Source organism: Salvelinus fontinalis, chromosome 26, assembly GCF_029448725.1.
Source record: "Salvelinus fontinalis isolate EN_2023a chromosome 26, ASM2944872v1, whole genome shotgun sequence".
NCBI classification, from domain to species: Eukaryota; Metazoa; Chordata; class Actinopteri; order Salmoniformes; family Salmonidae; genus Salvelinus; species Salvelinus fontinalis.
In genome coordinates, this window is record NC_074690.1 from 34728922 (window position 1) to 34801010 (window position 72089).

Below are 72089 nucleotides of genomic sequence, written 5' to 3' on the forward strand. Positions count from 1 at the left end.
AGGAGAAACCACTAGAGAAATATAGGGTTATTACAGGAATAACGTCAATTCAACAGCTATGCTAGCCATATCCCATATCGTATCCTCCAACCATCTCGTCCATATTGTATATGGCATGACAAGTCTTGCATAGTGGTGCCTGTGGTAGTCTTCTGTGTTGCCCTGCTGACACCAGTGGTGACCTGTCATTCAGGGCAGGTTGCCTGTTTGGCATGTTATTTTGGCATTAATAAATGTTACATATCAGTTTGTAAACAATGTAAAAAAATATATATATACATCTTTTTTTTGCTTTATTGAGTAAGGCAGCTCCAAAATGCAGGTGTTTCAGCCTAGTTCAGTGGTTTCTGTGGTGGTGGGGCAGCCAGAGGAAAATACGTACCGTAGCGGTTGGTAATGTTCTATAGTTGCACTGTGATTTGCTCCGTGTTCTGTCACTCATGGGGACACTACGTCACCGTAAAATATACGGGGAGAGCTCAAAAATTCAAGCCCGTTGGGTGCTGCCATAAAGTTACATTAGAAGTGCCCATTCAAGAAAGGTGAAGGTCATTGGACACAGATAAAATTACGTCAAATCACGTTATATCTACCGTAGCTTTCATTGATCATGTCAACATCATACTTTCAAAACCTTAGCTAGCAATCATCATCATGAATCAAGTCGACAATGTACTGGCAAATCCTTTTTAATCCTCGACATATGAATAGAAATTATGAAGAGAAATTATAGATAAAACGTATCGGTGCTCATCGGCCATTGGACATAAACACTACGTAATAGGTTGGAAATCACTAATTCAACAATGAGTGGTTTGGAAGGAATCAGTGGCTAACTGCAAGCATTGCAAAGCAATCACTAGCCTGCTATTCAGTGGAGTGGGTGTGTGCTCCAAGTCTGGGTTTAAGGGTCTCTTTTCCAAACTTAAAAGGATAAACATTCAAAATTGGCCATGCTGTCAATCCACTTCTGCCGCATTCAAAACAACTGGAATCTCGTAACTGGGAAATCTCATACAAGAAGCGTCATTGCAATACCTGGATTGAATCCAGGCTGTATCACATCCGGCCGTCATTGGGAGTCCCATAGGGCGGCTCACAATTGGCCAAGTGTCGTCCGGGTTTGGCCGTCATTGTAAATAAGAATTTGTTCTTAACGGACTTGCCTAATTAAATAAAGGTAAAAAAATAAAAATTAAGCCAGACTTTGATGAAAAAAAAATTATGACAAAATTTGCCCACGAAGGACCGCATTGCCACCTTCCTGTTCAAGTGAGCACAGGTACAGCAACTGCACAGCCCTCAACCGCAAGGCTCTCCAGAGGGTGGTGCACCCGATGTCACAGGAAGGCCAAAAGGATTATCACGGACAACAACCACCCGAGCCACTTCCTGTTCACCCCGCTACCATCCAGAAGGCGAGGTCAGTACATGTACATCAAAGCTGGGACCGAGAGACTGAAAAACAGCTACAATCTCAAGAGCATCAGACTGTTAAACAGCCATCACTAACACAGAGAGGCGGCTGCCTACAGACATACTCAAATCATTGGCCACTTTAATAAATGGATCACTAGTCACTTTAAATAATGCCACTTTAATAATGTTTATATATATTTCATTACTCATCTCATATGTATATGCTGTATTTTATACCATCTAATGCATCTTGCCTATGCCGCTCGGTCATCGTTCATCCATATATTTATATGTACATATTATTTTTCCATCCTTTTAGATTTGTGTGTATTAGGTAGTTGTTGTGGAATTGTTAGATTACTTGTTACATATTATAGCACTGTCGGAACTGGGAGCACAAGCATTTCTCTACACTCGCATTAACATGCTAACCATGTGTACAGTTGAAGTCGGAAGTTTACATACACTTAGGTTGGAGTCATTAAAACTTGTTTTTCAACCACTCCACAAATTTCTTGTTAACAAACTATAGATTTGGCAAGTCGGGTAGTACATCTACTTTGGGCATGACACAAGTCATTTTTCCAACAATTGTTTACAGACAGATTATTTCACTTATTATTCACTGTATCACAATTCCAGTGGGTCAGAAGTTTACATACTAAGTTGACTGTGCCTTTAAACAGCTTGGAAAATTTCAGAAAATAATGTCATGGTTTTAGAAGCTTCTGATAGGTTAATTGACATAATTTGAGTCAATTGGAGGTGTACTTGTGGATGTATTTCCGGGCTTACCTTCAAACTCAGTGCCTCTTTGCTTGACATCATGGGGAAATCAAAAGAAATCAGCCAAGACCTCAGAAAAAAATTGTAGACCTCCACAAGTCTGGTTCATCCTTGGGAGCAATTTCCAAAAGCCTGAAGGTACCACGTTCATCTGTATAAACAATAGTATGCAAGTATAAACACCATGGGACCACGCAGCCGTCATACCGCTCAGGAAGTCGATGCGTTCTGTCTCCTAGAGATGAACATACTTTGGTGCGAAAAATGCAAATCAAGCCCAGAACAACAGCAAAGGACCTTGTGAAGATGCTGGAGGAAACAGGTACAAAAAGATCTATATCCACAGTAAAACGAGTCCTATATCGACATAACCTGAAAGGCCTCTCAGCAAGGAAGAAGCCACTGCTTCAAAACCGCCATAAAAAAGCCAGACTACGGTTTGCAACTGCACATGGGGACAAAGATCGTACTTTTTGGAGAAATGTCCTCTGGTCTGATGAAACAAAAATAGAACTGTTTGACCATAATGACCATCATTTTGTTTGGAGGAAAAGGGGGGAGGCCTGCAAGCCAAAGAACACCATCCCAACCGTGAAGCACGGGGGTGGCAGCATCATGTTGTGGGGGTGCTTTGCTGCAGGAGGGACTGGTGCCCTTCACAAAATAGATGGCATCATGAGGGAGGGAGGAAAATGATGTGGATATATTGAAGCAACGTCTCAAGACATCAGTCAGGATGTTAAAGCTTAGTCGCAAATGGGTCTTCCAAATGGACAATGACCTCAAGCACTTCCAAAGTTGTGGCAAAATGGCTTAAGTACAACAAAGTCAAGGTATTGGAGTGGCCATCACAAATCCCTGACCTCAGTCCTATGGAAAATTTGTGGGCAGAACTGAAAAACCATGTGCGAGCAAGGCCTACAAACCTGATTCAGTTACACCAGCTCTGTCTGGAGGAATGGGCCAAAATTCACCCAACTTATTGTGGGAAGCTTGTGGACGGCTACACTAAACGTTTGACGCAAGTTAAACAATTTAAAGGCAATGCTACCAAATACTAATTGAGTGTATGTAAACTTCTGACCCACTGGGAGTGTGATGAAAGAAATAAAAGCTGAAATAAATCATTCTCTCTACTATTATTCTGACATTTCACATTCTTAAAATAAAGTGGTGATCCTAACTGACCTAAGACAGGGAATTTTTACTAGGATTAAATGTCAGGAATTGTGAATCCGAGTTTAAATGTATTTGGCTAAGTTCTATGTAAACTTCCAACTTCAACTGTATGTGACCAATACAACTTGATTTATAGTCTGTTTTAGAGAAATGTCATCATCGAATATTGTAAGAGCTTTCAATGCCTGCTTATATGCCCCCTTCATTTATCCTACGGATCTGACTTGGTGTACAGGGAGAATACTGTAAGAACGGCCCATGTTCTGAATTCTGTCTTGTACGTTTCAAAAGTGCTGAACAAATAGTTATATTGACTATGTCCGTCCTAGCTCGCTCATTAAAGTCTTAATCAAAAATACGGACTGCCTTTTAGAGTTTGTACATCTCAATTGTCAGTAGAAACCACATTTGTTTAAGCAAGTCAGCCATATCAGCTATGTTTTTTAAAGGCAGAAAATAAGGCTGAATGAACTATTTTGCTGCCAGACAAGGCTCTGCTGACAGCCAGGTGTAGTAGTGATAAGGATTCACTCCATGGTGCTGAAAAAAAGTTATTCTGTTGGGACAGCTTTCTGTAGGACCTAACAGTTTGTGGGCACCGTTTCTCACTGTTATAGTTCATACAGAGTTTGCCCCACCAAGATTTACATGCTAAAATAGCCACTTGCTGACAGACACGATAGAATAATTTGCAGAGTTCTCGGATATTCCTCCCACATCAGAGTGTTTCTGGGGAAGTGAGATCTGGCTTGGGCCTCCCCTGGCTTGGGGCTGTTCCCTGCAAGGATGCAAACTGGTGAGGGCCCAGGAGCAAGATAAAGGAGCAAGATAAATAAATAAATACAATATGGGGATGAGGTAGGTAGATAGATGGGCTGTTTACAGATGGGCTATGTACAGGTGCAGTGATCTGTGAGCTGCTCTGACAGCTGGTGCTTAAAGCTAGTGAGGGAGATATGAGTCTCCAGCTTCAGAGATTTTTGCAGTTCGTTCCAGTCATTGGCAGCAGAGAACTGGAAGGAAAGACGACCAAAGGAGGAATTGGCTTTGGGGGTGGCCAGTGAGATATACCTGCTGGAGCGCGTGCTACGAGTGGGTGCTGCTATGGTGACCAGTGAGCTGAGACTTGTAGATAACCTGTAGCCAGTGGTTTTGATGACGAGTATGAAGTGAGGGCCAACCAACGAGAGCGTACAGGTCGCAATGGTGGGTAGTGTATGGGGCTTTGGTGACAAAACGGATGGCACTGTGATAGACTGCATCCAATTTGTTGAGTAGAGTGTTGGAGGCTATTTTATAGATGACATCACCGAAGTCGAGGATCGGTAGGATGGTCAGTTTTACGAGGGTATGTTTGGCAGCATGAGTGAAGAACGCTTTGTTGCAATATAGGAAGCCGGTTCTAGATTTTATTTTGTATTGGAGATGCTTAATGTGAGTCTGGAAGGAGAGTTTACAGTCTAACCAGACACTAGGTACACCTAGTCAGAGCCGTCCAGAGTAGTGATGCTGGACGGGCGAGCAGGTGCAGGCAGTGATCGATTGAATAGCATACATTTAGTTTTACTTGCGTTTAAGAGCAGTTGGAGGCCACGGAAGGGGAGTTGTATGGCATTGAAGCTCGTCTGGAGGGTAGTTAACACAGTGTCCAAAGAGGGGCCAGAAGTATACAGAATGGTGTCGTCTGCGTAGAGGTGGATCAGAGAATCACCAGCAGCAAGAGGGACATCATTGATGTATACAGAGAAGAGAGTCGGCCCGAGAATTGAACCCTGTGGCACCCCCATAGAGACTGCCAGAGGTCCGGACAACAGGCCCTCCGATTTGACACACTGAACTCTATCAGAGAAGAAGTTGGTAAACCAGGCGAGGCAATCATTTGAGAAACCAAGGCTGTCGAGTCTTCCAATAAGAATGTGGTGATTGACAGAGTCGAAAGCCTTGGCCAGGTCGATGAATACGGCTGCACAGTAATGTCTCTTATCGATGGTGGTTATGATGTCGTTTAGGACCTTGAGCGTAGCTGAGGTGCACCCATGACCAGCTCTGAAACCAGATTGCATAGCGGAGAAGGTACGAGTGAAAATGTGTGTGTTATATTAAACATAGAGGAGGGGTAAAATGTAGGCAAGTAACTACTAGTCGAATAAGACATGGGAGAGATGACGAATTTTGGCAAAAAATATTTATTTACAGACTAATACACTTGAAACAAAGAGCCAAACTGAAAACTGGGGACATTACTAGGGCTTCCCACGCGATCAAACCGACATAAAAAATCAAATGAAACGCAGCCTAACGTGATCAGAAATCTCAACTAGCAACCAAGTTGCAGGGATGAAGAATTGAGTGCGTGCGCGTTCACGCGAAGGTAGGGGGGAGATTTTCTGCACAACACCGGCAAGGAGTCGTATACCAGTTAATACTATAGCGAATTGGTTAGGTTACTAACGTTAGCTGTCTGACTTTATTAGCCAGCTAATTTTCACACAATAAACTCTGTTATTTGATCAGCTAAGCAGGCTAATGTTGCTCAACATTTCTCTGGCTAGCTAAGGCTTCTCACTTACCTCTTCGTTATCGTTCTTGGGACGCGCTGCTGTAACTGCCTTTGCACTATCTGCTGTCTTTCCAGAGCGCACGCTGATCCAATAACTAGCAAATTGGTTGTCTCTTGTCTCTTCAGTCGCGTGCAGCATTCTGTTGTTACGTGAACAATTGGCTGAGCCTTGGATACAGCCAGTATTGCTCCAAAGGTGCATCACTCGTTCGCTTACAGCCAGTAATGACCCAACCCCTTCCCACACAATAGGAGAAAGAACATGTCAACCATCATATACGGGTGCTTCAAATGAATATCATGCCTGGGTTTCTAGTAGCTAACCTGAATTGAAACATTATCTAACTGCTGCACACAAGTGGAGGCTGGTGACTTGAAAAATTGAGGAGGATTGGAGACCCACGGTATAGGTGCGGAAGGCACAGAGACCACAAAGCGTGTTTAAAAAACACGAATTATTTTAACCTAAAACATTTAATAAAGCCATTTATAGTAGAATATTATGGGGAATGGGAATGAGTGGGCTACTTACACAGTGTTGGAAAGGGATCACAGCGTAGTGATTGACTGAGGGTATGAGGCATGAGCTGAGGTGTTCAGAGGCTTGACCAGTGCAGGACAGGATTTGACTGGGATGACAAAAAACAACAACACCAGACACTACACAGTTAGACAAAAGAGCTAAGAATGAGTTAGTCCAAGCAAGGAGTAAATATTGATAACGGTACTCACAGTATTTGGAAGGGAAACATTCAATATGCCAGTGGATGAGCGGACACATGAGACGTGGCTTCAGTTCATGTCAGGAGAGAGTTGACAATGGTAGTGGAGTGGTCATCACCTCTTAAATCAGGGAACAGGAGGGGACTTAGCTGTAAAATACAAATAGCAGATACATTCCATTACAACTGCGCCATCGTAGGTTTGGACAACAAGTTTTTCTGAAGTTAAACTCAGACATCTCCAAATTCACAAAGTCAAACACAGACTGCGCATCTCGCCCACTTGACACATCAAAGTAGCCCAAGAAATGTTCCTGAATAAAGCCCTGATCATCCACATACCTGACGACAACTGACACCTGCAAGCAGACTGGTGGCACCATAGGTCCCAGAGCAGTGGGGCAATTTTTACCCCCTGGGGCCTGGAGTTTTTCCTTATACGTTAACCTAACTAGGAAAATTCTGGAACCTATAAAAGGTATGACAGTGATTAATCAGTTGTAAAAAGCTTTTATATGGGCTATGATAGGACCATTTTTTCCTATAAAACTGTATAGGCATTTTAGCCAGCCCAATTTTGAATATAATCTAGATTTGATCACATTCACATTTTCTCCTGACAAACAAATGGACTATAAATACATGACGTTATCAATTAGTTGGCCCTGTACAGATGGACAGGGTGCATAGGCTGTTATGCAGCTGCTCATATTAGTAGCCTACAGTTGATAAGACGGGAAAAAAGTATTGTTTTCATCCCATACAGCATGTCAGATTTCTAATGTTTAGGTGTAGCCTAGGCTGCAGCAACATTTATGTCATTAGTTTTTGCTTGTGTCTGTCTGGAGTGATTATTTTCATCTTTGCTAAATAAATACAAGAGGAAAGTGCAAAGCCTACTTGAGCTCACGCGAATAAATGCGTCAACTTATCTCTGTCATCAAACTTTTAACGGATGATGCGATGGAAGATATCAAATCATTCAGAATTGTTTTCGACATCCCAGAAAATATGTTCAGTATGTAAAGCATTGTGAAGTGCAGTTACAGGCGGCTTGATGAAAGGCTCCCTGTTAATTAACCAGCTATACATTTGATACAAGTTGGTATTGAACGCCCTCACCTTTTCATCCTTCTTCATGAAATCAATCTCAGGCAGAGATCGAACCTCGCTTTAACACATAGAACCCCCATAATGCTCTCTGGCACAATCCCGATGCAACATACTAGGTTCATTCTCTGATCCTTCTATGATTGGATGGACATGTCATGACGTGGCCCTCTTTGGGTGTAGAAAGTACATTCTCTTTCTTACCACCTCTCTCTCCCTCCTACACCCAGGCTCTGTTATCTCTGATCGTAAATTCCATGAGGAGACTCTCGTCCCCCCCGGCCATGCGGTATAGAGAGAGGGTTCACAGTAGAACAAAGGAACTTATTCTACCTCACAGAACTTGAGAACTGAACAATATCCATGTTTTGGAGAATGTGTAAACGGTCGGTGGAGAATCCAGCTACGACCGGTCCATTTTGTTTAATGTTGGTGACCTCATGAGAGACAATACAGCCACATTACCATAACTCTGTTTATACAAGTCTCCGTTATGAGATTTGCATCTAATTATTGTATAAAATGAATGAGTAAAGATTAAACTATTTGTGAAATTATGTAATGTGATTTTAAACTATTTAATGAAAGAGAATCCAATTCCCTTTAAAGTTTAACTAAGTCATTGGCCCGCTCCATGAGCACAGCCATTGATCTGGCATCATTGGACAGCCTTTTCTGCTGTTCCGAATATAACCCCCACCTGGAGAAGCCCACTTCAGACCATGCGTACCTCGATTACCGAGAGGGCTAAGGTTTGAGTGGAGACCATGCATTCCTCGGTCATCTGAGGCAGCTAAGGTTGTAACGGTTGTTGAATTCCTAACCAAACCACGTGGAGCATTGGCTACACTGGTGGAAATGATTAAACTCTGAGACTATCGATACCTACAGAATAAGAGCAAATCTTCGATACTTATTATTAGCCTGCAGCTATAATTTATGTCGACCTGGAATGCGAAGACCGACAACCGCCGAAACATCTATCTACAAGAATATTTCTGAATGGGACTCTGAAGTATCCATTCTAACCACGAAAGACTCCAGGGACGCAAAGATAAGTTCAGATGAACTTTTCAACAGAAAGACTGACGATTCCAACAGAGATCACGACGACACACTGAGCGTAAATATATATATTGATTGCAATTATTCCCGAATGAGTGAGCGTTCATGTGCAAAGGATTAGCATTTCAATTAATATAATTATCAACTGTGTAGTGTCTTTTGTCTTTCGCGCGTCTCTTTGTCTACCAAGCTGCCATATCGGTTTAGCCCACTAGGGAACATCCCCAATCATTTCCTTGTAACCATATCTACTTTGTTTGTTTGTTTATGCATTTCTGCGATTATTTAGTTAGTTAGTAAATAAATTATTAATACAATTGATGTATGGATGATTCATTACATTTACATTTACATTTAAGTCATTTAGCAGACGCTCTTATCCAGAGCGACTTACAAATTGGTGCATTCACCTTATGATTCATAGTGAAGGCTGGGTTCGTGCAGATAACCAAAAATTTACAACGTTTGGAATGAGACTAACGTGAGGTAAAGAATAATTCATTAATTAAAAGACTAATTGATCCAATATTAAAATATCTGAAGAGTTATATTAGGAAAATTCAAACTTTGTAATCTGAAGATTTTCCTTGGTACCCCGACTTCCTAGTCAATTAAATGTACATGATTAGTTTAATCACGTAATAATAATTACAGAGAATTGATTTGATAAAATATCAGTCTTCACTGATGCCAAAGACATGACAGACAACATGTCAATTCATTCTGCAAAAGCTTTGATTGGTTGGAGGACGTCCTTCGGAAGTCGTCATAATTACCATGTAAGTCTATGGAAGGGGGTGAGGCCTACCAGCCTCCTAGGTTTTGTATTGAAGCCAATGTAGCCAGAGGAGAACGGAAGCTAGCTGACCTCCGGCTACACCATGTCCTCCGGCTACACCATGGTGCTGGCCTCGGCAGTGCTGTTGAAGTTAATGTAGACCTTCATTGCAAAACAGTATATTTTAACCAATTATTTGGTGACATATGAACATACAGTATTTAGTATAGTTTAATCTAAAAAGGATAACTTTTTAAATGTTTCACTATTTTATTTTTATGAAATTTCACTGAAGAGGATGGTCCTCCCCTTCCTCCTCTGAGGAGCCCCCACTGCTGCACACTAACTTTAGTGTGTAATTCAATGGCTAGATGAGCAAGCTACGCCCATAAATGAGGTTCTGGTGTAAACATGTCAGTAACAGCATACAATAAAAAGGCATTAGTTAAGTGCATTTCCATGTAACCTTACCTGTATACTACCATTCAAAAGTTTCTGGTTACTTAGAAATGTCCTTGTTTTTGAAAGAAAATGAAAAAAAATTATCCATTTAAATTAACATCAAATTGATCAGAAATACAGTGTAGACATTGTTAATGTTGTAAATGACTATTGTAGCTGGAAACGGCAGATTTGTTATGGAATATCTACATGGGCGTACAGAGGCCCATTATCAGCAACCATCACTCCTGCGTTCCAATGGCACGTTGTGTTAAGTAATTGGTCAAGTAAGCGAAAGTGTGATTGCAGTTGTTGGACTTCATGTTATTCTGTACTTTATACATATAGCGTGTGTGTGTCCGTGTGTATGTGTGTGTGTGTGTGTGTGTGTGTGTGTGTGGTTATTTCTATGCAATGACATATAACTAGAGACACACCAAGCAGTTTCATCTAGGTTTATTTAAAAAATAAAATAAAACACAGGAACAATCTTAACCATTTGAGGCACTTTGGAGTATCATAATGCTGAAGGCAGAATTATGTATCTACAACAAACAACTTGATTAATTTACACTAGCTATGTTTCCATCAACTTGGCCAGAGATTTTTTTGGTCGACATTTAGAAAGTTTGCATCAAAAATAAATGCAACAATTGGCTGAAAACCAGCAGGCTCCGGACCTCGTAGGGTAAGAGTTGAGTACCCCTGACCTAGAGTGTCAGACACAAATTAAATGGTTGAAGTGTTTCTATTATCCATTTAGGCAAATTGCGCATTAATAAATTGCCTGTATGCCCTTCCATCTATCTTTTTCATGTCTCTGGTAGCCCGCAAAACCCAGCATGGATAGTATGTAAGAATTGACTAATATTTGCCATTTCTAATCATCCTAATTTGCCAACGTATCGCCACGGTCCGTGCAATGGTAGAACGTGCACTCTTGAAGAAAAAAAAATATTGGATGGTGATACTTGGGTAACACTTTACTTAACAGCCAGTGTCATAACACATTATGACACGGTCATAACCATGTCATAATATGTCATAACAGCTTCTAACCTGTCATAATATGGTCATAACACTGTCATGACCAATATATTTACACCTGTTGTGACATATATTGCATAATTTTATGGCTGGTTAACACCCCTACTCTTATGATAAGAGAGTCATGACACCCATTTAAAAATCCACCCTTGTCGAACAGATAAAAATGTTGTCGATCTTTCGAACATTTCTCCTATGGCTGCCGTTTCCATTAAATGTGTCGCAATGTTTTTGTTGTTGTTGCAACATTGCTTTTGTCTAATAAATCTGGGTAAATGGAAACCTTCCTTCGGAAAGTTTTAAAGGCCCAGTGCAGTCAAAATTCCATATATCCTGTGTTTATATCATATTGTACAACACAGCTGATGAAACTTAAGACTATAAAATTGGGACTTAACTTGAGTCATCGCGCTCTAGTGACTCCTTTAGGCGGGCCGAGCGCTTGCAGACTCACTTCTGTTGTCAGTTTAAAAGTGTTTCCTCCGACACATTGATGCAGCTGGCTTCCGGGTTAAGCAAGCAAGTGTTGAGGCGTGGCTTGGCAGGTCATGTTTCGGAGGACGCGTCAGTTGACCTTTGCCTCTCCCAAGCCCGTTGGGGAGTTGCAGCGATGAGACAAGATCGAAACCAAACAAGGGGGGTCTATTGTGATAGGTGAGATGGGCTGAGAGTGGCTGAGGGGTTGGATTAAAGAATTTATGTTTGGTAATGTATTATTGTTATGTGATTGCTTTATATAAAAGTACCATGTATGTAAAATGTGTATGCAAAATGTGTATGTAAAATGTATGTATATGTAGCAGAAAAGTTGTAACAAAAGAAAACGATATGTGTCCTCCAAAGATGGGTTAATAATAAAATATATATACATTTTTTATATCATGAAATTAAGGAGAAAAGGGGAGTAAAAAATAAATTAAACGCTTTTCTTTTTCAAGACAGATGCCTAAATATAAGAAAATATGCAGTCAACTTAAACTTATGAGGATATACACTGAGTGTACTAAATATTAAGGACACCTGCTCTTTCCATGACACAGACTGACCAGGTGAAACCAGGGGAAAGATATGATCCCTTATTGATGTCACTTGTTAAGTCCACTTCAATCAGTGCACGGTGCCTTGCAAAAGTAGTCATCCCCCTTGGCGTTTTCCTATTTTGTTGCATTACAACCTGTCATTTAACTGGATTTTTATTTGGATTTCATGTAATGGACATACACAAATAGTCCAAATTGGTGAAGTGAAGTGAAAAAAATAGCTTGTTTCAAAAAAATAAAACATTTAAATGGAAAAGTGGTACGTGCATATGTATTCACCCCCTTTGCTATGAAGCCCCTAAATAAGATCTGGTGCAACCAATTACCTTCAGAAGTCACATAATTACTTAGATTGCACACAGGTGGACTTTATTTAAGTGTCACATGATCTGTCACATGATCTCAGTATATATACACCTGTTCTGAAAGGCCACAGAGTCTGCAACACCAATAAGAAAGGGGAACCAACAAGCAAGCAGCACCATGAAGACCAAGGAGCTCTCCAAACAGGTCAGGGACAAGTTGTGGAGAAGTACAGATCTCGGTTGAGTTATAAAAAATATCAGAAACTTTGAACATCCCACAGAGCACCATTGAATCCATTATTAAAAAATGGAAAGAATATGGCACCACAACAAACCTGCCAAGAGAGTGCCGCCCACCAAAACTCACAGACCAGGCAAGGACGGCATTAATCAGAGAGGCAACAAAGAGACCAAATATTACCCTGAAAGAGCTGCAAAGTTCCACAGCAGAGATTGGAGTATCTGTTCATAGGACCACTTTAAGCCGTACACTCCACAGAGCTGTGCTTTACAGAAGAGTGTCCAGAAAAAAGTAATTGCTTGAAGAGAAAAATAAGCAAAGGTGTTTGGTATTTGCCTAAATGCATGTGGGAGACTCCCCAAACATATGGAAGAAGGTACTCTGGTCAGATGAGACTAAATGTGAGCTTTTTGGCCATCAAGAAAAACACTATGTCTGGCACAAACCCAACACCTCTCATCACCCCGAGAACACCATCCCTGTGGGGATGTTTTTCATCGGCAGGGACTGTGAAACTGGTCAGAATTGAAGAATTAATACAGGGAAATTCTTGAGGGAAACCTGTTTCAGTCTTCCGGAGATTTGAGACTGGGACGGAGGTTCACCTTCGAGCAGGACAATGACCCTAGGCATTCTGCTAAAACAACACTTGAGTGGTTTAAGGGAAACATTTAAATGTCTTGGAATGGCCTAGTCAAAGCCCAGACCTCAATCCAATTGAGAATCTGTGGTATGACTTAAAGATTGCTGTATACCAGCGGAACCCATCCAACTTTAAGGAGCTGGAGCAGTTTTGCCTTGAAGAATGGGCAAAAATCCCAGTGGCTAGATGTGCCAAGCTTATAGAGGCATACCCCAAGGGACTTGCATCTGCAATTGCTGCAAAAGGTGGCTCTAACAAAATATTGACTTTGGGGGGGGGGGGGGGGGGGGGATAGTTATGCACGCTCAAGTTTTCTGTTTTGTCTTATTTCTTGATTGTTTCACAATAAAACATATTTTGCATCTTCAAAGTGGTAGGCATGTTGTGTAAATCAAATGATACAAACCCCCATAAAATCCATTTTAATTCCAGATTGTAAGGCATAAAATAGGAAAATGCCAAGGGGGTGAATACTTTTGCAAACCACTGTAGATGAAGGGAAGGAGAAGGATTTTTAAGCCTTGAGACAATTGAGACGTTGATTGTGTATGTGTCTCAGACAAAAGATTTAAGTGCCTTCGAACGGGGTGCTGTAGTAGGTGCCAGGCACACCGGTTTGTGGCAAGAACTGCAACACTGCTGGATTTTTCATTCTCAACAGTTTCCTGTGTGTATAAAGAATGGTCCACCACCCAAAGACCAACTTGACATAACTGTGGGAAGCATAGGTGTCAACATGGGCCAGCATACCTGTGGAACACTTTCGACACATTTACATTTATAGATTTTAGTCATTTAGCAAATGGGTGCAACTCATAATTAGGAAAGTGTCCTTAATGTCTTGTTCACTCAGTGTACATCTTCTACTATGTGCATTGTACTGTATATGTACATTGTGTTAAAATGTAGCAAAGTAAATTAATTCATTATTTGCCCCACAAAAACAGCAGAAATGATCAGAAATTTATCGTTCAAATTTTCAAAACAACAACCTACTTAACTTTTTCTTTCACTTCTTCTTTAACTAATTTATTCCGACACTGCAGAATGCTAAATAAAAATGTAATCTTACAACAAAGCTTTGAAAAGTAGAGTGAAATAAAATCTTACTCTACGGAGAACAGTGTTGCTCAAACTTCTGCTGATGGAACACTATTTGTCCTATAACATTTCACATCTTATCTTTCAACCTAACCCATACATATCCAGCATTTCTTCCTCAAATAAATTATTAATGCATATTTTTTTAAATGTCTTAATACAACTCAAAATTAGTTAAAAGGTTCCAAGTGCAAATCTGAACAGTTAGGAATTTCTAGATAACTTTTCACATTTGGTTCACTGTCCTTTTCTTAAACATCATCAGGATTCAATCGTAGTGCCATTAAAATGTGCTTACCACGGTTTGCTTTTAACTAGTCACAATTTAAAATAGACACACTTGCATATTGTTATAGTTTTAAAGACATTATAAATATATTCTGTCAAATTAATCCAGTTCAAAAGCAAGGTTAAATTAATAATCCCAGTAAAAATAATTCAAAATATATTGCCATCATGGTTCATTTTAAATCTCCCTATATTCTTAAGTAGCTAAAATAAGAAATGTTTGACTAAGCAACATATGCATATATTAACTATGTTCAAGCTATGTTATTTAAAGCACAAAAAGACACCCTAATAATATGATACACTATTACTGTATTTAGTGATATCTTCATGTTTGTTTTTCCTTTTTATGTTTACCATTGTTTTGATATCGCATGTAAATAGTGCATATTTTGTGTGCTCCTGATCCGACACATCACACTGCTGGTTTCTCCTTGTGACAAAGCTAAATCTATTCAGGCAGTGCAATCGATTCACGCTCCAAAGCTTTTAACTATCTTGTCTCATTTCACATCTTCCATTATCCACAGAATATGGTCCTGGAGATTGAAAATTACTTTTCACTACGATTACTGTACCATGTGAAGTTAATAATTCCTAAATCCATACAGAACTCTTTCCATTTTTTACAACGGTCCCAGCAATCTCTGTAGTGGCTGATTTCGGCCTGGCTCCTTGTTTCTCCTGGGTTGTGTTGACCCTGATTTGCTCTGCCATGGTGCTTCCAGGACTACTTGTCCTCGAGGTGGGCTGGTTCTTGTTGGTGTTGTAGGTCTGGAAGGCCATTTCGAGCTGCTCCTGGGCCACCCGTAGGTGGCGGTGCAGGCTGGCCAGGTCCGAGGGGATGTTGTCATCTGGACTGGTGCACTCTTGTTTATGTTCCTGGACATCGTTGGCCATGTTCTGCTCATGGTGCATAATTAGACTGTTGGGGATAATCCGGTTGGGCCTGTCTGACTTCATGACCAGGTTGTACCCGGGGGGAGAGGCGGGGATATTATGGGAGTACGGGTAACTATACGAGGGCTGTCGACCCCCCTGATTCCTCCTCTTGCGGAGAGTGTCTCGGAATGTTCCAATGCTCAAGTGGAACATCTCACACACGTTGAGGAGCAGGCAGAGGCAGCTGACGACATACATGATGAGCAGGAAGATGGTCTTCTCCGTCGGCCGAGAAATAAAGCAGTCTACATTGTGGGGACAGGGCACCTTATTGCACACATATGATGAATTAACACGGAAGCCATAGAGAAGATACTGGCCCACCAGGAAGCCGATCTCAAACACGGCCCGGGACAGTAGCTGAAGGACATAGATTCTCATCAGGCCCTCTTGCATGATCCGCCGGCGGCCGTCATGTTTCTGCGGCTTGGCCGGCTCAGGCTTGACTTCTTGAGCTTCCACCATCTCCTCCTGGTAGATCATAGGCTCTGCATTGTTGTCCTCATCCTCCTCCAGCACCTCCTCAAGCGGGTGGCTTTCCATCCACCTTTGAGCATGAATGAGCTTCTTCCGGCGGTGGAACTTCCGGCGCTCCAACTCGGAGGTGCGGGCTATCTTGTGGATGGCGTAGCCCAGGTACATTACCGAGGGGGTGGAGATCATGATGATCTGGAAAACCCAGAAGCGGACATGTGAGAGTGGGGCGAAGGCATCGTAGCACACGTTGTCACAACCGGGCTGCTTGGTGTTACAGGTGAACTTGGTCTGCTCGTCAGAGTAGATGGACTCGCCCCCCACAGCGGTCAGCACAATGCGGAATATGATGAGCACCGTGAGCCACACTTTCCCCACAAAGGTGGAATGGTTGTGGATCTCTTCCAGAAGACGTGTGAGAAAGCTCCAGCTCATGGTGGTCATAGAGGCTTTTCAACTAGAATCTGGAAACACATAAAAAGTATAATTAAGGGTTTAGTTGAATAAAAGAGAACTAGACACAACTCATACACAACACTCAACAGAACTAGTCACAGCTCATACACAACACCAAATCAAATTTTATTGGTCACGTACGCATATAGTTGTGTTGGAAGTTTACATACACATTAGCCAAATATATTTAAACTCAGTTTTTCACAATTCCTGACATTTAATCCTAGTAAAAATTCCCTGTTTTACGTCAGTTAGGATCAACGCTTTATTTTAAGAATGTGAAATGTCAGAATAATAGTAGAGAGAATGATTTATTTCAGATTTTATTTCTTTCATCACATTCCCAGTGGATCAGAAGTTTACATACACTCTTAGTATTTAGTAGCATTGCCTTTAAATTCTTTAACTTGGATCAAACGTTTTGGGTAGCCTTCCACAAGCTTCCCACAATAAGTTGGGTGGATTTTGGCCCATTCCTCCTGACAGAGCTGGTGTAACTGAATCAGGTTGGTAGGCCTCCTTGCACGCACACGCTTTTTCAGTTCTGCCCACATATTTTCTATAGGATTGAGGTCAGGGCTTTGTGATGGCCACTCCAATACCTTGACTTTGTTGTCCTTAAGCCATTTTGCCACAACGTTGTAAGTATGCTTGGGGTCATTGACTCTCTTGCAACCAAGCTTTAACTTCCTGACTGATGTCTTGAGATGTTGCTTCAATATATCCACATAATTTTCCTGCCTCATGAATCCATCTATTTTGTGAAGTGCACCAGTCCCTCCTGCAGCAAAGCACCCCCACAACATGATGCTGCCACCTCCACGATTCACGGTTGGGATGGTGTTCTTCAGCTTGCAAGCCTCTCCCTTTTCACTCCAAACCTAACAATAGTCAGTATGGTCAAACAGTTCTATTTTTCTTTCATCAGACCAGAAGACATTTCTTCAAAAAGTACAATCTTTGTCCCCATGTGCAGTTGCAAACTGTAGTCTGGCTTTTTTATCTCGGTTTTGGAGCAGTGGCTTCTTCCTTGCTGAGCGGCCTTTCAGGTTAGGTTGATATAGGGCTTGTTTTAATGTGGATATAGATATTTTTGTACCTGTTTCCTGTAGGTGTCCTGGAGGGCAGGTAGTTTGCCCCCGGTAATGCGTTGGCCGGACCGCACCACCCTCTGGGCAGCTTTGCGGTTGCGGGCAGTGCAGTTGCCGTACCAGGCGGGGATACAGCCCTACAGGATGCTCTCAATTGTGCATCTGTAAAATATTGTGTTGGTTTTAGGGGCCACAACAAGCCTCCTGAGGTTGAAGAGGATCTGTTGCGCCTTCTTCACCACACTGTCTGTTTGGGAGGACCATTTCAGATCAAGAGTGATGTGTACGCAGAGGAACATGAAGCTTTCAACCTTCTCCACTGCGGTCCAGTCGATGTGGATAGGGGCGTGCTCCCTCTGCAGTTTCCTGAAGTCCACGATCAGCTCCTTTGTTTGGTCGACGTTGAGTGAAAAGCTATTTACCTGGCACCACTCTCCCAGGGCCCTCACTTCCTCCCTGTAGGCTGTTTCGTCATTGTTGGTAATCAGGCCTGCTACTGTTGTGTCGGCTGCAAATTTGATAATTGAGTTAGAGGTGTGTGTTGCCACACAGTCTGGGGTAAACAGGGAGTACAGGAGGGGGCTGAGTATGCACCCTTGTAGGGCCCCTGTGTTGAGGATCAGCGAAGTGTAGGTGTTGTTTCCTATCCTCACCACCTGGGGGTGGCCCGTCAGGAAGTCCAGGACCCAGTTGCACAGGGTGGGGTTTAGACCCACGGCCCAAAGCTTAATGATGAGCTTGTATGTGTGCAGTGCGATGGCGATTGCATCTTGTGTGGATCTATTGGGGCGGTAAGCAAATTGAAATGGGTCTAGGGTGTCAGGTAAGCGAGAGGTGATATGATCCTTAACTAGCCTCTCAAAGCACTTCATGAAGACAGAATTGAGTGCTATGGGCAATTGTCATTTAGTTCAGTTACCTTTAGTTTCTTGGCTACAGGAACAATGGTGGACATCTTGAAGCAAGTGGGGACTGCAGACTGGGGTAGGGAGAGATTGAATATGTCCTACTCACAGCTCATACACAACACCAACATAACTAGTCACAGCTCATACACAACACCAACAGTGTTACGCCCTGGTCTGTTTCACCTATCCGTGTTCTGGTCTCTACCCGCTCCAGGTATCACCCATCTTCCCCACTTATCCTCTGTGTATTTATACCTGTGTTCTCTGTTTGTCCGTTGCCAGTTCGTATTTTTTGTCAAGCTTACCAGTGTTTGTCCTGTCAGCTCCTGTCTTTTCCCAGCCTCTCTTTTTCTCGTCCTGCCTGCCTTCCGTCCTGTACCTTTGCTCCATGTCTGGATTACTGAACTCTGCCTGTCCTTGAGCCTGCCTGCCATCCTGTACCTTTGCTCTTACTCTGGATTATCGACCCCTGCCTGCCTTGACATGTCGTTTGCCTGCCCCTGTTGTTACAATAAACATTGTTACTTCACACATTCTGCACTTGGGTCTTGATTCCTGATAAACAGAACTAGTCTCAGACCATACACAGCACCAACAGAACAGCTCAAGTTTGTTGTTTTGAAAGTGTAATGAAAAGTTTCTTAGTAGCTAGCTACCTTTTGAGTTTGGATCCCGCGACGCAGTTGGCGTCAGATGCTGGGACTGCTACTCTCCGTCCAGTGATCCTGCCGACCAAGGCAAGGTCTGAGGAGCTATTTGGCGTAGTAGCTAGCCTAGCTGCTAGCTAGCTGCCTATCAAGCTAGCTGAGTTTTTTTGAGGGCTTGAACGCAGCCAGCAACGCGGTTAGCCATTGTGGCTGGGAATGTGGATTGTACTGGGCTTGTGGCTGTCTAGATCCCTGCTGTTTGTTGTTGTTTTCAATCTTCCCTGCGACCTGCCCTGTCTGGAACTGCGAGGAGTAACAGTGTAACCTACGTTTCTAGCTAACATGATAAAGCACAGAGCCGGCAGGAGGAATGTTGAAGACAGTGGTGTCTCTCAATCACAGGTGAATCATTTTTTTAATTAAAGAACAAAAAGAGTTCTACAAGCAGTTGTTACAACAACAAGAAAATACCTTCAAGTGTTTTGTCCAAATACTGGTGGAGTCAACTAATTAAAGAATAGAAGACCTGACCAGAGAGGTCCAGGACCTGAAGAACAGCTTGCGGTTCTACCAGGGTCAGCTTGATGAGTTTAAACAGGAGAACGGCAAGATGACAGCAATCTGTAAGTCATTGAGAGAGGACATCAGTTCTGTGTGTGAATCCATGATGACGATGATGGAGAAATCAGATTATCTCGAGGGACAATCAAGTCGGAACAACATGGTTGTGGGCAGAGTTGCAGAATCTCCACATGAGACCTGGACGGAGTCTGAGGACAAAGTGAAGGAAATGTCCCCGGAGAAACTGAAGATGGACCACAGGAAGATTGAGGTGGAGCGTGCCCACAGAACTAGAAAACCCAACACCGGCCCAGGTGACAGGCCCAGGCTGATATTCGTTGAGTTGCTGAGGTTCAAGGACAAGGTAGCTGTTCTGGAAAGAACCAAGAACTTGAGAGGAACATACAGTATTTCTTCCTTAATGAGGTCTATCCTGAAGCTGTGCGCCAGAAGAGGAAATAACTTATCCCAGCAATGAAAGCTGCATGGGGACATTGCTTACATCCGCTATGACACTCATTATCCACCCTCCCCCTCAAAAGCCTGGAAGGGATGAGAGAGCCAAGCCTATGGGTTCGTAGCTTCAACCCCGCAGCACACACACCAACTGATTAATGGACTGCTGAATGCATATGTTTTTCTCTTGCTTTGTTTGCTCTTTTCCATATTATGTCTATCTCTGATAAGCTACCCAGGAAAGGGCTGAAAACAGCCCATATCAAAAAACTTCTTAGGGCTAGGCCCCTTTTTTCTCAATTTCCGCCTGAATGACGTGCCCAATGTAAACTGCCTGTTGCTCAGGCCCTGAAGCCAGGATATGCATATAATTGGCACCATTGGAAAGAAAACACTTTGAAGTTTGTAGAAATGTTTAAATAATGTAGGAGAATATAACACAATAGATATGGTAGGAGAAAATCCAAAGAAAAACCAACCAGAATTTGATTTGTTTTTGAGAGCGAGACCATGCTCTTACAATGGAAAGTATAATGGCATACTGGATATTAGCACCCTGGATGCAATTCCCATGGCTTCCACTGGGTGTCAGCAGTCTATGTTCAAGGTTTCAGGCTTGTAACTTCAAAAACAAAGAAGAAATACCAGTTTTAGTACAGGGACACAGTCTTGGAAATTCGTGTTTGCGTGCATCATGAAGAAAGGACACACCTGACTTAATCGGTTTCCTATTGAACATGCTTCTTTCCATAAAAAATATTATAGTTTGATTACCTTTTAGGGTATCTGAGGAGTGGATAGAAACATATTTTGACTTGTTGAAACAAGGTTTCTGTGTAGATTTTCGGATTCCTTTCTCGGCTAGTTGAATCGATGGCGCCAACTAAACTGACTTTTTGGGATATAAAGAAGGATTTTATCTAACAAAACGACACTTCATGTTATAGCTGGGACCCTTTGGACCAAAGGGTCCCAGCTATAACATGAAGTGTCGTTTTGTTAGATAAAATCCTTCTTTATATCCCAAAAAGTCAGTTTAGTTGGCTAAAGGGTCCCAGCTATAACATGAAGTGTCATTTTGTTAGATAAAATCCTTCTTTATATCCCAAAAAGTCAGTTTAGTTGGCGCCATCGATTCAACTAGCCGAGAAAAGGGTCCCAGCTATCCAAAGGGTCCCAGCTATAACATGAAGTGTCGTTTTGTTAGATAAAATCTTTCTTTATATCCCCAAAAGTCAGTTTAGTTGGCGCCATCGATTCAACAAATCAGAGGAAGATTTTCAAAAAGTAAGTGAATATTTAATCGCTATTTGTGAATTTATGAAATATATTTTGATGTGGGGCGCCATCCTCATACAATCACATGGCATGCTTTCGCTGTAATAGCTACTGTAAATCAGACAGTACAGTTAGATTAACAAGAATTTAAGCTTTCAACCAATATCAGACACTTATATTTACCTAAATGTTTAATATCCATCGTTTTAAGGATTATTTATTTGAATTGCGCACCCTCCAGTTTCACTGGAAGTTGTGGGACAGCTAGCCCTAAGGAGGTTCATGAAATCAATAACTTGCTAACATCAGATAACATTCATATATTAGCCTTTTCTGAGACTCACTTAGATAATTCATTTGATGATACAGTAGCAGCAAAACAAGGATATAACATCTATAGAAGAGACAGAAATGCTTATGCGGGAGGTTTTTCTGTATATATTCAAAGCCATATCCCTGAAATGCTTAGAGAAGATTCCAAGAACACAGGATGAGATGTTACTATCCTTTGTGCAAGCACTTCCAAGAGTTCATGAACAGTGAGACTGGTGAAATTTGGGGAGCGCATCATCAGTAGTGTACCTTTGGTTCCTTTCGGCCTTTCACACTATACACCCTCCCCAAAGGCGGCCAGCGACAGGGTGATCAACCCTACGCTTGCGTCCCATTCCCAATTAGTCATAGGAGTTGCCTTGTTGTTAATAGCCAACATCCCATGGGACTATGCATGGCAGGGGCGTCTTCCTCCCTGAGTCAAGCATTGTTGACCGCATACCTCCTGGCCCTCTCACTTCGGGGCCCAGCTTTCCTCTTTCCTCTTCATCCAGAGCCATTGACTGCTGCCTTCTGCCGCCTCTGATACAGCTTTGATTGCCGAACGCTGGCTCTGGCCCTTAATTCCCAGGTCTCTAAGCAGTCTGGTTGTAGATGTTGCCACAAAACCTCTGCAGCCCACCTCCACTGGTCGGACTTCTGTGTTCCAGCCATGATGCCGTGCTTCGGCAGCTAGATCGGCATAGCGCAGATGTTTTCGCTCATAAGCCTCATCTACTGAGTCCTCCCAGGGTACTGTGAGCTCAATGATGAAGACCTTCTTGAGCGAATGGGACCAGAGCACCATGTCAGGTCTTAGGGTGGTGGTTGCGATCTCCGGAGGAAACACAAGTTGCCGGCCAATGTCAGCTAACATTTTCCAGTCCGGGCCAAGCGCAGCTGGTCTCGCTCTAATGGTGTAGAGCCGCTCTTCGGTGGTTTAGTCCCTTCGCGGACAAAGGTCGTCCGTAAAGGGTGTGATGCTGCTGGGGGTGGTAGGGAGTTGGTGGCAGCTCGCTTGTCCTCCAGGGCGGACGCAAGGTTTTTAAGGACTTGGTTGTGACGCCAAGTGTAGCGTCCTTGGGTGAGGCTTGTTTTACACCCTGTGAGAATGTGCCTGAGGTTGGCTGGCATGGAACAGAGGGCACAGTCCGGATCTTCACCATACCATTGGTGAAGATTAACTGGTGTTGGAAGGACGTCATATGTTGCTCTGATGGAAAAGCTCAACCGCCTCGCTTCCATGGCCCACAGATCCTTCCAGCTGATCTTCCTCTTCTCCACACTGTCCCATCGAGTCCACTGTCCCTGTTTGGCAAGAGAGACTGCCTTGGCCCACCTTGCAGCCTCCTCCTGATGGCGTACTTCCTGCACTACCATCTTCCGCCGCTCTGGTGCAGTCGCCTTACTCCAAGCAGCACGGCTAGTTAGCCCAAGGCCTCCTCTCCCTTGCTGAACATGACCCACAATGTCAGCATGTATGAGGGCTGCTGTTGCCTCCTGGACTGCTTTTCCTGGCCTCCATTTGCGCCCAGTTGCCAAGGTCGGCGCGTTGTTGCTCACCACTGGGTCTCGAGATTCATTCAGTGTCATCTGGAGCCTGGTTTTTGCACACTTGAATTCCTCTGTTAGACTGGTGAGGGGCAGCTTGAGGACACCATCTCCATAGAGGCCTATGGTGGTAAGGCATCGTGGAACTCCGAGCCACTTCTTTAAGTAGCCTGTGACTCCTCTTTCCATCTTCTCCACTGTTGAGATTGGAACCTCATACACTGCTAGGGGCCACAACACCCGGGGTAGGAGACCAAACTGCAGACACCAGGCCTTTAACTTTCCAGGTAGCTGGGTGTTGTCGATGGACTGTAGGCTACTACTGATGTCTTTGCGCACTGTTGCACCTGGTCTTTGTCCTTCAGGCTTGCATCATACCACCTTCCAAGGCTTTTTACCGGCTGCTCAGACACTGTTGGGATTTGGTCATCTCCGATGAAGAATTTCAGGTCAGAGAGTACTCCCTTCACAATTGAGATGCTGCGTGACTTGGATGGTTTAATCTTCATACGGGCCCAGCTGATGTTCTCCTCGAGTTTTCTGAGCAGTCTCCTGGTGCATGGGACAGTGGTGGTCAATGTTGTAATGTCGTCCATGTAGGCTCTGAGTGGAGGGAGGCGGAAACCAGAGTCGACTCGCTGTCCACCAGCAACCCATTTTGAGGATCTGATGATAACCTCCATTGCCATTATGAATGCCAACGGAGAAATGGTACATCCCGCCATTATACCTACATTCAGGCACTGCCATGAGGTGGTGAACTCTGAGGTGGTGAAGCAGAACTGCAGATCCTTGAAGTACGACTTCACCAGCGTTGTGATGGTGTCCGGTATGTGGAAAAATCTGAAGGCAGACCACAGGAGTTCATGGGGCACAGAGCCAAATGCATTGGCGATGTCGAGGAAGACTACGTGGAGGTCCCTTTTCTCCACCTTGGCCATTTGGATCTGGTGCCAGATCATGCTGGAGTGTTCCAAGCAGCCAGAGAACCCTGATATTCCTGCCTTCTGTACAGATGTATCGACGTACGCATTCCTTTGCAAGTACTCGGACATCCTCTGGGCAATGACCCTAAAGAGGATTTTACCCTCGACATTCAGTAAGGAGATTGGGCGGAATTGGCTGATGTTCACTGCATCCTTCTCCTTAGGGATCAGGACCCCGCCTGCCCTACGCCACACTTTGGGTATTATCTTCTTTTGCCAAGCTGTTCTCATAAGCCTCCAGAGGACCCTCAGGACGTCTGGTGCGTTCTTATACACTTTGTACGGGACTCCATTTGGCCCCGGGGCTGATGCTGTTCTTGCCCGTCGAACTGTGTTTTCCACCTCTTTCCATGTCGGAGGGCTGGTCTCAATATGATGTTCCGGGGGTTCAATGGGTGGGATATCTGATGGGATGGCCAGATGTTCATGTCGCTTTGAGTCAAAGTTTGTTGTTATCAGGTGCTCCTCTAAGTCTTTCTTTGTTGTTTTTAGAGCTCCACTTTTTTCCTTCGTGAAGAGACTTTTAAGGAACTTGAAGGGATCTTTATAGAATCGAGTTCTAGTTTGTTCTTTCTTCCTTCTGCGTTTCCGTAGGTTCTCTGCTCTACGGAGGGATGCCAACCGGGTTTTAATGTCAGCCTGAAGTGCCTCTATGCCCTCCTTTTCCACTTCCGAGGCCTTCTTCCACTGTTTCTTAAGCTGTCTCCTTTCTTGAACGAGGCGCTTGATTTCTTGTTGCCGCCTGGAAACTGGTGGGGTTGGAACCGTTCTCCCGCCTTTTGCCTCTTGCACTCCAAAGCTTTCTGCCCCGTACTCATAGATGATGTCCCCCATCCTCTCCAACTTCTTCTCCACTGTGCCTCGAAGTTTCTCGAGGGTCAAGGTAAGGTCAGTATTCACTGCTTCCCACAACTTCTTGTCACTGGCGCCAGGCCACTTCACATACGGTCTGTGCCCTGGTAGTCTCCTCTCGACTGCAGGTCTGGGAGGCTGGGTGAGTTCCACTCCTGTTGTTGGTTCCACCTCAGTTGTTACTTCTGTGCTTGAGTTTACGTCCTCCATGACAGTGGTACTGATGCACTGCAAACTATGGTTTGCGTCCAGTTGCTGTGCTTCATTCAACTGATTTGATCGCTTTCGCAGAAAGTGATCAATGCGAGGCCTCTGTCTCTCTTTACCCAAACACCCCTTCTTCCCCTGGTGGATCCTCAACCCATGGTGTGATGTAACTTTCCTCCAACCACAGACACATACCTGCATCTGTTTGTGGCCCGCTGTTGCAGCGGAACTTGTGACAGTTGCTGTGGTGTTCTCTTGTGCTGTGCTCTCATTACTCGTAGTCGTTTCCGGTCCAGTCGTTACCATGTTGTCAGCCAATGAGTCATCTTCCGCCCCCGCTCTCGCAGACTCTAGGGGTATTCTCGTATGTTGACTTTCTGTAGCTAAAAGCGGGTGTTTCCAACATACTGCGAAGTATGGGAAACTACAGAAATGGGAAGCTACCCCATGACTGACCCAGTGGGGTCTATTCCCTCCTGTCAGCCGTCTCTCCGTGCCGCCACAAGGACTTTCCCCTGTTGTCAGCTGATCTTTCTCAGCAGTCACTGGACTAGTCCAGATATTCAGATTCCAAGAACACAGGATGAGATGTTACTAAGATCTTATGTTTTGAAGTGTTGTGGTTGCTTGGCACATCTAAAGCCTTTTCTTTTGGGTTGTTGCTATAGGCTACCAAATGCAAACAGACAGTATCTTAATACTATGTGTGAAATGCTTGATTGTGTATGTGATGTAAACAGAGGTCTACTTTCTTGGGGACCTGTATATTGACTGGTTTTCATCAAGCTGTCCACTCAAGAGGAAGCTTCTCACTGTAACCTGTGCCTGTAATCTGGTTCAGGTTATTAATCAGCCTACCAGGATGTTTACAAACACTACAGGAACAAGATCATCCAGATGTATCGATCACATTTTTACTAATACTGTAGAACTTTGTTCTAAAGCTGTATCCGTACCCATTGGATGCAGTGATCACAATATAAGGGCTATAACCAGGAAAGCCAAAGTTTTGAAAGATGGGCCTAAAATAGTCTATAAGAGATCACACAGAAGATTTTACCTGTGACTCTTATGTGGATGATGTAAAAAATATGTGTGGGTATGATGTGATTAAAAAGAAGCATCCAGACACTGCACTTGATGAATTTATGAAATTGCTACTTATTGATAAACATGCACCTGTTAAGAAACTGACTCTTAGAACTGTTGACCTCTACAGGATCGGTGTCCCTAAACCGGGATGGTTGTTGCTAACGTGCGCTAATGTGACTAGAATGACGTATACAACAGCCAACTATCCGGGACATAGACATGTCTTGTATGGGCAGAAAGCTTATATTCTTGTTAATCTAACTGCAGTGTCCAATTAACAGTAGCTATTACAGAAAACAAAGACCATGTTTTTGTTTGAGGAGAGTGCACAACAACAAAAAACATTTATCACGGCAACTGGTGTGATACATTCACCTCTGAAGGTAAATTAAGTACTTACATTCAGTAACCTTGCTCTGATTTGTCATTCAGAGGGTCCCAGAGATAAAATGTAGCATAGTTTTGTTTGATTAAATCCCTTTTTATGTTCAAATGTAGGATTTGGGATCTACAGTTTGACCCCACTGCTGTCTCTGGCTCCACTCCCACACGCCCGGATATCTAGATGTGTGAAAGTTAGTGTATAAGCTAATGGTCCATCATGTATAACATTCCTGGGAGTGTGTAAACTTACATGTTTTATTACCATAGCATTTGTGTATGTTCTCTATAGTGATGTACTTGAAAATGTACCAATTGACCAATTCGGCTTTTTTGGGCAAACCTCTGGCAGACTTGATACAAAATATTTGGTAGTAATGTAATTCTTCACTGGATCAGTCTTAAACGTTGTACACACACCGCTGCCTTCCGGTGGCCAAAATCTGAATTACACCCAGACTCCTATCTGAAAGTATGGTCTTTCTCTTTGATCTTTTACCAGATCTAATGTGTTATATTCTTTTAGGCAAACATTCAAAAAAAGGGTCATACCCTTGCTTCATGGATTGATGAGGAATTTAAAAACTCTATGGTCGAAAGAGATCGGGCAAAAGGAGTAGCTAATAAGTCTGGCTGCACATCTGACTAGCTGACTTACTGCAAATTGGGATATTATGTGACTAAACTCAACAAAAAGAAGAAGAAACTGTATTATGAAGCCAAGATCAATGATATAAGAATGATATATACACACTGTCTATAGTTATCCCAACACCACAATCAACACCATCCGGACTATACATCTATTAGTGTACCTCTATTAGTGTACTCAAATACTCAAAACACTGGTACCACCTACATGTACTCACACAACCACAAACCCCCCTGTCTGTCCCACTCAGAGTTTATTGATGACGGAGGACAACCCAAACCAGAGAGTTTTTGCCTTTGCATTTTCACATGACCACCTGTACTCCTAAGCTCTGTATTAAAGTAACTGTCCAGTGAAAATCTCACTTTTAAAAGTTCATATTCTGTTTAACTCATTCCCAAATAATGTTGCTGACTCGTCCTATTCTCGTATTTGTGGCCAAAGCATAAATTGGAGAAAAATACACTTAAAAAAACCACACCTCAAACAGACCATTTTTAAAAAAAAATTCCTATTTCCTCAAATAACATGATCTCATGTTGGCTCATTGGCTGTGCTGTCCAATCAGCAGTCTACTTGAATGAATATTTTTAATGACAAGTGTGTGCCCAGTCGCCCTCAACATTCTGTTGTTGGGGTATGCCCACACCATTACAACACAGAAAAGCTGCTTTTTAACATATTGAATTCCATGTTTTTGGAATGAAAACTTGTTCACTCATATTGGAAACAACAGACAGTTACTTTAAAACTTTTACTTCAACCAGATCCTAGATGTCAAGTCTCTTCTTTTACCCTTTTCAAAGTCAACTTGTTACTGCAGATTTACCTTAATCAGTTGATTAAACCTTTTGCTTTCTTTTAATTTACCAAATGACATGATACAGAGCAACTGTGTTATGATCCTCATATACTAGTATACATATACTTTTTGCAAACATTAAAATATTTATTTGAGATGAACAATTCCACTCTAATCCCAACATGTAGGCAAAACAGATTTAAATAATATATTTGCACACAACTTTTGCTATAATAGTACATAATGACAACGCAACACAACAGACTAATGTTAATTAAAAGCAACAACTGTGAACATAATCCCTGGGACCCATTTGAAATTAATAAACAGATGTTCTCACTCACTTCCATGTGCAAAAAAATGTGGTTCTAAATTAGCATTCTTGGAATCTTTTTTCTTAAACACTATAATTATAAAACACAAATGCATTATTTTTTTAATAATTATAATTATCAATTCAATTTAGCAAAATACTTCTTTTTTTTAACTGCTGACATACTGTATCACACACAGTGGTATAGTGGTGTAAGCGCAAATAAATACAGTTTTGTTCCCAACTTTTTTTTTTGCTCAACAGTTTACCCATCTTTTTGTGGAAAAAATGCATTAAAAGTATCAGGAGCGTTACCTTAGACAAGTAACGCATATGCATAAATAGTGAGAGGATCTGTACATAACCTTGTGTATAGATTACTCAAAAGCTTCTACTATTCTCATACTGTTTAATGATTAATGATGCAGCTTCTCGATGACTGGATGGAGGGATATTTAGATGAATTCTTTCCAAGCTAAAGGAGTGTTGTGAGTGACATACCTGGGTAATATCAAGATAGGAGGCATATGGGGGAGGAGAGAGAACGCAGATGTGGAGGTGTCTCTGTGTGCGAAACTATTATTCGGAGAGAAAATCCCTATACTGTAGGTTCCCCTGAATGTTGACCTGGGACTCTCAGATTGAGTTTAGAGGAAGAGAAGTAGGCCATCTATAGCTTCTCCCAGGATGTTCTCCCACTAGTGTCCCTACTCCCCTCACACACAGAGCAGACTGACTGCCTGCTTTGTGAGTTGATAGTATCATGACTGTATAGCAGCACTGTCTCCGCTAGCTGCCATCTGAGTGAAAACAGTGAACAGGAGAGGCTTGTTCGTCTGTCTAGCTGCCACGAGGTCTGCCCTCCAGACCCACCAGACCCTGTGCTGCTGCTGTCTCACACTGGGGAGAAAGGGGCAGCTAGCACCACATGGCCAGGCCACAGACGGCAGCTACCGTGGGCAAAATAAGGTGGGTGAGCCCTCATGTGAAACACGTATCTAGTATTATAAGTTAGTAAACGGTTCATAAAATGAATAAAGGTGGGTAAACTGAGTTTACATTTTACTACAATACATCCCTGCCCAGAACTTGAGGATGGGCAGGTTTGTTTAACTAAAGCCCAGTAGGGTTTATGGCTTGGCTTTATTATGAAGGGTGCCCCATGAGAGCATGCTTTGGAAGTGGTAGGCTGCTGTGTACAGCAATTCAGTGGTTTGTAGGTAGTTTGCAACATTATTTTATGCAGTTGGTTGAAGTGGAACTGGAAAAGAGAAAACGTTTGTGTGTAACTTGTTCACATGACTCTTTCGCTGTGTGATATTGCCGTGTTTTATTTTAGGACTCTACATGTTAATTCCATGCTAGATGTCAGAAGTTACTCATGCAAGAAAGCAATAAACATGTTTCATGCTCATGCCCTTTGGGGATTACTAAACATAAATATTTCATTTCTGTAAACAACATGTTTTAACAATAATATTGGAAAAATGATGATAGAACAAATTGATTTGAGAATGTTGTATTTATGAATGCAATTATTATATGCATGTGTAAGTTTTAATTGTAGGCACTACTACCAGTTTTAGTTTTTTTCCCTTAAGGGAGGTATATTACTGGAAACTTTAAAGGTTTACCAGTAAACTACCAGAATTGTGCTATCTGTCAAGGATTTTATGTAATCTATCTCAAGACCCTTTTGGGTACTTCAGATTATCACAGGTGTCTGTAACTATCTCTGTCCCTCTGTGTGGCCTTACCACATGTACAATATTTGAAATAATTACATTTGAGGATTTTAAAATAAATAATAGAATGACAAATCTGTAAAACATCCTAAATATAAACCATGAACTCAGTCAGTGAACATCATCGGTGTTAAATATGAGGCTTTCAGCAAGAAATATACTTTATATATATTTATTTTACTATGTCAATATGTATTTGTTGTCAATCTTTTGGCATCGAACTGATGATAGTTGAGCAGAAAAGTCAATAGTTAGAAGAGTTGCAGTTAATTTAAAATAATGCTATTTTCGCTTAAATCATATGGTCTATCTACTTGAAACATGTGGACAATATGGACACAGATATAAAAAATGAAAACGATATATGAATACATTTTTTTAAAGTTTTTGAAGTACAAGCTTTGCAACCCTATTCTTAATATCAATCAATCTTGTAAATATTGATTTCAGTATCCGCACTTAGCTGAAGGAAAAGAAATGACTGTGTGATATGACAAAATAAATGCATTGTTTTTATGTAGGCTATCTTTCCATTTCCGTATTACAACATAAGATTTGTTCTCCCATCGAAGGTGATCCCACCTGACTTGCCCTCATGATCTTGACTTTGACCCGTGTCCTAATAAGTAACGTAAAGGTATAGTTTATCACTTTTATTCATCATTAAACATAATCTAACCCAACATTTTGAACACATGTAAAATATATTATATTTTATATATTTCAAATGGTACAAATCTGTATAACAAGAAAACAATAATGAGAACTACATCTCTATATCTTATAGAACAAGTATTTATTAGCCTGGTGTAAACAAGTTGCAGTAACACCTTGCCGTAATTGCGTGGAATTCTTCTCTGGATTTTATATGTGTTTTATTACATGTTGTATTTATTTATGGTAACACAGCCAAGACACAACAGTAAGGATTAAAGAAAAAATACAAAACACCCACCCACCCATCCCCCCTCCCCAACCCACATAGGACCACGTTTACTGACGATATCATAGCAATTCTCTTAATATTAGTCCATAACTCAACATTTTCTCTCTATCCCCATTGTTGCAGCGGCAACTTCACCATCTATGGCCAACTGAGAACAACCCATTTGAGAAATTAACAAATGTTTAGGTTATAGCGACCTGAGAGAATATACATGATAAAGAATTACAAATGACCTGGTGTCAGATTATTATTTGCTGCAAAATAATATCCTTCCAGTTTTACACAGTGGGACTAAAATATGTATATGTTTTGAAATAAAACTGGTGCCTGAGGAGACATGTTGGGCTCATCTCAATACATATTTTTGCACCATACTTTTACCCTGTTGATTTAAAACCATGCTACATTTGGCATACAATTAAAATATAACCATCTACACCTGAATTGTGCATAAAATGATTGTAATCTCATTTAAAACGTTCAGTCTACCACACCTACAGTATGACAGAGGAAAGAGCTACGCATCCTAGGGTTTGGGAGAGAATGAACAAAACCCACCTGGAGAAGAAGTTGCACTGCACACTCTGTTCAGACATAACTTTGTCCACATTTTCACGGCCATCCCGTGCCAAGTCCGTGCCGATGGCATGGAGGGTCCATCCTGATTCTGATCTGATGCTGTGACACGCTAGCTAACAACAACATAATCTCCCCCACATAGTAAAAACAACAAACATTGTATAATAAGACTACTTAGCCTTTTCTGTTTATCCTCTCCTGACTTATCCACTCAGTGAGTACGGAACTGAACTCTTTCTCCTGTGAATGCCTCACATTCTGACTCGTGTCTGTTTTCTATTACGCCAGCCTTTTGCCCAAGAAGGAAGTATAAAAAAGAGAAGGTGAAAGACAAGGAAAAAATCTCTCCCTCCCTACCCTGGCAAGTGACCCTGACCAGAGGGTCAAACTTAAGGACATCTGACTGCAGATTGAAATTAACACCCACCCAGCTGAGGGAGGCTTGTTAGTGGCAACACCTCCAGCCTTCCCCTCCCCACCCACTCCCTAAAGCTCAACACTGCTAAACACTCACCACCCTATAGCTCAACACTGCTCAATATTCAGCCACCTATAGCTCCACAATGCTCAACAACCAACCCCTATAGCTCAACATTGCTCAACGACCAACCCCTATAGCTCAACACTGCTCAACAACCAACCCCTGTAGCTCAACACTGCTCAACAACCAACCCCTATAGCTCAACACTGCTCAACAACCAACCCCTATAGCTCAACACCCACCCCTCCATAGCTCAACACTGCTCAACACTTAGCCCCCTATAGCTCCACACTGGTCAAAACTCACCCCCTATAGCTCAACACTGTTAAACACTCACCCTCTATAGCTCAACACTGCTCAACACTAAGCCCGCAGTAGCTGAACACTGCTCAACACTCACTCCCCTGTAACTCAACACTGGTCAACATTCACTCCCCTGTAGCTTCACACAGATGATGACAGCTCGTCCTCTCTCTGCCACTTCTCTGATCTCAGCAAGACATGGTGCACCACACCACTGCCTCTCCTCACTTCCCCATGCCTAGGGTACCTGTAAAGCTAGTTGTGGATGTGATTGCTTGCCTTGAAAATACACAATGTGGAAAGGAGATGCATCTGCATAGTGGTTGGCATATGGATGGTCACGCATATAAGTATTAGTCTTCTCTCTCTTCTCTCTCACTCTCTGTCATTTAAATACACAAACACTCACACAGACCAACACCTACTGGAATTATATATTTATATACAGTACAACAGATGTCCTTGATTATAACAAACAACAATGGAGAGAGAGAGGGTTAGCCTGCTGGGATATCCACTCTCCAAAGTGCCACACAGAGATAAAAAACACATTGCCTTAGAGCAGATCCGCTTCAATGTATCCAACAGGTACACTCAGTCATATCAAGTGTCCAAATATTTAGATGTTCCATCCAGGCGACTGGCCAGAGATGGGACTGGTGGACAGGTCCCACTCCACACTACACTCCACGTCTTTTCCGGCATGGTGTTTACACTCAAGGCTTTTTGTCAGGCCGTAGAACTGGAAGCACAATGTTACTTAGCGCATGTGACCGCTTTTTTCATATGACTAACATGCATCTATGAGTACAGTAGAGGCAAACCATGTGCCTCATTCATACCATATGGTTCTTTGCCCATAAATATTTGTCTCCATGAAGAAATCCGAGCTGATATATTTAATTTCTAATTGAAAAATTGATCCTCAATCACTTTTATTGTGAGCCAGCCATCGTACTACTGTTTACTACTGGAAGTGACGGTCAGCTTAACTGAAATTGGTGCACAACAGTAAAGAGACCAGTATCTGGCTAATGCCAGTGCTACAATGACCATATGCCTGTGGTGTGGAGTGACTTGCAGTCTTCCTCAGAAAGATACTCAGAAGTCAAGAATTATCATTCAATTACATATATCTGGATACAAAGCAGGTACAAGCCTTATATCAATCTCTTTCATTAGCAAACTGGGGAGTGTGGGTAACAAATGTCACTTTTATCACCTGTATTTTGGATGAATCCCTTGCTAATACGTCACTGACTTGGCCAATTTATCAACATTTTATTTCTGCTCAGACCACTGGAAACCTCTGACACAGAATAAGAACTACTGGTCACACCTAACTTATCATTTTTCACCTAAAGACCAGTATTTTCCAAAAAGAGTCAGTATTTAACACTTCTTCATGAAATATACACTTCTCTAAACATTCAATCATGAGAGTGTGATATGAGAGTCACGTGAAAACTGAGCGGGCTGAAGAGAGTGTGGAGAGCTCTGTGAGAGTGTGCAAGATGAGCATCTTGGCCATTTTAGTGTTGAGATGTGAGGGTGTGTGAGTGAGCGGACTGAGTGGGTGCTGGCTCTGAAACCAAGCCAGCTGGACCTGAAGGACCCACCCATCCTCCAGAGGCTTTGCCTCCAAACATCCCCTCCTCCTTCCATCCCTTTCTCCCCCCATCCCTGCATCTGACTGAGGAGTTCTGGCATTGCATGCACCCCTGCTGGGGGTCAAGGGAAGGAGGAGATGGGATGCTGCAGGAATCACTGGAGCATTTGGGGTTCATCTAGACAGCCATGTGCTGTGCTGTCCCTAGGGGGAGCAACACAGTCAGACCATCACGTGGCTTCTTCTCTTAGTCGGATCACATACACAGCTCTAAAATCTTGCTGCCACCCAAAAGACACAGATGGTCAAGTAACTAGCCTAATCTATTTATGTTATTTTCTGGTTATAATAAGTTAGTCATTATATAATAAATTATGTTAATTCAGTTAATATTTATTCAATGATCTGTTGAGTTGATAAACCACCTGCAGATTCTTTTTTCTAGTCATTTGTTGCTGCACAAAATGGCACATTCTGTTCAAACGACAGCTCCACAAGCCTTTACTCGTGGTCAGTCAGTTGTCACCTCGAAGAGGTCAGTGAGAGTTGTGCTGTCTGTCTGCAGTGGAGTTGGAATGATGCAACAACAAGGACACATGGACAGAAGAGTAGTGAATACCTCAACAGCTCTCCTCTCCTCAGCCCCTTGCCAATGTCACTTTCCCGGAGAGTTTTTCCCTCTGCAGAACTAAGTTGACGGGAGCCAACTAGAGGCCACGGAGGTCTGTGTTTATGTAACAGATCAAGCAAAGCCATGTGACTTGGACGTGGCCCCCAGAGAAAAGAGTGACACAAGACACCAGAGCAAAGCATGCGACTCGGCCGGTGCTTTCCCCCGTTCTCCTCTCCCCTACATCATCCAACTGCCCTTACCGGGCAGAGCAGAGCAGAGTAGGGTATATCCTGTAGGCTGCCTGAGAGTGGTGAAAGTCCTCTTTCATTTGTTCACTTTTCTCTCCGTTTTTCAGCCAAGCCTATCCTATCCTACCCCTTGGGTCTGTGCATCCCGTGCCAGTTTGACAGAGGCTCAAGTCCACCGAAGCGACTGGGGTGAAGAGCCTAGAGGTGGATGCCAACATTATCCAAGAAAAACTTCCTTCAGCTGAGCTTGGATGTCTACTCTTAGTCAACAAGGCATTGCAGTATAGCTGTGAAGGACGTGGACATGGTCCAACTATAAAAAGCAGGTTTCAAACTTTAACAAATGTAACCTACTGCAAAAGTTCTCTGGCATTTTGCTATATATTTATATAACTTAAAAGAATGTACATCTGATGTAGATCGTAAATTGCCTGTAAAGTTTGACTGCCCTAAACAATTTCAGAATGCAGTGGAATGGTTGAAATGCTCTTGCTCCACTGAAACCCTTGCTTATCCTTACGTAAGGACTATGCATACACTGTAACAACATTTCTTAGAACAAAAACGGACAAAGAGTCTATTTCTACATACTGCCCCAAAAAATATGTTCCATGATAACACTAGGCCTGCTAACTATCCAACTGGAGGTTTTGGTTTTACTGTGTTCAGATAGTATAAACACACTAAGAATTAAGTCTTCTCTATGCAGACATTCTGTACGACAGTATACTGAGACAGAACTGAACAGCCTCAAGACTGACATTGCCTTTAGGTAGAACATGATGAGCAGACATTAATGTCCTTTTCATTTTTATGTAAGTCGAGAGAAATAGCGGAAATGTAATGAAAAGCATACAGTATATCACAAAAGTGAGTACACCCCTCACATTTTTGTAAATATTTGAGTATATCTTTTCATGTGACAACACTGAAGAAATGACACTTTGCTAAAATGTAAAGTAGTGAGTGTACAGCTTGTATAACAGTGTAAATTTGCTGTCCTCTCAAAATAACTCAACACACAGCCATTAATGTCTAAACCGCTGGCAACAAAAGTGAGTACGTTCCCAAAACACAAAAACTGTCCAGTTGTGAGGATGATTAAACGTTTCATTTAGGGTGAAAAAAAACACTCACCTGATGTTACAAGAATGTTCCCAGATTTTTTTTTTACTTTCTTCAAAGGTTCCCAGAATATTTAATTAGGTTGTGGGAACAGTGTGGGTATACCACAAGAGATAGGTTCCTAAAACACAAAATCTGTCCAGTTGTGATGACATTCTTACAATGTTTACATCAGGGTGCACAAAACATTCCCTCACTGTTCTTAGAATGTTATTCCTATGTTCCCAGAATGATACAATTAAGTTGAACAGTCCACAGAGGTTTGTTTCATGTGTTAGTGTTATCTTCTTGTTGAGGAAGTTAGTTCTACAATAATCCATGGAAATCAATCAAATTTTATTTGTCACATAATTCATAAACAACGGGTGTAGACTAACATTGAAGTTGAAACACATATGGCATTTATTTGGAATCGCATAACAATTTATAAGACATTTATTGTACAAACATAGTTTTGACATATTTTATATATAGTCCACAGCTAGGATCGAACCTGGGAGCTTTGGAGTGTTATCCCTGAAATTGATCCATTGTGCCATTGGAATAGGCCTAAAATAAATATAAAGCTGTTTACACCTTTACTCTGACTTCCAGGTTGTGGTTTTTGTCTTTGCAAAAGATAGGATAACTAAATCTAGAAAAAGAAGTATCCTCTATTGTTTCTTACTCTACCAATCCTGTTTACAGTGTATTCTGTAAAGTCGGGAGGTTTTGACTTTTATTTTCCCTACAAACTTGATTTCAGAAATCATGTTAAATTATTGCCTGGCAGATTGTTGTGAGGTGTACACAGATGTGCGTATGTACTAAGACATATACAGTAGTCATAGTTTGGGTCATCATTTAAGGATTTCAGTACAAATGGAAATCCAATAGAAACATTAGGATGCTTGTTGTGCAGCAGACTAAGTATCCTACAGGGCTTGAAAATGGTAGGTCGCAGGTTCAAATCTACTTGGTTATCATTCTTTAAAAAAGCTATAGCTATGTATGACAATACCCTTATAAAACATAATGACGTAAGTGCCCTTTTTTCAAAGTTTGGTAACTTCAGATAATAATGTTGTATTACACATCGATATTAGCAGAACATTGCAGCAATGTTTTCAGAACGACTTCCATCATTGAAGTATGTTTTTAGAACAATTCTGGACCATCATGTCATAACCTTACAGAATACATTTATACGAGTCTCGCAGGAATGTGTCTTGTTTGTGTTACAAGTAATTATCTCCATCAACATTAGCAGTTTTTTTAAAAACAACTTCTATTACTCCAACATTTTATTGTGGAAGTACAGTGGCTTGCGAAAGTACAGTGGCTTGCGAAAGACAAGAAACAGATAACTTGAGCGTGCATAACTATTCACTCCCCCAAAGTCAATGCTTTGTTAGAGCCACCCTTTGCCACAATTACAGCTGCAAGTCTCTTGGGCTATGTCTCTATAAGCTTGGCACATCTAGCCACTGGGATTTTTGCCCATTCTTCAAGGCAAAACTGCTCCAGCTCCTTCAAGTTGGATGGGTTCCGCTGGTGTACAGCAATTTTTGTCATACCACAGATTCTCAATTGGATTGAGGTCTGGGCTTTGACTAGGCCATTCCAAGACATTTAAATGTTCCCCTTAAACCTCTCAAGTGTTGCTTTAGCAGTATGTTTAGGGTTATTGTCCTGCTGGAAGGTGAACCTTCGTCCCAGTCTCAAATCTCCGGAAGACTGAAACAGGTTTCCCTCAAGAATTTCCCTGTATTTAGCACCATCCCTTTTCCTTGATGGCCTAAAGGCTCAATTTTAGTCTCATCTGACCAGAGTACCTTCTTCCATATGGTTGGGGAGTCTCCCACATGCCTTTTGGCAAACACCAAACGTGTTGGCTTATTTTCTTCTTTAAGCAATGGCTTTTTTTCTGGCCACTCTTCCGTAAAGTCCAGCTCTGTGGAGTGTGCGGCTTAAAGTGTTCCTATGGACAGATACTCCAATCTCCGCTGGGGAGCTTTGCAGCTCCGTCAGGGTTATCTTTGGTCTCTTTGTTGCCTCTCTGATTAATGCCCTCCTTACCTGGTCCATGAGTTTTGGTGGACGGCCCTCTCTTGGCAGGTTTGCTGTGATGCCATATTCTTTCAATTTTTTAATAATGGATTTAACGGTGCTCCGTGGGATGTTCAAAGTTTCAAATATTTTTTTTATAACCCAATCCTGATCTGTACTTCTCCACAACTTTGTCCCTGACCTGTTTGTAGAGCTCCTTGGTCTTCTTGGTGCCGCTTGCTTGGTGTTGACTCTTGCTTAGTGGTGTTGCAGACTCTGGGGCCTTTCAGAACAGGTGTACATATACTGAGATCATGTGACAGATCATGTGAGACTTAGATTGCACAGAGGTGGACTTTATTTAACTAATTATGTGTAACGGCTGATTTCCTCCTCTTCGTCTGAAGAGGAGGTGTAGCAGGGATCGGACCAATACGCAGAGTGGTAAGTGTCCATGTTTTAATATAATTAACTGAACACAACAAAATATACAAAATAACAAAGTAACCTAACCGAAACAGTCCCGTGTGGCACGAACACAGACACAGGAAACAAACACCCAAAACCAACAGTGAAAACAGGCGGGCAGCTCAGACGGCGCTGGGCAGACGGGCTGCTCAGACTGCGCTGGGCAGACGGCGCTGGGCAGACGGGCAGCTCAGACGGTGCTGGACAGACGGGCAGCTCAGACGGCGCCGGACAGACGGGCAGCTCAGACGGCGCCTGACAGACGGGCAGCTCAGACGGCGCCTGACAGACGGGCAGCTCAGACGGCGCCTGACAGACGGGCAGCTCAGACGGCGCCTGACAGACGGGCAGCTCAGACGGCGCCTGACAGACGGGCAGCTCAGACGGCGCCGGACAGACGGGCAGCTCAGACGGCGCTGGACAGACGGGCAGCTCAGACGGCGCCGGACAGACGGGCAGCTCAGACGGCGCCGGACAGACGGGCAGCTCAGACGGCGCTGGACAGACGGGCAGCTCAGACGGCGCTGGACAAACGGGCAGCTCAGACGGCGCTGGACAGACGGGCAGCTCAGACGGCGCTGGACAGACGGGCAGCTCAGACGGCGCTGGACAGACGGGCAGCTCAGACGGCGCTGGACAGACGGGCAGCTCAGACGGCGCTGGACAGACGGGAGACTCTGGCTGCGCTGGAGAAGAGGAAGGCTCTGGCAGCGCTGGACAGGCGGGAGCAACTGTAGAGAGAAAACGGAGAGACAGCCTGGTGCGGGGGGTTGCCACCGGAGGACTGGTACGTGGAGGTGGCACCGGACATACCGGACCGTGAAGGAGTACAGGAGCTCTTGAGCACCGAGCCTGCCCAACCTTACCTGGTTGAATGCTCCCCGTAGCCCGGCCAGTGCGGCGAGGTGGAATAGCCCGCATTGGGCTGTGCTGGCGAACCGGGGACACCATGCGTAAGGCTGGTGCCATGTACGCCGGCCCGAGGAGACGTACTGGAGACCAGATGCGTTGAGCCGGCTTCATGGCACCTGGCTCGATGCCCAACCTAGCCCGGCCGATACGAGGACCTGGAATGTATCACACCGGGCTAAGCACGCGTACTGGGGACACCGTGCGCTCCACCACATAACCCGGTGCCTGACCAGAACGACGCCCTCTCTCTCCACGGTAAGCACGGGGAGTTGGCTCAGGTCTCCTACCTGGCTTAGCCATACTCCCCGTGTTCCCCCCCAAGACATTTTTGGGGCTGACTCTCGGGCTTCCAACCGCGTCGCCGTGCTGCCTCCTCATACCAGCGCCTCTCTGCCTTCGCTGCCTCCAACTCTGCCCTGGGACGGCGTAATACCCTGGCTGAGTCCAGGGTCCTTTGCCGTCCAGAATCTCCTCCCAAGTCCATGAATCCTGTGTCTTCTGCCGCTGCTGCTGCTGCTGTCCTTTACCACTCTGCTTGGTCCTTGGTTGGTGGATGTTTCTGTAACGGCTGTGTAGCAGGGATCGGACCAAGACGCAGAGTGGTAAGTGTCCATGTTTTAATATAATTAACTGAACACGACAAAATATACAAAATAACAAAGTAACCTAACCGAAACAGTCCCGTGTGGCACGAACACAGACACAGGAAACAAACACCCACAAACCAACAGTGAAAACAGGCAACCTAAATATGGTTCCCAATCAGAGACAATGCAAAACACCTGTCTCTGATTGAGAACCATATCAGGCCAATTGACATTCCTAAACATAGAAACACATAACATAGACTGCCCACCCCAACTCACGCCCTGACCAAACTAACTAAAGACAAAACAAAGGAAAATAAGGGTCAGAATGTGACATTATGTGACTTCTGAAGGTAATTGGTTGCACCAGATCTTATTTAGGGGCTTCATTTATTTATTTTTTTATTTCACCTTTATTTAACCAGGTAGGCAAATTGAGAACACGTTCTCATTTACAATTGCGACCTGGCCAAGATAAAGCAAAGCAGTTTGACACATACAACAACACATAGTTACACATGGAGTAAAACAAACATACAGTCAATAATACAGTGAAAATAAGTCTATATACAATATGAGCAAGTGAGGTGAGATAAGGGAGGTGAAGGCAAACAAAATATATATATAAATAAATAAAATAAAAAAATGTAAAAAGGCCATGGTGGCGAAGTAAATACAATATAGCAAGTAAAAAAAATTACACTGGAATGGTTGGTTTGCAGTGGAAGAAGGTGCAAAGTAGAGATAGAAATAATGGGGTGCAAAGGAGCAAAATAAATAAATACAGTAGGTAAAGAGGTAGTTGTTTGGGCTAAATTATAGATGGGCTATGTACAGGTGCAGTAATCTATGAGCTGCTCTGACAGCTGGTGCTTAAAGCTAGTGAGGGAGATAAGTGTTTCCAGTTTCAGAGATTTTTGTAGTTCGTTCCAGTCATTGGCAGCAGAGAACTGGAAGGAGAGGCGGCCAAAGGAAGAATTGGTTTTGGGGGTGACCAGAGAGATATACCTGCTGGAGCGCGTGCTACGGGTGGGCGTTGCTATGGTGACCAGCGAGCTGAGATAAGGGGGGACTTTACCTAGCAGGGTCTTGTAGATGACCTGGAGCCAGTGGGTTTGGCGACGAGTGTGAAGCGAGGGCCAGCCAACGAGAGCGTACAGGTCGCAGTGGTGGGTAGTATATGGGGCTTTGGTGACAAAACGGATGGCACTGTGATAGACTGCATCCAGTTTATTGAGTAGGGTTTTGGATGCTATTTTGTAAATTACATCACCGAAGTCGAGGATTGGTAGGATGGTCAGTTTTACAAGGGTATGTTTGGCAGCATGAGTGAAGGATGCTTTGTTGCGGAATAGGAAGCCGATTCTAGATTTAACTTTGGATTGGAGATGCTTGATGTGAGTCTGGAAGGAGAGTTTACAGTCTAACCAGACACCTAGGTATTTGTAGTTGTCCACATATTCTAAGTCAGAGCCGTCCAGAGTAGTGATGCTGGACAGGCGGGCAGGTGCAGGCAGCGATCGGTTGAAGAGCATGCATTTAGTTTTACTTGTATTTAAGAGCAATTGGAGGCCACGGAAGGAGAGTTGTATGACATTGAAGCTCGCCTGGAGGGTTGTTAACACAGTGTCAAGAGAAGGGCCAGAAGTATACAGAATAGTGTCGTCTGCGTAGAGGTCGATCAGAGACTCACCAGCAGCAAGAGCGACATCATTGATGTATACAGAGAAGAGAGTCGGTCCAAGAATTGAACCCTGTGGCACCCCCATAGAGACTGCCAGAGGTCCGGACAACAGACCCTCCGATTTGACACACTGAACTCGATCAAAGAAGTAGTTGGTGAACCAGGCGAGGCAAAGGGGGTGAATACATATGCACGCACCACAAGTAATATTTTTAATTTCACTCCACCAATTTGGACTATATTGTGTATGTCCATTACATGAAATCCAAATAAAAATTCATTTAAATGACAGGTTGTAATGCAGCTGTCACATTCGTCGTAGTGAGGAGACCAAGGCGCAGCATGATGTGAATACATTATTTTTTAATAAACGAATGAACCACTAAACAAACTAACAAAACAACAAAACGAACGTGAAGCTATAAATAACATAGTGCTGACATGCAACTACACATAGTCAACTACCCACAAAACCCAAATGGAAAATGGCAACCTAAATAGGATCCCCAATCAGACAACGATAAACAGCTGCCTCTGATTGGGAACCAATTCAGGCCACCATAAACCTACATTACCTAGACATACTAAAATCCCGATAGATAAACAAAAAACCCTAGACAAGACAAAAACACACATACCCACCCTCGTCACACCCTGACCTGACCAAAATAATACAGAAAATATAGAAAACTAAGGTCAGGGCATGACAGCAGCAAAATAGGAAACACGCCAAGGGGGATGAATACTTTTGCAAGGCGCTGTATGTTCAGGGAACTTTATTAGAACCATCATGTTATAATGTCTCTATGAGACCATTTTAGGAATATTCCCTGATTGTTGTTATGGGTTTTCTGAATAACATATCAATCAGCATTGGCAGAACGTTCCTGCAATGTTTCCTCAGAACAACTTTGCTCCCACATTTTGTTGCGGCAGTATGTTCCAAGAACATTACCCGGAACATTGTGTTATTACATTCTTTGGAAACCTAATGAGAACCTTAGGGGAATGTTGTTTTGTAGAAGTTTTTGCAGATTTTGTGAACAACATTTGAATGAATGTTAGGAGAACATTTCATTTAAAACATTTTCTTAAAAAAGATATATTGGTGATCAAAAACATTCTTTGAATGTTTGTGGGATGTTATCATCCTAATGTAGGCTCAAACCCTAACTGGAACTTAATTGGAATGTTAGCTAATGTTCTGGGAATGTTCCCGGTTTGCTGGGCTGTTTGTTGTTATCAATATACATCATTGGTTGTTAGGCCTATACAGGATCTTAATTAGACCACCCTGTTGCAGGACAAATTTTCCTGCACCGCAGTAAAAAAAAATGTGTTGTGTATCCAAGGTTTAAAAATGCTTAAAGTTTTTAACTACCACTTTAACATTTCAGACTTGATTTGTCCTAACAAAAAATGTAATAACCCATACAAACATTTCAATTAAATGTAATTCACCTATTAATTCACATGACTAAGATTATTTTCCTGCTGTGAGAAACTGGTCAAATTAAGATCCTAGACATGTAGGTGTCTCGGATGACATCTTCATTAATGTTAGCGGAATGTTCCAGTCATTTTTTATCAGAACCAATTGAATTGAATCCAGACATGATTGCTGAAGAATGTTTAGGGAACGTTATTGGAACAATCATGACACAACGTCACACTATAACTTTTTGAGAGCATGGTGGTTGTTGTTATGGGTGTTTTTAATAGAATCTCCACCAACATTAGCAAAACATTCCCGTAATGTTTACTCAGAAACATTTCTATTGCTCTCACATTTTGTTGCGACAGTATGTATAAAAACATCACTGGTATATTCTGTTATTACGTTACCTGGAAACCTAATGAGAACGTTTGGGGAATGTTCTGTGGTGGTTATTACAGCTGTTGTGCACAACATTTTAGTGAATGTTAGTAGAACATTCCAAGGATATTTAATTTAAAACATTTTCTGAAAATGTTATTAAATAATTTTTCTATTTTTTTATCATTCTTTGAATGTTTTTGGGTTATCATCCTAATGTTAGGTAAAACCCTAACTATATCTTCATTGGAAGCTTAATGTTGTGGGAATGTTTCTTGTTTGCTCGGGAGTATCTAATAAGCATTTACAACAGTATCTTTCCTCACCCATATATGTTCTAAAGAGTGCCGAGTACTGTCTACTTGGCATGGACCATGTCTTTCACTCAAATCAAAGACACTCTAAGCCGCTTCATGTAAAAATGCATGAACATTGCCAGAAAAGCACCACATTTTCCATTCACCTGGGTTCTGAGGTGAAAGCACAAGGCATTGTTATAAACGTTCAATGAGGCAGCAAGCAAGAGAAAGGCATTGCTAATATCTAAGTTGAATCTTAAGAGAAAAAAATGGATTTGAAAGTGTTATATCTTACAGCTCACAATTACGATGTTGTCTGTCAAGATGATTAGATGTTTGGGAAGTTACTAGCTGACTCCATGTCATCCTTATGCGATCCACATCACAACCTTTGGTCACTTCACACTCCCCTGCTCTTCTCACACACATTTTTCGCACTTCCCATTATTATATTCTACATTGCCTATCATAGACTAAAACTAAATTTCAAATGTCTTCAAGCCCCTGCCTTACCCTCATTTAAGAAGATGACTAATTAAGTACTCTCTGTTATAAATGTGCAATAATCACATTCTGGATTATATAATGATGCCCTCCATACAGAATTTAAAAAACACTCAAACAAGATTCTACCATGCGATCCACATATATAAAAATAATATTACATTCATATTTATACAGCAAAATAATTACTGTAATGTTCTAATATCAATGTGCTCTGAAATACATTGCATGATTATCAGGTCAAGAGGAGAATCACTCCACACAACTCCCCCTTAAAACAAACCAAGCAACAAACAACAAAGCTTGCTTGGAGTGCTGGAGGTCCTTAAACTTTGACATTATCTTGTCATAACTGACCATGTCATGGGGTGGAACCAGGCCTGGCCCGAAGAGCAGCAGACCTATTCAGGGTCATTTGGATTTCAGTAGCAGAGAAATGCTTAGTAAAGCACCATCCCCAGAGCTCTTAGTAAGCTAGCCTTTTACTGCAGTGTAAGAGACAGAACCACCAACTCAGTGAACTTCAGCCACTGGCAGCGCTCCCACAGGCCTAATATGATAGCATCAGCCTATCAGCCTAGCTCCTCCATGCCGTGTTGTCTTACACAACAATAGCTGACAGCCGAATCGTATATCTATGACTCTTGCTCCTGCCACCATCTAAGTGATATTACATGACTAGTACAGTAATGAGATCAAGGTGTTGATGTCTGCTCGTTAGGGCCTGTTTATGGTTTTATGTGGAGTATGTTTGATAGTTAGATAATGCTTGAGTATAAAAAGATGATGCCGATTTCATTAAAATACTTTGATACAGATAAGAGGCCAGAAAATACATGATAATACAATATTTATAAGAATTTATGTGGTGTATAACCTCATTAAAATCCACTTACTAATGCATTGTTGCATGTTTTACATGTTTTATTTTGATTGGTCAAACAATAAAATATATTGTATTCACAGGTAGGGAGAGAATACACCATGTGCTATATGCAAATAATATAACCGTATTCTTAAATGCAAGAGGTCGTATTCATTGTTAATGGTACAGTATGTCATTTCCCCCATCACATCTGTTTTCGCCACTGGAGGTTTTAAAACACTAGGTGGCATCCATGTATCTGAATGGTCATGCATGCATTGCTGTCTCAGGCTAGTAGTCTGCTGCAACAATATGACAAAAGGCTATCTTGTACCACTACACAACCCTTAGCCTAGCCTGTAACAAATGCTACAGCAAATGTTTGGTCAGAATTAGGCAATCAGATCATATCAAGCCTACTTAGTAAGAGAATTAACAAGCTTTTATTCTGCTTGGACTGTAGCTACACCGTAGAGTTTCAAAACGGACTTGTTGTTAAGATTCATGGGACGCAATTAAAAGCTGGTCACTAATTACACATCTACATCAGATATGTATGCAAATGTATATAGAAACACATTAGCTATACTTAAATAATGTGTTGAATCTGATAGCTTAGTCTATGGTGCATCTTTCACACGGTCAGAGCCTTGACACTGGGCACACGACGTCACTTCAATGTGGATAATTGGGTCATTTTTGGTTGAAACATTGATCAATGAGATTACAACCTATATTCACCCAATCAAAAAGAGAGCCAAAAGTTTGTTGAATTTCCAATGCGTTATCAGTACGCAGTATCTGATTTTTGGTTTAGTTGTCACTGAATGTCTATCACTGCTCTTTCAGCCATTTAATAGCATATCAAAGTTCAAATGGGAATACAATGTCAGATATTTTGTTTATTTATACAACATACAGTATTAAAACTTCTTGTCAATAGGGGGGCGCTGTTTTCACTTTGGAAAAATCGTGCCCAATTTAAATGGCCTCGTACTCTATTCTAGATCATACAATATGCATATTATTATTACTATTGGATAGAAAACACTCTCAAGTTTCTAAAACTGTTTGAATTATATCTGTGAGTAAAACAGAACTCATTTGGCAGCAAACTTCCAGACAGAAATTGAAAATTCTGAAAATGGGGCTCTGTTTCAGGGCCTGCCTATTCAACTGGCTTATATTTATCGATATACATGCACTTCATACGCCTTCCACTAGATGTCAACAGGCAGTGGACGGTGGAATGGGGTGTCTAGCTTGATCTGAGGTCGAATGAGAGCTTTTGGAGTGGCAGGTCGGGAATTTCCTTTGTCTACCAAGGCGCAAGGCGGAGCTCGACATTAGCTTCTGAAAAGCTTTCGGTTTACACGGCAAATATCTCCGGCGCTGATTTTATTTGATACATGTGATAATAACATCGTAAAGTAGGTTTTTTCAACTGAGTTTTATCAGTTTATTCAACGTTTATTGGGTCTTTTGGAGTTTTCCATTCTTTGCGTCAAGAGAGGGTGGGAACGTTATCAACCTTGGCTAGCATTGTGGCGCGAATTCGACAGATGAAAAAGACATTCTAAAACCAAACACCGATTTATTCTGGACCAAGGACTCCTTGTACAAGATTCTGATGGAAGCTCAGCAAAAGTAAGAACAATTTATGATGTTATTTCGTATTTCTGTGGAAAATGTTGATTCCTATTCTCCGCCGTTTTGGTGAGCGCTGTCTTGTAATAACGCAAGCTGTATGATATGGTAAAGTTATTTTAAAAAATCTAACACGGCGGTTGCATTAAGAACCAGTGTATCTTTCATTTGCCATACAACAAGTATTTTTATGTAAAGTTTATGATGAGTTCTTTGGTCAGATTAGGTGAGTGTCCAAAATAGCTCCGGACATTCTGGGGAAATGTTGCTACATATTCACAATGTATAACCACGGTTTGCAGCTCTAAATATGCACATTTTCGAACAAAACATAAGTGTATTGTATAACCTGATGTTATAAGACTGTCATCTGATGAAGTTGTTCAAGATTAGTGATTCATTTTATATCTTTTGCTGGTTTTTGCGATAGCTACCTTTTGCGGTGAATACATGCATTTGTGTGTTTGGCTATTGTGGTAAGCTAATATAATTCTATATTGTGTTTTCGCTGTAAAACACTTAAAAAAATCGGAAATATTGGCTGGATTCACAAGATGTTTATCTTTCATTTGCTGTCCACCATGTATTTTTCATAAATGTTTTATGAAGAGTATTTATGTATTTCTCGTTGCTCTCTGTAATTATTCTGGCTGCTTCGGTGCTATTTGTGATGGTAGCTGCAATGTAAAACTATGATTTATACCTCAAATATTCAAATTTTTCTAACAAAACATTGATGTATTGTATAACATGTTATAAGACTGTCATCTGATGAAGTTGTTTCTTGGTTAGTGACTAATTATATCTCTATTTGGTCGGTTTTGTGATAGCTACCTATGCGGTAGAAACATGGTGAAAATATGCGGTTGAGTCTTTGGCTATTGTGGTTAGCTAATATAAATACATATTGTGTTTTCGCTGTAAAACATTTTAAAAATCGGAAATGATGGCTGGATTCACAAGATGTTTATCTTTCATTTGCTGAATTGGACTTGTGATTTCATGAAAATTATATTATATGATATTAATATGTTATCACTATGCTTCTCTCTAATAGCACAACCAAATGACCTGGATTGCAGTGTGCAAGTGATCAACGCCGTTCGAGATTCTGCACAGATTATTACAGCAATTGTGAAGATCTCACAGACCTGCGATGACTTATGAATGCTATCTTGAACATGCACACTTCATTTATAGAAATTATGACCATGGATGTGTTACTCCTTCTCCGTGACCGACATAAGTAAGACATTTAAGCGTGTTAACCCTCGCAAGGCTGCCGGCCCAGACGGCATCCCTAGCCGCGTCCTCAGAGCATGCGCACACCAGCTGGCTGGAGTGTTCGCGGAGATATTCAATCTCTCCCTATCCCAATCTGCAGTTCCCACGTGCTTCAAGATGTCCACCATTGTTCCTCAAGCCAAGAAAGCAAAGGTCACTGAACTAAACGCCCTGTAGCACCCACTTCTGTCATCATGAAGTGCTTTGAGAGGCTAGTTAAGGATCATATCAGCTCCACCTTACCAAACACCCTAAACCCACTTCAATTTGCTTACCGCCCCAATAGATCCACAGAAGATGCAATCTCCATCGCACTGCACACTGCCCAGTCCCATCTGGACAAGAGGAATAGCTATGTAAGAATGCTGTTCATTGACTATAGCTCAACATTCAACACATTGTACCCTCCAAGCTCATCATTAAGCTTGGGCCGTGGGTCTGAACCCCGCCCTGTGCAACTGGGTCCTGGACTTCCTTACGGGCCGCCCCCAGGTGGTAAAGGTAGGAAACAACACCTCCACTTCACTGACCCTCAACACAGGGGCCCCACAAGGGTGCGTGCTCAGCCCCCTCCTGTACTCCCTGTAATGATCACGAGGGGAGACAGAGAGCTGGTTTCAAGCGCAGAGTGCAGCAGGTGTTTATTGCAAAGGACCACAGGAGGTGGCAGGTAGCTGGGACCGGGGTCAGGCAGAAGGTCATACACAGTGGGTTCAAAAGTGCAACAGTACAGGCAGGGAAAAGGCTAGTAACGTAGTCTGGGAGATCAGGAAATAGGTAGATAACAAGAAATCTGATAGGCTAAAGTACAGGCAGGGAATAGGCAAAAGGCGTCGTTAGTGAGGCAGGCAAAAACTATCATACACTGGAGGAGTAAATCACGAGAAAAACAGAGCTCCGAAAGACGTGTGTCACAAAACAAACAATACCTCACAGTGATGGGGTGCAAAGAACTGAACTAAATAGTGTGTGAAAATGACATACAGGTGTGTGAACAGGTGATTAGAATTCAGGTGATTGGGATCTGGAGAGTGAGCTGCGTTCAGGGGACCTAGGTGTTTGGGAGAGTGAGCTGGAAAGTGGGCTGGAAAGTGAGCTGCATTCAGGGGATCTAGGTGTTTGAGGGTGTGAGTTGGAAGCAGACATTACCCTCCCTGTTCACCCATGACTGCATGGCCACGCACGCCTCCATCTTAATCATCAAGTTTACAGACTACATAACAGTATTATGCCTCAACACAAGCATTTCGCTACAGACACAATAACATCTGCTAAATATGTGTATGTAACCAATACACTTTGATTTGATTTTGATTTGAATGTTACATTAGTGTGTAAGATGGCCTTAACTTTAGGCTATTTACTGTAAAGGTCATATTGTGTTTGGTTGACAATGCAACAAAATATCAACATTTAAAGGAGATGTATCTACTGCTTGGATAGTTCCATCTGAGCCACTGGCTTAACTCCATTCTTCAACTTTTATTTCTGGTTGAGTTGGTGACGTGAGTCCAACATATAATCTGTTAACTTGTCGACAATAGGCTATTTATTGTATTTCAAAAGTGATATTGAATTGTGTTTGGTTGTCAATGCAAGGAAATGTGTCTACTGCTTTGATCGTTCCATCTGTGCCACTGACTTAGTCTGGCTTTAATTCCAGTTCGTCTACAAATGAATAATTGATAGGTTGGAATAACGTCTCCATCTCAACCAAAAGTCTAAGTTAAAGAATAGGACAACATCAAATCAAACTTTAAATGCACTTTAAATAAAGTTTGATTTGATTCAGTCCTATTCTTTAACTTAGATTTTTGGTTGAGATGCAGACGTGGTGACAGAATCCTGTGGTTGAAGTTTCACCCGGAAAAAACAATAATTTACGTTGATTACTTTTTTCAAATCCAATGTATTTTCAACGTAGATTCCACGTCAATACTTTGACAAAGGATGTTGAAAAATGTTTGATTCAACTAGTTTGTGCAACAGTGGGTTTGTTCCTGCATAGCGAAAGCCCAATTATTTTCCTATTTGTACACTGAGAATATAGAAGATATTGTTTATTCTACGCATAATCATTCTTAAAATAAGGGATCAGTATTTTCTGACTTGTTGGTTCAGACTCACAGGAAGCATCAGGTGGTTGGCCTGAGGTGAGCGTACACTGAGCATATTCAGCTGTACAGTAGGACACTGCATGCAATACTATGAGCAAGGAAGGCCAAGTGACATGCAGAATAATATATATGAATCTCAATAGGTTTTATTGCCATTGAGTAACTATTACTTTATCAACACACAGCACATGTCTAGAGGTTTGCCATACTGAGAACGTTGATTACATACAGACTACCAATGAAGTCATTGAACATGTGCATAATAATACTGAAATGCCCTAATACTGTATAGCAGCAATGTCCGGCTGAAATATGTTTTAATAGTAATGTGTTTTCAGAGAAGATAACATTTTTGGGAACTTTCTGTCTGATTTCAAGTGTGCTTCAGTGTCAGGTCAATGACCCAGAGTGTAAGGTCAATGACCTTGTTGCTTTGCTAATATACAGCATGTACTTTTGAATTGTGCCAACAGGTAACTGGAGGATAACCTGAGGTACCATTTAAGTGGCTGATGACCCAAGGCACCCTTTAATAATGTAAGTGACCTGGTCTGGTCTATGAGAACCCAAGAAGGTTTTGTTGGAAATAACATGTTTTTCCATGTTATTCACATGTTTTTTCATGTAGAGGGTGGCTGCCTTATCATCCTGGTGCCTTTTCTGGAATAACAGCCTGGAGAGTAAATAATATTGTATTTTTCATATATTTCAATATATATTCAATAATTTTCATATCACATAAAATATCTATAATGATAAAGGAAATATATAAAATATTCTGTAATAAAATAAATAAAACAAAGTAAAAAATATGATTATTTTGCACACTACCAGCCAAGAAAGTTTGACTATGATTATTATAATGTACATTGCCATACAAGTACTACATGCAATGATAGACTGATGGGACAATACAAAACGATTCTCCACAAGGAGATTGATTCTCCTCCCATACGCTTTAGTGGACTCATATCTAACTACAGTATATAGCATTACATTAAAAGAAATACATCACAAGAGCCCCCTGAGGTAAAACAAGAGCATCGCAAATGGATAATGGAAAAAAGCACCTACCTCTCCATGGGGCCGGCTAGATTTGACCAGACTAGTATTCTTCACAGTGGAGCATTCTGGGATGGCTTCCAGAGACGTTGCTTAGCTTCCCCGAGGCTCGGAAGCAGGATGACAGAGAGACAATGGCTCATTTTTCTTCAAAACTCCTCACCACCAAGTACAGGCAGGACACTCAGGACTCCTGCCAATCGCCCCATTGTTCCCTGGCTTGGTCAGTCAGTCGCCTTCATGACTGGTGCTCTAGCTCTACTACTGTAGCTCTACTATTTGTTTATTTCATCCAGGATGACTTCTGTTCTGTCACAGCCATTCATTCACCCAGAAAGGTTTTACTGATGCTACTCTGAACCTCGAGTACAGAGCCTTGTGACTTAACTAACAGCGTGTGTATGTGTGTGTCTCACAGAAGCAACTCAGACGGAAAGAATAACCTCTACAGTTCTCTAAATATGTACAGTAAAATAGACAACCTTTAGTTATTAATGTGGAGAAACGTAAAAGGTGAATAGTCGCCTGTCATATGCAAATGAGGAGGTTCTATTTCAATTGTATTCAAATTAATACTGTGGTATTTTCACCTCTCTCTCCGAGGTATAGTTTCTACAGTTTCTAGAATGAACAATGTATGCATTTCATACTTAAGATACATAAATGTTTGGCCATAAGACAATCCATTAAAATCAAATGTATGAAATGTATGCCCTATCCAAGAAAAAGTACCAACCAACAGAACCTTTTTCTCTTATGGTTAAGACAGGGCTGTCAAAAAGATTAGAAAATGTCAGAGTGTGGATTAATCGAGAACAAAGGTCATCAAAACTGGAATAAATGACAGTGTGTCTTTCAAATGGCACAATATGCATCCAAGATTGTTATGCTGTTAATTATTATTATTGCAAGTGTAAATCAAATTCAAGCTGTTCACTGTTGTAAACAGGTCTTCTACAGTACCTGGCCTAGTTGCCAGTGCTCAGTTGTAAGGTACCAATGGAAAAATGGGAGTAAATATTCCACGTTGGAACAGATGATAATCTTGCCCCAGGCATCACAGCACAATCACACTGCATGTGCTGTTTTCAGTAACCATGGCCCATATTGTTGAACACAATGCAGGCAGCATTGGAAGCTGGAAGCTGAAGTGCTACAGCTGAAGTGCTGTATATTTCCCTGCCATCTTGGGCAGCCCAACATTAAGAAGAAGCCTAATGCAAGGTGACTGCTCAGTCTAACCTTATTACTGGTCAGTTGTGGGCTATTTTTGTATTTCTTTCCCCAAATGATGTATCACAGGAAATCCCATATAAGAAAAAAATACAATTAATGAATTAAATTAATACAAAGACCATAATGATAAATCACAAATAATTCTCAATATACAATTGAGAATGTAACCTCTTCATTGGGTATAGCCAAATAGTGTGTGCAAGTAATTTTAAGACAATTTCATTGTAGCTATTTTAGAGGTAATATTCACCAAATACAAATATGCATTTGAGCCTTGAATGATAGGCCATAATGTTGAACTAAAGCAAGGATATACCATGCCACCTTCTCAACCAAAAATATTCCTATTCTACAAATAATTTGTTGATGTATCAGACTGTGAGACAGAGACCCATAAACTTTTGGTTGCCGTTCACAAGTTCTCTGTGTATGATGTGGAGTATGATATGAACTTGAAAGTTCAGATTTAATCACATAGCTTGGCCGCTGAGCACAGAAGTCATTTCAACATCTAGTTTCGATTTACATTTGGTTGAGTTGTCAACTAACGTGAATTCAACGTGAAATCAACAAAACAATTCACCATGTCATTGGATTTAGGTAAAACGCCCTTATGTTGTTGACTTTTTGCAAATCCAATCAGTTTTACACGTTGATTCACAGCCTGGTCCCATAGACTAGAGGTAACATAGGAAGTGTAAAATCCAAGACACTCAAATTAGTATGATATGTTACTTTTGGTACGGTTAAAGAAGACAGACTGTTACTTAAGGCAAACACGTACGTAGGGTGGTTGGTCGGAGTGGATGTGTTGGCGTAGAATGATAACATCTAGCAACCCAAAGGTTGCGAGTTTGAATCTCATCACAGACAAGTTTAGTATTTGAGCTAATTAGCAACTTTCAACTATTTACTACTTTTTAGCTACTTTGCAGCTACTTAGCATGTTAGCTAACCCTTCCCCTAACCTTAACCCTTTTAGTTAACCCTAACCCGAAACTTAAACCTAACTCCTAAACTTAACCCTAACCCCTAGCCTAGATAACGTTAGCCAGCTAGCTAACATTAGCCACCTAGCTAGAATTCATAACATGTCATACATTTTCAAAATTCGTAACATATAATACGTTTTCATGATTTGTAACATATATGTTTTGCAAATTCTTAACATATAATATCAATTGTAATTCGTAACATATCATATGAAATGTGTGATGAACATCCACAAATGAATATATACTATATTAAAGGTAACCTATCATACTAAATTGAGTGTTTCAGTTTTACTTACAGGTGTTGTAGAGACAAATCTCCAATTTGCCTTTGCTCTTATAGAGCCACTGAACACGCTGAACACGTCTGTTGCTCAGAAAAACACAAGTGCCATTCGGCGTGGGACCAGAAAAGCAAGATTTCAGTCTTCGAGGTGTGTTTCCTGACCGATTCCATGTTTGGTTAATGATGTTTGCCCCCCATGAGAAACTGTAGATGCGGAGCCTATTTCACTTCCTCAAAATCCCCAGAATGAATCTAAGATAACTCAAGAAATCTGTATTTATGTCAAATATACACTGGGAGTCAGGATGCAGTAGGTGAGTTTAATAAAGAAACAATGTTGACGAGCAAACATGAGCAGCGTAAAGAAAGAGAGAAAACAATATTACCTAATGACTGATGTCAACTGAGGGATAAATAAAGCGGGAGTAATCACAGTGTAAATGATGACCAGGTGTGCTTAATGATTGGGAGCAGGTGTGCGTAATAATAGCCAGGGCTGATGGTTAGTAGAACAGCGACTTCGAGCGCCGGAGGGGGGGAGCATGAGTAGGGTTGACAATTGAATTTGTAAATTTTTACCGAGGAGGTTTTAGTTGAGCAATTTTACATCTAACTAATCTATTTCTCAAGTTTAAAAAATGCACAATGTGTAATCTTATGTGAACAAAGTCGTAGCTGCTCGGCAGGTCTGACTCACTGTCTATGCTATTGGATAGAGAGCAATCACCGCAGCTGTTCACCGCATGTTACTGGGCAAATCAAAACTCAACCGTCATTTACCCGTTGTGACGCACAGGATGTTCCAAATTCCATTTTGGACGAGACTGACTTCATGACCAAAAGTATCCTATTTACACTTTGTAGTAAATTTTGACACTATAATAACTGCTTCTGACTCATATGGATGCCACGTAGACATTTTTCAAAAGGATTCATTGCTTTTTAAAGGCAGTCTCTCTGTAAGGGCACAAATGGGTACAAGTCTCACTGAATAGGCCTAGTAGCTGTTTATGTGGTTCAGGGTGGATTAAACTGAATGCCCCCACATGATATAATTCTAGCTACTTTTTCTGAGTAGTCCATGTAGAGTGTGGATTTGGGAAAACTTTAGTAACGTCAGACATCTGCCTTTTGTGTCCACACTGTGGCCTAGGACATACGGTGCCTTCAGAAAGTATCCATACCCCATGACTTATTCCATATTTTGTTGTGTAACAGCCTGAATTAAAAATATATTAATTATGTATTTTTCTCCCCCATCTACACACTATACCACATTATCACAAAGTGAAACTATGATTTTGGAAATGTTTGAAAATTTATTGAAAATGAAATACTGAAATATCTCATTTATATAAGTATTCACACCCCTGGATCAATACTTTGTATAAGCACCTTTGGCAGCGATTAGAGCTGTGAGTCTTTCTTGGTAAGTCTCTAAGAGCTTTCTACACCTGGATTGAGCAACATTTTCCCATTATTCTTTTCAAAAATTTTCAAGCTCTGTCAGATTTGTTATTGATCATTGCTAGACAACCATTTTGAGGTCTTGCCATATATTTTCAATTAGATTTAAGTCAAAACTGTAACCCAGCCACTCAGGAACATTCACTTTCTTCTTGGTAAGCAACTCCAGTGTAGATTTGGCCTTGTGGTTTAGGTTATTGTCCTGCTGAAAGGTGAATTAATCTCCCAGTGTCTGGTGGAAAGCAGAGTTAACCATATTTTCCTCGAGGACATTGCCTGTGCTTAGCTCCATTCTGTTTATTTATTGTCCTGAAAAACTCCCCAGTCCTTAACGATTACAAGCATAGCCATAACATGATGCAGCCACCACTATGCTTGAAAATATGGAGAGTGGTACTCAGTGATGTGTTGAATTGGCTTTGCTCCAAACATAACATTTTGTATTCAGGACAAAAGTTAATTGATTTGCCACATTTTTTGCAGTATTACTTTAGAGCCTTGTTGAAAACAAGTATTCTGTACAGGCTTCCTTCTTTTCACAACGTCAATTAGTTTAGTATGGTGGAGTAACTACAATGTTGTTGATCCATGTTCAGTTTTCTCCTATCACAGCCATTAAAGTCTAACTGTTTTAAAGTCACCATTGGCCTCATGGTGAAATCCTTGTGCGGTTTCCTTCCTCTCCGGCAACTGAGTTAGGAAGGACGCCTGTGTCTTTGTAGTGACTGGGTGTATTTATACACTATAGAAAGTGTAATGAATAACTTCCCAAGTGAACCAGACTAAAAAGTTAATTAAAGCAACAATACAGCACACAGCAGTAGCTTTAAATAAATGTCATCTCATCTCCTACATGGAGTTGGTTTTGAACACCTGTGCCTTTCTTTTTTTTTTGGTAAGATTTTATAAAATGTTTTGAAACAATACAAACATCAACTACATCACACCTGCCCAGACCAACATGCTCACACCTCCAGCATCACTCTCCGGCAACATGGCCTCCAACTGCACCATTTTGTTTCTTGCCGTCGACACGCCACTGTGTTGTTGAATTTGTAAAAATGTGTTAATACTGGATTGAGTGTACATTTTCATTTACTGTAATTTCATTAGCTATGTTCCAACATTCCCTCCATCTTGTGCCAATATTAGTTCCTTTTAAGTCTTGGTTCCAATAGTTTCTATTTTCTTCTAAGAGATTGTCAGTTGGATAGGCTCTCTGCAAGGTTTTATATAGCTTACCTATTATGTGAATATCCTTTTCTGACTCAAATAGGATTCCCTCAAGATTGCTCTGATGTAAAAAAGATTTCAAATTGAAATTTCGTGATATAACACTTTTAAGTTACATGTTCATGTACCAAAATTGCTTTTTAATGCTGTCATGGAAATACATGTATTTTCTATAACCAAGTCATTTACGGTTGCTATGCCTTTAGGTTTTCCATGTGGACCAATTTATTGGTGAATTCTGAAAAGCTATCCAAGGATTTTTCTATAGGGTTGTGTTTTTAGGGAGTGATATTGTTTCTTGTAGAATATGCTACATTTTCTTCCATGTTTTTTTTTCTTAACTATGAAGAGGTTAATGTTCTTAGCTTTGTCCTTTGAAAATAGATACATGCAAATATTCTGGGGATGAGCAGGTGCATCTTCAATATGCAGGTGCATCTTCCTCTTTAGCGCATTTAACTATATAAGGCAAGTAAAAGCCTCAGCGAGTTGATAGAATTCCAAGTCTGGAAGGTTAAAACCACCCTCAAGGAAGACTTTTGTTTATAATCTACAAGTTTTATTTGCCCATATAAAGTCTGTTGTGACCGAGTATACTTTCTGGGTGATTGGTATTACCTAGAATACGTACTACAACTTTGGGAGCCATGCCATTCTGAAGAGGTGTATTCTACACTCTTAGAAAAAAAGGTGCTAAAAGTACCTAAAAGGGTACTTCGGCTGTCCCCATAGGAGAACCCTTTGAAGAACCCTGTTTGGTTCCAGGTAAAACCCTTTTGGGTTCAATGTAGAACCCTTTCCACAGATGGTTCTAAATTGAACCCTAAGGGTTCTACCTGGAACCAAAAAGAGTTCTCCTATGGGGACAGCCGAAGCACCCATTTGAAACCTTTTTTTCTAAGAGTGTACTTGTTAGATGTACTGTATGATAAGATTGTTCCATTTAAAAAGGTCTGATTTCACAATGTTGAGTAATGGGATAAAGTTAACTTTATATATTTTTTGTCACTTATTAAGCATCCTAAGTATTTTCTATTTTTTGTAGTTCACTTACAGATAACATGTGTGCATTTCCAAGACTATCTCTAACCCTTTCCTATTACTCACCGGCTTTACAGGACAGATCATTTTCTGTCCATGTCAGCTTTCAATTATGCTATATCTACTTTCCAGTTGACTCTAAGCATAAACAAAAATATTCCTTCCAGTCATTTTCAAAGAGAGAACAGGTCAATTATTTTTCATCTAAATTAACACAGCAATTATATCCAGTTATTGTAATACTGTAACACATTTTACTGTCCTATGTACTCTAGATAAATTAATGTTTAGGCACATAGTTTATAATAATCATCATCAGATTAACAGTTGTCAAAATGTTGTCAAAGGCTGGTTTGTCAGTCACTCAGTTTTAAAACCTGAGTCTGTATCTAAACTGGATGTCTCTGGTTGGATGCATGGACCCAAAGCCCCAGCGCTTGGTGTCAATATCAGGTATCTTTTCATCTGGGTTCTTGAGCTCAAAATCAAAGTATGTGAGCATGAGGAAGACAAACTGCTTCAACTCGTTGGTGGCGAAGAAGCGTCCTGGGCACATAGTGATCCCAGCACCCCACGGCATGTTGTAGTATTTAATTTTTTTCCCACCTTTGTAAAAGTCAGTCTTTTTACCCCCATCTGCAGTCAGGAAGCGGTCATACTTGTAGGTGAGTGGGTCGGGGTGGACTTCCGGGTCCATCTGGACAGCAGTGTAAGGAAACAGGGCTACTCTGTCTCCTTCTCTGATGCGGTACTCGTTTCCGTCTGCCATCTTCAGGGACATGTCCTGGAGCACGGCCCTGGTTAGTACGGGGGCGGAGGTGAGGCGGAGTGTCTCCTCCACGGCACTGTCCAAGATGGGCGTCTTTTGCAGCATGTCCTGGGTCAGGTTGATGAAAGGGCCTTCGTGCTTCACCTCCTGGCCCGTCTCCTTAAGCACCTCCTCCACTTCCCCCTGCACGGCCCTCATGGCGTCTGGGTGCTTCATGAGGTAGAAGAGCAGCCAGAAGGCAGCAGGGCCTGTGTTGCCCTGTGAGGCCCAAAGGAGAAGAAACATGTACCTGTCCTGCATGAAGTCTTCCATACCGTGCTCCTCCCTATCCTGCTGCTGCTCGCGCACCCAGACACTGATGTTCTCCTTGGTCCTCACCTTCTGCACTGACAGCATGTTCCAGAACAGCCTCTTCAGCCTCTCCGCCTCTCTCTTCTCCCCTGGAGGCAAGACCCCATAGGCCAGATTGGGGAAGAGCTGGTCATACTTACGGAACTCAAGGAAGAGCTCCTGGGACTCCACTCTGTCGACCTCTCTGGCTTTCTCTATGCTCTCTGTGGGTTTTGGTGTCTCATTACCGAACAGAGCCAGGTAACCTGCCCTGAAGACAATGTTGTAGCTGTAGTTGAACAGACCGTCCTCATTCCAGGGCATATCGTTATTTTCCCCCGTCCCTACACTGTGCAGCATCAGATTCTGTAGGTTGCTCATCATAGCCTGTGTCATGACCACTAAACCGTCCCCCATCAGGTGCTTGTTGCTGGACATCTGAGGAAACCTGTGGTCAGAGTGGTAACCAAACACTTTCTGCACCAGATGCTGTGCAAACTTGCTGAAGTCCAGTTTGGTGCGGGCCTCCTTCACAATCGTCCCGAAGGACCGAGGGTCCATAAGGAATGTGAAGTAGAATCCTCCCAGCTGCACGGTGAAAATATCCCCATGCTTCCCCTTCATCCTCTCCAGGAACTTCGCTGTGTCCCTGCGGAACTCAAGGACATGGCCCAGCCAGGGGATGGGGCCCCGGTCCAGGGGGGGTTCCCCGGGTCGACGCTGCCTGACAGCCCCCAGGAGGTAGAAGCCCCCCAGGACAGAGGCTAGCAGAGCCAGAAGGATCAGCAGCAGAAAGCCCATGGTCCTTTATTCTTTGTTCTCACACAGACAATCTGAGCCCCGGCTAGAATTCGTTTTTTTTTTATGGCGTGATGAAACTATGGCATTCATGTCAGAAGTTAATGACTAACTCGATTGCACGATAACCAGAAACCACCCACAAACGGTACAGAACAGTCTTTGGTGTTTCCAGTTTAAACAAATGTTAATACATATAAAGGTCAGAAAATTTCTAATAATGAATTGCATATTACAGGAAGTGCAAAATATTTTGTCATTTAGAGTCTATATGTTTCATAATCTGGAGAAGACAGCCCAGAACAGAGCACAATGGAGAGGAATCGTCGATGGACTATACTCCCAAAGTAGAAACCGTAGCAAAGTAGAAAAGTAGCTTCACAGTACATTCCGATCTCTATTTTGGGTGTGATGAAAGTAAAAATATAGTATGTTCTTTTTTTCTCTCAACAATGTTAGGCCTAGTAACTATTTATGTCGTTCAGAGTGGATTAGACATAGCCACCAAATGATGTCATTCTAGCTACTTTCCCCCCTGAGCAGTCCATGTAGAGTGTGCATTTGAAAGCACCTTTAGTAACCTCAGACTGATTTCAACATTTGCCCTTTGTGTCCACAAGATGGCCTACGACATTTGTAGGAGTATACATTACCCTTTTATGTGCACAGTAGCATTGCATACCACAGAGCGTCCTTCTATTTAGCTTACTAGTTTAGCTTTTGGGGAGCTGCTGAATCTTTGGGAGGCCTCAACCCCAAATAACCACAGACAGTCTCTACCAAAGCATTGAATTGTCATTGAATTGACGTCTGTGCCCAGTTGAGATACACTAACTATATTGACAATAATACCTATTTCAGACAGATGATATGGTATAGTATGTGATTTTTGAATGACTACCACATCTCTGTACCCCAAACATACAACTATCTGTAAGGCCCCTTAACCAAGAAGTGAATTTCTAGCACAGATTTAACCACAAAGTCCAGAGACGTTTTCCAATGCCTAACAAACAAAGGCACTGATTGGTAGATTTGTAAAAAATTAAAAGTGAGTATGGTGAAGTTATTCATTAGGCTTTGGATGATGTATTCAAAGATACAGGCGTCATTCTTAACTCAGTTGCCTAGTTACAGACTTATCTGCTTGAAAATCTATGGCAAGACTTGAACATGTCTGTCTAGCATTGATCAACAACCAACTTGACAGAGCTTTAATCATTTTTTTTGTTTATTAATCACATTAAATAAATAATAATCTTCCGAAATGACTTTGGAAAAGCAACAAAAGAAATAGGGCTTTCAATTATATTTTATTTAGTCAAATATTACATCTTTTTGGATTTCTTGCAGTCTATAAATTATTATGTTCTCATTAGTTAAAAAAAAGTTTTAAAAAACATTTCCACTTTGACATTACAGAGTATGTTGTGTAGATTGTTGACAAAAAAAGACAATTATATCCACTTTAACCCCACTTTGTAATACAACAAAAAGTGGGAAAATTCAAGGGTTGTCAATACTTTCGAAAGATACTTTATATGGGTCGTTCCAAAAAAACAGTGTCTTTTGTGTCCCTTTGATGTGTTAAGTAGAAATTGTGCACCAAAATTGAATTTTAAAAGCCTGTTATATTACATGAAGTGCCCTTTAATATAGACCACATTGAGAATTCAATAAATCAGTTTTTTAATATGAAGAAGGACTTGCTAAAGTGCCAGATTTCCGCATGTCCCTCCGTGCACCCTCTGTGACTTCAAGGAAGATTTTGACCCACTTAACCCCCAAAACTTAAAAAAATACAATTATCAGCATTTTAAATCCCTAGTTATTTTGTTGTATTGACTAAGTCATTTCGGAATATTATTATTTATTTAATGTGATTAGTGAATAATTTACGTCTTTCGCTCATTTTGAGTTCAACCCTGTTACATGAACTGAACTCTATTTAACATGGTGAAACTATTTCTTGAAATATTTTTTTTGTCAAATAGTAGTGTAAAAGCTGGTGAGTTGGTAACTACTCTTTTTGACAATTTTCTGGTGTTTTGTGGTGGAAACTAAGTGGGTCTAGCTTAACACGTCAAACCTGTTATCTGTCGATTAACCTAACATAGCAGGTGTAAAAGAAACGTCTGAGTGGCGTTTCTTTCTTTCTGGTCCTGACAAGAAAAAAATACTGTCGGGGGAGGTTCTCGTCTGCACTGTTGAACCAATCCAGTAAATGTGGAGGAGGAGTTAAGATGGAGTGTCACCTTGTTAATGTTCGAAAGCGGGAAATCGCATCACAGGCTCTCTTTCTATTTCCCCTGAAAACCAAATGCATGAGGGTGCCCATAGACAAGCAAAACATTTTTATTAAAGGCCCAGTGCAGTTAAAAACATGATTTCCCTGTGTTGTACACATATTTCCACACTATGAGGTTGGAATAAGACCCGATACCTGTATTTTGGTTACAGGGTCTAAAAATGCAGGCTTCATGACTAGGACTCGATGTGGGATTTAATATACCATGTTTTCTTACCCCCTACCCCTTTCAGATATACAAAAATGCAGGTTTTTAAAAAAAAGGTGGGATGGTAAAAAAAAAAGTGGGATTTGTGTCTGTGTATGAAAGGGGTATATCACTTATACCACAACCACGACTTTATAAGGAAATTTTATTACATTTGACAGGAGGAAAAACACAAAGATTCAATGCTTGACATTACAATGTTATAAAAACAGCAATGATTATTATAGTACACATTTTTGGCACAATCATAGGCTGTCCTTGAGGGTCAAAATATGAGTGAACCAGACTAAAAAGATCATAAAAGCAAGAATACAGTACACACAGTAGCTTTAAATACATGTAAATTCATCTCCTACATGGAATTGGTTTTGAACATCTGTGTGTTTCTTTTTTTGTTGTTGTAAGATTTTATCAACCGCATCACACCTGCCCTGACACACAAGCTCACCCCCCAGCATCACTCTCCGGCAACATGGCCTCCAACTGCACCATTTTGTTTCTCTCCATTGCCCACACACTTTCAACATTTAGATAAGAAAGCATTTGACATTTCCATTGTGTTAAGGATGGAAGGTTGGTTGATTTCCAGTTAAGTATATATTTTTTCAAGAAGATTGACAAGAAAAGTATTGTCCAATGCATTGGGTATCTCTAGGGGTGGAAAAAGTACCCAATTGTCACACTTCAGTAAAAGTAAAGATACCTTAATAGAAAATGACTCAAGTAAAAGTGAAAGTTACCCAGGAACAAATACTGCTTGAGTAAAAGTCTAAAAGTATTTTGTTTTAAATATACTTAAGTATCAAAAGTAAATGTAATTGCTCAAATATACTTAAGTATCAAAAGTAAAAATATAAAATACTGTATTTCAAATTCCTTATATTAAGCCAACCAGATGGCACCATTTTCTTGTTTTTTTATTCACAGATAGCCAGGAGAACACTCCAACACTCAGACATCACACATGAAGCATGTGTGTTTAGTGAATGTGCCCGATCAGAGGCAATAGGAAGGACCAGGGATGTTGGACCATTTTCATGTGTGTGAATTGGACTATTTTCCTGTCCTGCTAAGCATTCAAAATGTAACAAGTACTTTTGGTTGTCAGTAGTACTTTAGAATATTTGTATTTAAGTACTTTACATCACTGGGTATCTCACTGCACTCTCATATGCCATGTCTTTAAATACGCGGACAGACAGATTTAAAGTAAATGTACATTGTAATACTTCCTATAACTTTTGGACGTTATAACATTCCCAGAAAGCATGGATCATTGAGTCATTGTTAGTTTTATAATTAAGACATGATTCTGCCATTGTGCTGTAGAATTCGTGAATTTTGTCTCCTGTATAATGCATTCTATACTTTAGTTTATACTGAATAAAGCGTACATTTTCATTAACTGTAATTTCATTAGCTATGTTCCAACATTCCCTCCATCTTGTGCCAATATCAGTTCCTTTTAAGTCTTGGATCCAATAGTTTAGATTTTTTTCTCAGAGATTGTCAGTTGGATAGGCTCTCTGCAAGGTTTTATATAGCTTACCTATAATATGAATATCCTTTTCTGACTCAAATAGGATTCCCTCAAGATTACTCTGATGCCCAAAATATTTGAAATATACATTTTGTGATGTATTTGAAAATATCTAACTTGGTCAATCTAAAATTGCTTTTTAATGTAGTCATGGAAATAAATGTATTTCCAATTATCAAGTCATTTACGGTTTCAATGCCTGAAATTTTCCATGCGGACCAATTTATCTGTGAATTCAGAAAAGCTACCAAGGATTGTGTTTGTAGGGAGTGATATTGTTTCTTGTAGAATACGTCTCCTACACGTCTCCTACATGTTTCTAATACTATCTGCAAACCATTTCCTCATGACTCATCACTCAAAAATATTATATAGTACCTGATTTCAAATTCAAAATGTAATATTTCCAGCTGAGTCTAAGCATAAACATTCCAGACATTTTCAAAGACAGAAAAAGAAGATCATTTTTCCTCTCTGAATAAACAAAACAATTATATGCAGTTATTTTAATACTGTACCACTTGTTGCTGTACTATGTACTCTAGACAAATTTTTGTTTAGGCACAAGATAGTTTATAATAATCAAAATTAGATTAACAGCTCGTGAGATGGAAGTTTACTCTCAAAGGCTGGTTTGTCAGTCACTCAGTTTTAAAACCTAAGTCTGTATCTAAACTGGATGTCTCTGGTTGGATGCATGGACCCAAAGCCCCAGCGCTTGGTGTCAATATCAGGTATCTTTTCATCTGGGTTCTTGAGCTCAAAATCAAAGTATGTGAGCATGAGGAAGACAAACTGCTTCAACTCGTTGGTGGCAAAGAAGCGTCCTGGGCACATAGTGATCCCAGCACCCCACGGCATGTTGTAGTATTTAATTTTTTTCCCACCTTTGTAAAAGTCAGTCTTTTTACCCCCATCTGCAGTCAGGAAGCGGTCATACTTGTAGGTGAGTGGGTCCGGGTGGACCTCCGGGTCCATCTGGACGGCAGTGTAAGGAAACAGGGCTACTCTGTCTCCTTCTCTGATGCGGTACTCGCTTCCGTCGGCCATCTTGAGGGACATGTCCTGGAGCACGGCCCTGGTGAGGACGGGGGCGGTGGTGAGGCGGAGGGTCTCCTCCACGGCGCTGTCCAGGATTGGCGTCTTTTGCAGCATGTCCCGGGTTAGATCGATAAAGGGACCTTCGTGCTTCCCCTCCTGGCCTGTCTCCTTCAGCACCTCCTCCACCTCTTTCTTCACGGCCCCCATTGCGTCTGGGTGCTTCATGAGGTAGAGGAGCAGCCAGAAGGCAGCAGGGCCTGTGTTGCCCTGTGAGGCCCAAAGGAGAAGAAACATGTACCTGTCCTGCATGAAGTCTTCCATACCGTGCTCCTCCCTATCCTGCTGCTGCTCGCGCACCCAGACACTGATGTTCTCCTTGGTCTTCACCTTCTGCACTGACAGCATGTTCCAGAACAGCCTCTTCAGCCTCTCCGCCTCTCTCTTCTCCCATGGAGGCAGGACCCCATAGGCCAGATTGGGGAAGAGCTGGTCATACTTACGGAACTCAAGGAAGAGCTCCTGGGACTCCACTCTGTCGACCTCTCTGGCTTTCTCTATGCTCTCTGTGGGTTTTGGTGTCTCATTACCGAACAGAGCCAGGTAACCTGCCCTGAAGACAATGTTGTAGCTGTACTTGAACAGACCGTCCTCATTCCAGGTCATATGGTTATTATCCTCTGTCCCTACATTGTGCAGCATCAGATTCTGTAGGTGGCTCATCATAGCCTGTGTCATGACCACTAAACCGTCCCCCATCAGGTGCTTGTTGCTGGACATCTGAGGAAACCTGTGGTCGGAGTGGTAACCAAACACTTTCTGAACCAGCTTTTGTGCAAACTTGCTGAAGTCCAGTTTGGTGCGGGCCTCCTTCACAATCGTCCCGAAGGACCGAGGGTCCATAAGGAATGTGAAGTAAAATCCTCCCAGCTGCACGGTGAAAATATCCCCATGCTTCCTCTTCATCCTCTCCAGGAACTTTGCTGTGTCCCTGCGGAACTCAAGGACATGGCCCAGCCAGGGGATGGGGCCCCGGTCCAGGGGGGGTTCCCCTGGTCGACACCACCTGAAGGCTCCCAGGAGGTAGAGTCCCCCCAAGACAGAGGCTAACAGAGCCAGAAGGATCGGCAGCAGAAAGCCCATTTTCCTTTCCTCTTCGTTCTTTCAGAGCACATCTGCGCCCTCGGCTGAAGTGTATTTTGTGTTTTCAATACCCATGACTCATGCTCCTCCCCCTTCCTTTCACAGTGAGAATGCCATTTGTATTCTAAGCACTAAGAACTTTTACAGACTCAGTAAGGATGTAAGCATTGTTGTTGTTTTTTGACACTTCATTTAATAGCACAGAATGCTCAGATATGTTGCACTTTCCCATGAAACTTTAATAGAACATTAATATCTTATATTGTATGTTTGGTGTGACGTTGATGGAATATTCTCCTAACCCTCTAAACAGGACACAGGAATGTTCTTGCAATGTTCCTATGAAACATGTCTAGAATATTATTATCAAGGAAAAGCATTGTTTATACATAGCTCTGCCTCAAGCATATGTATTTAGACGGCTCAGGGCCAGGACCATGCAGGTTTCAGCTGTTTTCAGTCAGGAGCCTACAGAGAGATTTTGAGATAGGAAAAACTTATTAGATCACATGTGTAGAGAGAACCTCTCTCAGATTTGTAATAGTGTTGCATTTTGGGTCTTTATGCTGTATCATACCATAAAGAGCAGTGGAGCCAGCCCCAAAACAAGATAATTGAGAAGAGAGGTAAGATTGAAGAAGACATGCACATACCCAAGATATACCCAATATATACCCAAGTCCTCCTGAATCCCTAACAAGGCATGAGTGCAAAAACAAAACAAGAACCCCAAAATTGTCATGCCATCTATTTGCAACTATTTAAAGCCTTTGAATAAATCTGATGATTTTATGGATAGAGGCATACAACTATAATGGCCATGCTCCTTTAAACCATCCATCATTGATATAGACTTTTGTTGTTTTTATGTTTCTTCATTGTGACTAGAAGTGACTTTTCGTAGCAGGTTAGGAGAGCATTTTAGCTAACTCTTCTCCTAACCTTAACCTAATTCTCCTAACCGGCTATATGAATTATTCTAACCTGCTGCGTAAGTTCTCCTAACCTGCTACATTAATTATTCTAACCTGCTGCGTAAGTTTTCCTAACCTGCTACATTAATTATTCTAACCTGCTGCGTACGTTTTCCTAACCTGCTACATTAATTATTCTAACCTGCTGCGTAAGTTCTCCTAACCTGCTACATTAATCATTCTAACCTGCTGCGTAAGTTCTCCTAACCTGCTACATTAATTATTCTAACCTGCTGCGTAAGTTCTCCTAACCTGCTACATTAATTATTCTAACCTGCTGCGTAAGTTCTCCTAACCTGCTACATTAATTATTCTAACCTGCTGCGTAAGTTTTCCTAACCTGCTACATTAATTATTCTAACCTGCTGCGTACGTTTTCCTAACCTGCTACATTAATTATTCTAACCTGCTGCGTAAGTTCTCCTAACCTGCTACATTAATTATTCTAACCTGCTGCGTAAGTTCTCCTAACCTGCTACATTAATTATTCTAACCTGCTGCGTAAGTTCTCCTAACCTGCTACATTAATTATTCTAACCTGCTGCGTAAGTTCTCCTAACTTGCTACATTAATTATTCTAACCTGCTGCGTAAGTTCTCCTAACCTGCTACATTAATTATTCTAACCTGCTGCGTAAGTTATCCTAACCTGCTACGTTAATTCTCCTAACCTGCTACGAAAAAGTCACTTCTGGTCTTAGTTGTATACTACCAAGTCAGAGCCATGTTTCTCAACCTACGACTTTTGTAACATTCAAACCTTGTGTAGGCTACAGATCTCTACATGTGTTGTTGTTTTACTCTCCCTTTGTATTCTCTTCCGACCTCGTTCCCAAACAAAGTTCAAAAGAAAACCACAGACATTCTGAGCTATGTGTAACTTGAGTCATTGACAAAACACACCAGCCTCGGCAACTAACCCCCTCCCCCTCCTCCTAAAATCAACAGGAATTCAGCAAAGAAAAAAATGTCTGCTTTCACCTTTTGTCTCAGGGATTACGGAACAGATCCTGCTTTGCAGAATTGTGGGTTTGCATCTTTTCTCAGTACGAGCTTGGCTGTGAATCCTTTGGCCGTTCCCATCTGATTACTGAAAACTGTCATATTTCTTCAGCAAGTGTTTCAGTGTTTGGTCTGTGCCTTTTTCTCTAAGCTGGGAAATGTTAATTATGCATTTTCAAGTCACACCATTTACATTTTATTTTGGACAGCCATTCTCTGACAAATAATGGGGGAATAGTTCCAGGCACTACATACTGCTGCACTTTTTGCTCTTCATAGCTCACTCTGATCTGCAAAACCCCCATTGGGATCAATCTCGCTCTTGAGTATGTCTTTAGCAACACATTTGTTTTCTTCAGCTTGATAACCTTGAAATGCTCATTGTAGACAGTTATAGACACTGCAGATCCTGTGTCAAGCTCCATTTTGAGGGTTGTGCCTTTGTTTTCTGGTGCCGCCCATATTATGCTACTGCTGGGAGAAGTCACTGGTCGTGTCCGAATACCCATACCTGCGTTTTAAATAGTAGGCCATTTGAGTATGTGAAAACATTATGTTTAATAATATGCAACATTTCAAAAATCGAGAATTGTAACGGCGTTCCTCCTCCTCTTCGTATGAAGAGGAGGAGTAGTGATTCGACCAACGTGCAGCGGGTTGTGCATACATAATGATTTATTAACACAAAGACGAAACACGAAAACAAACACTTGGAAGGATACAAAATAACAAACCGACCTAAACAGACTTAAACTTAAGAACTTACATGTAACACGAAGAACGCATGGACAGGGAAAAACAGACTACACAAAAACCGAACAAACATACCGAAACAGTCCCGTGTGGCGCAACATACACAGACACGGAAGACAACCACCCACAACGAACACTGTGAAACAACCTACCTTAATATGACTCTCAATTAGAGGAAACGCAAAACACCTGCCTCTAATTGAGAGCCATACCAGGCAACCCTTAAACCAACATAGAAAACAGAAAACATAGACTACCCACCCAAATTTACGCCCTGACCAATTAAACGCATACCAAAACAGAAAACAGGTCAGGAACGTGACAAGAAGACTTTAAATGCCCAGATGTCATACTAATTTTGGCAGACTTTTCCACAATGCATTGGAAGATGTGGACTTCGAGTGACAGACCCTAGATCTCTTGAAGTAGCTAAACAACAAAACTAAGGCTCCTTATTTGGGAAGATGCCCGAAGTTTCTGCAGTGCTGTTCAAATGTAGGCTAAGTAGTTTTTGTTCTTCTTAAAATTATCACATGAATTGCGTCGTAGGCCACATTTTTGAAAACAGAAGTATTTTAAATGTATTTTAATCTAAATTGGATTTCTGTTTTCTCACTGAAAAGTATTTATTGTTCTGTAGACCTTCGTAAGAGCTTATACAAGTTGAGTTTTAATGGGGTGGGCATTCTATGTTTTGTGTTTCTATGATTTTGTATTTCTATGTTTGGCCGGGTATGGTTCTCAATCAGGGACAGCTGTCTATCGTTGTCTCTGATTGGGAACCATACTTAGGTAGCCTTTTTTCCCACCTGTCTTGGTGAGAAGTTGACTTTGTTTAGGGCACATAGCCTTTGAGCTTCACGGTTTGTTTTTGTAGTGTTTAATGTTTAGTTCGGCATCATTTTGATTTAATAAAGAAAATGTATGCTCAGAACACTGCACTTTGGTCCTCTTTTTCCAACGGCTGTGACAGATGCGGTGCCTCGGCCAAAGAAGAAGCCTCCTGTATGTCTCCCCAGTCTGGTGAGTCCTGTGCCTGCTCCCAGAGCCAGGCCTCCTGTGTGTCTCTCCACTCCAGAGACGGTCTCCAGCCCGGAGCCTCCAGAGACGGTCTCCAGCCCGGAGCCTCCAGAGACGGTCTCCAGACCAGAGCCTCCAGAGACTGTCTCCAGCCCGGAGCCTCCAGAGACGGCCTCCAGTCCGGAGCCTCCAGTGACGTTCTCCAGTCCGGGCCCGCAGCGAGGGTGCCCAGTCCGGAGCCCGCAGCGAGGGTGCCCAGTCCGGAGCCCGCAGCGAGGGTGCCCAGTCCGGAGCCCGCAGCGAGGGTGCCCAGTCCGGAGCCCGCAGCGAGGGTGCCCAGTCCGGGGCACGCAGCGAGGGTGCCCAGTCCGGAGCCCGCAGCGAGGGTGCCCAGTCCGGAGCCCGCAGCGAGGGTGCCCAGTCCGGAGCCCGCAGCGAGGGTGCCCAGTCCGGAGCCCGCAGCGAGGGTGCCCAGTCCGGAGCCCGCAGCGAGGGTGCCCAGTCCGGAGCCCGCAGCGAGGGTGCCCAGTCCGGAGCCCGCAGCGAGGGTGCCCAGTCCGGAGCCCGCAGCGAGGGTGCCCAGTCCGGAGCCCGCAGCGAGGGTGCCCAGTCCGGAGCCCGCAGCGAGGGTGCCCAGTCCGGGGCCCGCAACGAGGGTCCCCAGTCCGGGGTCGGCGGCGAGGGTCCCCGCACCAGAGGTGCCACCAAAGTGGGCTGAGCCAGCGGTGGAGCGGGGTCTGCGTCGCGCACCTGAGCCGCCGCCGAGGATAGATGCCCACCCAGACCCTCCCCTATAGGTTTAGGTTTTGCGGCCGGAGTCCGCACCTTTAGGGAGGGGGGTACTGTCACGCCCTGACCTTAGAGATCCTTTTTATGTCTCTCTTTTGGTTTGGTCAGGGCGTGAGTTGGGGTGGGCATTCTATGTTTTGTATTTCTATGATTTTCTATGTTTTGGCCGGGTATGGTTCTCAATCAGGGACAGCTGTCTATCGTTGTCTCTGATTGGGAACCATACTTAGGTAGCTTTTTTTCCCACCTGTCTTGGTGGGTAGTTAATTTCTGTTTAGTGTTTTCACCTTATAGGACTGTTTCGGTTATTCTCTTGTTTATTTTTGTTATAGTGTTCAGTTTTAATAAAACAAGCATGAACACTTACCACGCTGCGCTTTGGTCCACACCTTCTTCAACAGATGACCGTTACAAGTTGACTTTGTTTAGGACACATAGCCTTTAACCTGTCTAGGATGAGGGTGCCGCTAGCGGCACTCCCCCCCCCACCCCCACTGAAAAGGCAGAGCCGCGAAATTCAAAAACAATATTTTTTTTAAATATTTAACTTTCACACATTAAAGTCCAATAAAGCTAATGAAAGACACAGATCTTGTGAATCCAGCCAACATGTCCAATTTTTAAAATGTTTTACAGGGAAGACACAATATGTAAAGATGTAAATCTATTACCTAAAAACACATTAGCATAATCCACCATCTTTTATTTGTCCACCAACACCAGTAGCTATCACCAATTCGGCTAAACTAAGATATTTATAGCCCCTAACCAAGAAAAAAACTCATCAGATGACAGTCTGATAACATATTTATGGTATGGGATAGGTTTTGTTAGAAAAATGTGCATATTTCAGGTAGATGGCATAGGTTACAATTGCACCCACCGTCACAAATGGACTAGAATAACTACATAGAGCAACGTGTTTACCTACTTACTAATCATCAAACATTTCGTAAAAATACACAGCATACACTAATCGAAAGACACAGATCCTGTGAATACAGACAATATTTCAGATTTTCTAAGTGTCTTACAGCGAAAACACAATAAATCGTTATATTAGCATAGCACATGTGCAAACATTACCCCAGCATTAATTCTAGCCAAAGTGAGCGATAACGTAAACATCGACAAAATATATTATTTTTTTCACTAACCTTCTCAGAATTCTTCAGATGACACCCCTGTAACATCACATTACAACATGCATGTACAGTTTGTTCGAAAATGTGCATATTTAGCCACCAAAATCATGGTTAGACAATGGGGAAAGTAGCCCAGCTGGTGAGAAAATGTCCGTGCGCCATATTAGACAGTGATCTACTCGTATACATAAATACTCATAAACGTGACTAAAAAATATAGGGTGGACAGCGATTGATAGACAATTTAATTCTTAATACAATCGCGGAATTACATTTTTTAAATTATCCTTACTTTTCAATACAGTTTGCGCCAAGCGAAGCTACGTCAAAAAACATGGCGTCCTAAGCCACTAACATTTTTCGACAGAAACACGATTTATCATAATAAAAATTTCCTACTTTGAGCTGTT

General features: G+C 41.8%; 3 protein-coding genes across 4 annotated transcripts; all 3 read right to left on the minus strand.

Moving 5' to 3' along the window:
• Nucleotides 1-14337: 14337 nt before the first annotated feature.
• LOC129824175 (gap junction gamma-1 protein-like) lies at nt 14338-52130 on the minus strand. 2 transcript variants are annotated; one of them, XM_055883604.1, is made up of 2 exons: nt 51621-52130; nt 14338-16605 (listed from the first exon to the last, which is right to left on the minus strand). In XM_055883604.1, exon 2 carries the CDS (start codon nt 16583-16585, stop codon nt 15323-15325), a length of 1263 nt encoding a protein of 420 aa, XP_055739579.1. In that variant the 5' UTR covers nt 16586-16605; nt 51621-52130; the 3' UTR covers nt 14338-15322. The 2 variants fall into 2 exon arrangements, with proteins under 2 accessions (XP_055739579.1, XP_055739580.1); XM_055883605.1 differs by lacking the exon at nt 51621-52130 and adding an exon at nt 31936-32344.
• Nucleotides 52131-54428: 2298 nt separating this feature from the next.
• Nucleotides 54429-59878, minus strand: LOC129824170 (5-beta-cholestane-3-alpha,7-alpha-diol 12-alpha-hydroxylase-like). Its single transcript, XM_055883597.1, has one exon. The coding sequence runs from the start codon at nt 59761-59763 to the stop codon at nt 58234-58236; it is 1530 nt and encodes a 509-aa protein (XP_055739572.1). The 5' UTR covers nt 59764-59878; the 3' UTR covers nt 54429-58233.
• A 2528-nt stretch (nt 59879-62406) lies between these two features.
• Nucleotides 62407-66037, minus strand: LOC129824171 (5-beta-cholestane-3-alpha,7-alpha-diol 12-alpha-hydroxylase-like). Its single transcript, XM_055883598.1, has one exon. It carries the CDS (start codon nt 65995-65997, stop codon nt 64468-64470), a length of 1530 nt encoding a protein of 509 aa, XP_055739573.1. The 5' UTR covers nt 65998-66037; the 3' UTR covers nt 62407-64467.
• Nucleotides 66038-72089: the final 6052 nt, after the last annotated feature.

Coding starts and splice junctions, on each gene's coding strand:
- LOC129824171 (XM_055883598.1), bottom strand. CDS start 65,997: ATGGGCTTTCTGCTGCCGATCCTTCTGGCTCTGTTAGCCTCTGTCTTG.
- LOC129824170 (XM_055883597.1), bottom strand. CDS start 59,763: ATGGGCTTTCTGCTGCTGATCCTTCTGGCTCTGCTAGCCTCTGTCCTG.
- LOC129824175 (XM_055883604.1), bottom strand. CDS start 16,585: ATGACCACCATGAGCTGGAGCTTTCTCACACGTCTTCTGGAAGAGATC.